Source organism: Schistocerca piceifrons, chromosome 2, assembly GCF_021461385.2.
Source record: "Schistocerca piceifrons isolate TAMUIC-IGC-003096 chromosome 2, iqSchPice1.1, whole genome shotgun sequence".
Classification (NCBI taxonomy): Eukaryota; Metazoa; Arthropoda; class Insecta; order Orthoptera; family Acrididae; genus Schistocerca; species Schistocerca piceifrons.
Window position 1 is genome coordinate 895,860,840 of NC_060139.1, and position 72,089 is coordinate 895,932,928.

Genomic DNA, 72,089 nt, shown 5'->3' on the forward strand with positions numbered 1-72,089 from the left:
ACATAATAGCCGCGTAAAACTTCTCTTGCAATTTTCTCGGAGTTGAAACAGTAGCGCGCCTTAGTACGCACACATTATGTTGTTTTAATGGCCTACTATAGAAAAAATGTGAAATGTGTGTGAAATCTTATGGTACTTAACTGCTAAGGTCATCAGTCCCTAAGCGTACACACTACTTAACCTAAATTATCCTAAGGACAAACACACACACACACACAAACCCATGCCCGAGGGAGGACTCGAACCTCCGCCGTGACCAGCCGCACAGTCCATGACTTCAGCGCCGTACACCGCTCGGCTAATCCCGCGCGGCGGTCTACTGAAGGTGTAAAAGATCTGAAATAAATCTGCGATCCTAACGTCGTCACTTCCCCTCGTCAGACAGATCGCGCGGCTTCCCCACTCTAAACGCGGACAAAGCGCTCACTGATACTGCACAGAAAAGCCGAACAAACCGGCACACCAGTCTAACATCGTGTAGGGCCTCCGCGATCAAGGATGAAGTGGCATGGACTCGACTAATGTCTGAAGCGGTGCTCGAGGGAACTGACACCATGAATACTGCAGGGCTGCCCATAAATCAGTAAGAGTACGAGGGGCTGCAGATAACAGCACGTCGCAAGGCATCCTAGATATAATCAATAATGTCCATGTCTGGGGACTTCGGTGGCCAGCGACAGTGTTTAAACTCAGAATAGTGTTGGCTCTGAGCACTATGGGACTTAACATCTTTGGTCATCAGTCCCCTAGAACTTAGAACTACTTAAACCTAACTAACCTAAGGACATCACACAACACTCAGTCACCACGAGGCAGAGAAAATCCCTGACCCCGCCGGGAATCGAACCCTGGAAGCCGGGCGCGGGAAGTGAGAACGCTACCGCACGACCACGAGCTGAGGACTCAGATTAGTGTTCCTGGAGCCACTCTGTAGCAATTCTGGACTTGCGGCGTGTTGCATTTTCCTGCTGGAATTGCGCAAGTCTGTCGGAATGTATAATGGACATGAATGGGTGCAAGTGTTCAGACAGGAAGCTTACGCACGCACCCCACACCATTAAAGAGCCTCCATCAACTTGAACAGTCTCATGCTGATATGCAGGGTCAGTGGGTTCATGAGGTTGTCTCCATACCCGTACACGTCCATCCGCTCTATACAATTTGAAACGAGACTCGTCCGACTAGGCAATATGTTATCAGTCATCAACAGTCCAATGTAGGTGTTGACGGGCCCAGGTGAGGCATAAAACTTTGTGTCGTGCAGCCATCAACAGCATATCGATGATGTTTCGTTGAATCCGTCGCACGCTAACATTTGTTGGTAGCCCAGCACTGAAATCTACATCAATTTGCGGAAGTGTTGCACTTCCGTCACGTTGAACGATTCTGTTGAGTCGTGGTTTGCCCCGTTCTTGCAGGATCTTTTTCCGGCCACAGCGATGTCAGAGATTTTATGTTTTGCCGGATACATGATTTCACGCTACACTCGTCAAATGGTCGTAAGGGAAAATCTCCACTTCATCGCTACCTCGGAGATGCTGTGTTCCATCGCTAGTGCGCTGACTACAACACCACGTTCAAAGTCACTTAAATCTTAGCCTGTCATTGTAGCAGCAGTAACCGATCTGGTAACTGCGCCAGACACTTGTCTTATATAGGCGTTACCGACCGCAGTACCGTATTCTGCCTGTTGACCTATCTCTGTATTTGAATACGCTTGCCTATACCAGTATCTTTGGCGCTTCAGTGTATATGCACCACATGTGTGGGTCTAATTAGCAGTCATTCCTCGTCAGGTGATTCTGTTATCGCTTGGACAGATTTATATCGATAGTAGGTCGGTGGTCACAAAGTTCTGGTGATCAATGAGTAAACCACTGCTATTGTAACTGTTCAAATGATACGAATCCCATTTAAAGCTGTGACCGAAGATCCTGTGTTTACTCGGTGGTGCAAATAATTTTCCTTCGATCTGCTCCACATTCAACTGCGAACGGACCGTAAGTTATAGAATTTCATGCTAGAGGGGGTGTTAAGGAACTCTGCCAGTCTGCTTACCGCTTCATCACGTCCTACGTTTCACTGGACAGGATGCTTCCCACGTACCTACCCTGTAGATATTATACGAGAAAAAACAGCAAAAGCGTCAGACTTTCAGACATCGACGCGGCTTTTGTTACGTACTTACGTTTGCAGGTGGGGCCGATGGAGAACTGTCGCGGTTTCCGAGTTCTGGAACCGGCGCTGCTGTACCTAGTGCCCTACTACGAGTAGATGAAATTCTTTTCGGAGGAGTATACCAATAGCACGCTGGTTGACCTGCAGACAGCTTTCGCAGCTCACGTGTGGAACAAGCTCAGCGTCGAAGCCGAATTCGTGCCGCGAAACTCAGCCTACGCGATACTTGCACGCGAAAATTGTCCGGACTCCGTCAGTGTCGCCGGGGGACGCTTCTGATAGCGACGTCTCTGTTTCTAAACACAAACTTTTCCAGTAATCGAGAACACCGATGATGGTTAAAATTACCCAAAAATACGAGGGTCGGTCAAAAAGTAATGCCTCCCATTTTTTTCTACTTAAAGAAATTAAGTTAAGTGAAAAATTTGAATTTGGCGCCATTCCTCAAACCTTCTTCTGCAATCCACTGCAGTAGTAACTTTCTGTGTCAACAGGTGGCAGCACAGCAGAAGTTTGTAAGATGGCCGACATCGATGTTCGTTTGAGACAGCGTTGTGTGATTGAATTCTTGAATGCAGAAGGTGAAACGCCCATACGCATTCATGAAAGACTGAAGAAGGTGTATGGTGTTGTGACAGTGGATGTCAGCACTGTTAGACGATGGGTTCGTCGTTGTATGGAAGCTAAAGGGCAAACACCGTTGACTGACGAAAAGCGGAGCGGCAGGCCGGTGAGTGCAGTGACTCCACACAACATTCAGCAAGTTGATGACATCATTCGTGGTGACCATCGGGTGACTGCAGATGAAGTGTGTCGCATTATTTCTCTTAGTAAAGGCAGTGTGATCACGATTATTAAACAATTGGGGTACTCAAAAGTTTGGGCACGGTGGGTTCCAAGAATGTTAACCGATCAGAATAAAGAGGCAAGGAAAACAATAGCCTCCCAACACTTGCAGCGCTTCCGTTTGGAGGGAGATGAGTTTCTGAAAAAAATTGTGACCGGGGACGAAACATGGGTGCATTTTTTTGAACCCGAATCAAAGAGGCAGTCAATGGAGTGGCGTCACACAAGCTCGCCGAGGAAGAACAAATTCAAAACTGTGCGATCGGCAGGGAAAGTTATGGCAACAGTTTTCTGGGATACAGAGGGTGTGATTCTGGTTGATTTTTTGGAGCAGGGGTGCACAATAAATACTGTTCAATACGTCACAACCCTCAACAAACTTAAAGCACGTCTTCAGCGAGTTCGCCCAACAAAATCACTGGCAGATGTTCTTCTTTTGCATGACAATGCAAGACCACACACCAGTCGTCACACCTCTGACGAGATTGTCAAAATTGGATGGGAAGTTTTGCCTCATCCCCCATACAGCCCTGACCTGGCACCATCAGACTTCCATCTGTTCGGGCCACTAAAAGAAGCTCATCGTGGGATTCATTTTGAAGATGAGGAGGCCGTCAAAACATCCGTGCGTCAATGGCTTAGGAAGCAGAGCTGTGATTTTTACCGTGCTGGGATACATGCCCTTGTTCAAAGATGGACCAAAACTGTAGAGATGGGCGGAGATTACATTGAAAAATGACAAAATGATCCTCAATGTTGTGGTTTTCAACCTATGTAATTGCATTTAAATTTCCTGACAATTAAACGTAGAAAAAAAAATAGGAGGCATTACTTTTTGACTGACCCTCGTACTTTGGTCTGCAATCACTTGTGACGTCACGAGACGACCTAGTCATCCGACACCAGGTTTACTTCAACAACTTCGAGCTCAAACCTGTTATTTGGAAAGTAATGTGATACTTTTGTACATATGCCGAAATAGTGCAGAGTGCAGTAATTGAAAGAATATCTGTTTGCTTTCAAATCCAGTCCTCAGGTGGAAACCGCTGTAGGAAATGGGCCGAAGGGTTCCGGCTCACCGTGTTGACTGATGTGATCTAAAAATCAGACGAAGTAGTTGGATGGCTTCGGCTACGGCACCATATCACAGTTAGACCAAAGTACCCATAACTTTAAATTTATGTTGTTTAGTGCAACTAAGTTGCTTCTGTCACTATTTATTTAGCTATTTTAAAGCTTTGTCAACAAATAATAAAAAAAATTCTGTGAATTTTATTAGTCAGTTCAGGAGAAGATATCAACTTCAACGTCCTTTGCTACATCTCCGTTTTTATTGTCTTCAATTTTTTTTTTAATTATTATAAGATTGAGGAACACGTATGTCACTTACTCTGTAGGTTTTCAGCCTAACACAGATGGCGCACATCTGGGCCTAAATACTGTAATCTCTGGAAAGATGGAGTTCTGTGTAATTGCAGCCTTGTGCCTTCAGCTACTTATTTATGACAGTCATGCTATCAGCGTGGCAAATTTACCGAACAGAACTACAAGTTAGAAGAAGCACTCCATTGTAAAAGCGACAATAAAGAAGAGCTAGAGTTTTCACAAACATTCATTTCCCTCTGCTTTTGAATGTCAAAAAGTACGCCACATGTCCAAAAAAAAACGATAAATACTCATGTCTCCCAAAATTCTGCACGGGTGATGTGTTTGCGGCACAAATTCACTGCTCCGATCTCGGTGATCGGTTGTAAGTATGTGAGCACTCCCGTATGGCAAAGATCTGGATACACTGTTCTTTTAGCAACTAAGATATTTTGGCTGTTAACTGTAGGAAAAAAGTATGTGGAGTTAAAATAAGAACTATTTATTTTGCTTAATTATTTTGTTTAAAAATATTTTTTTACCACCTCTAACAATATTTAGCATATAATTTTAGTGCTAAACAGGTTCACAGCATCTTTGCAGTCTATATTTAAGTTAATGCAAATAAATAATTCAGTTTTATCAAACTCAGAGACACTTTGTTTCTATCATCTTACCAGTTAATAGTCAGCAGAGACAAAAAAAACTTTCTTTGTGAATGTTAAAATAGTGGGAATCGACAGTAGAAATGAAATTAAATTATACAAATCACAATCATCATTTGCCTCATTACATATCTGTTACCATTTTTGCTCAGTGGGTAATTTTGCAAAACCTTCAGAAGTATATAACTGATCATATTATTTGTTCAATAATGCTTTTCCCCTGTAAAGATCATCGATATTAAAATTGTTATTACAGCTTTAAATTTTCCATTGTGTTAACAAGTTGGTCAAATCCAACATTAGTTTTTAAATTTATGTTGTTTGGTGTAACTAAGTTGCTTCTGTCACTATTTATTTAGGTATTTTAAACCTTTGTCAACAAACAATAAAAAAATTCTGTGAATTTTATTAGTCAGTTCAGGTGAAGATATCAATATAATATTTTGCCTGCTCTGTATCCAAATAGAATTCCTGTTTTCTTTTTGTTAGTCCATATTTTAGATTTCCCATGATATCAACATATACAAAATTGTTATCCAGTTACCTTCCAGGAATTCTGGAGCTTTATTAAATAAAATTAAAATATGGCTACAATCATTTGAATCATGTCATTGTCAGATTTAAGCCTGAACAAGTTTTGCAGAATCAGTGAATATTTTCTCTGTAGGTCATTAAGATCTTCTGATGGCTTTCCACTTTAATGATAATGTATTTATGCATGGTAAAAGAGGAAGTCCGTTAATTTTCGCATGTCATTTCACTTCCCAAAAGTCTCCTTGCACTGATTCTACATATATTTTTTCAGTTCTTCTCTCTTCACAGCAAAGTGGGAAAAACGAGGATACGTTTTCAAAACTACAGTTTCTATCTCAAATGACAAAAAACTTGCACATCTCATTTACTTATGCACTATACATGAAACACAATTTCCCTTAATCAAATTTGGTGCCAAATATCTCATATTTGTGAATAATGCATGGTTAACTCCAAAATTAACATTTGCGTGTCAGCACTTTGCCCATATACATTATGAAAAGATAATCTGAATGTTTCCATTGACTTCTGAGTTGTTTGAAACATGTCAACTGCAGACTCATTAATATGTTCATAAAAAGTATTAATTTATTCGGTATTTCATTTTTGAGTGTTAAGTTTTGTACTATTAATGCAAACAGTTCTTTTTTTTAATTTTTGGAAACCTCCATTTGTAAGCAGTAAAGTAATTTGTGTCTATTTACATTTCCTATCGTACTTTGAATAATGTGTGGACCCAACACCTCTGCGACTACACCTTCGTTTCTGGTTCTAGCCAGGCAAATACTTGGTGCTGTAGTTGAACTAATTTGAATAATTTTACTAAGTTTCACAATACAGGCCATACTGTTATAAGAGATATTACATTTATAGTGTAATATGTGAAGGCTAGTTCAGTTGCAGTAACATTTCCTGCATCACTGAAAATTTGGACTTTTAGATGTGAAATAAGAAGTAGAGTCGAGGAATTTCTCAAATAGTTCAAATTTTTCTCATTACGATTTAGATTTATGTGGTTTTGTTTCCAGGTGTTGCTGAACCTGAAAATAACAAGAACAAATCGTCACTTCACTTAACACTAGCACTAATCCAGCCACCTGTCATAACCACAAGAAAACATTCACACACATATACATAACACATGAAAGCACAAACGATTCCAGCAGAAACTTCGCAGAATTTGCATTTCAAAGTTTCAAGGATCATTCGTTAATCAAGGACCATGTTCAATTTCCCATTGATGTTTATACTTCTGCAATCGTTTTTCTTCAGTCCTGTCTTATCAATATATTGGCGCATTTTTTGGTATAATCTATTCACAATATACACAGCTAGAAAAAAATCGCCACATCAAGAATGAGTTGAGCGACAGAAACGAAAGTCGGCAGGCGTGTTTCTACATCTGTAATACGATGTCTATTCAAATTTCGGGCCAGTCGTTTAGGAGCGGTGCTCGTAGCACCACTATGTGGAAGCGAATCGGGTTTGCTTTAAATAAACGCTGTAACGGTCCTGAGCGTTAGTTACCTTTGAGATTGGATGTGGTGAGTTGGTGTTAGTAAAAAATGCCTCAAAAAAGGTGACAAAGACCATATTATCAACACGTCACTGAGTTTGAACGAGGTCGTGTAACAGGGCTACTTCGAGAAGCTGGTTGCCCCTTCCGCGATATTGCAGAAAGCCTTGGCAGGAATGTAGCCTCTATACGTGATTGCTGGTCGCGGTGGTCACGAGAATGTACGTCATAAGAAGACCGAGCTTCGGACACTACCGAGAGGTAAAATATTGTGTTCAGAGAATGGCTTGGCGCATCGTACTGCAGCTGCAGCAGCAGTCTGAGCAGCGGTTGGCACCACGCTGACACAACGAACTGTCACAAATCGGTTACTTCAATGATAGTTCCGAGCCTCATGACCTGTGGCGTGCCCTGCCTTCAAACCACCGCCATTTGCGACTTCAGTGGCGTCAAGCGAGAGCTAATTGGTTGGCAGGCTGGAGGTCTGTTGCGTTTTCTGATAGAAGCTGTTTCTTTCCCAGAGCCAGTGATGGTTAGAAGCAAGTCAGCTGAGGGTGTGAAGCCAACCTCTATGCGTGCTAGACACACTGGACTTAATCCCGGAGTTATGGTTTGGGGTACGTTTTCTTATGACGGCAGGAGCACACGTATGGTTATTCCACGCACACTGACTGCAAATTTTTACGTTGGTCTGGAGATTCGACCTGTTGCGCTGCCAGTCATGAACAGCATTCCAAGAGCCGTTTTCCAACAGGATAACGCTCACCAACGTACAGCTGTTGTAACCCAACATACTCTACAGTGTCGACACACTGCCTTGGTCTGCTCGATCACCACATCAGTCTCGAATCGAGCACATATGGGACATCATAGGACGACAGCTCGAGTGACATCCAGAACAGCATTAACCGTCGCTGTATTGACGGACCAGCTGCAACCACCATGGAATCCCATCCCACTTGCTGACATCCAACATCTGTACAGCACAATGCATGCACGTTTGCATGCCTGAGTTCTATATTCTGGCTGTTACACTGGTTATTAATGTACCAGCATTTCACATATCCGATGGCTTATCTCGAGCTTACATTAACCTGTGATCCTGCAACGTTTATCACTTATATATGTTGTCTTTACAAATGTATTCCCGAAATTTCATTATTCTACAATAATTCTTTTTTAGTAGTGTGATTTTTTGCGCCATTGTATTTCATACGTTTCACGATTAATATCACACTTTTTATGTGTACATGGAGCACTCAGTTTAGTAAAGTTGCCACTATCCATGCTTCACTATTATATAAAACTATAAAACTGAACCCCCGAACTTTATCCACCGCTCACAAAACAAGTTGAAATACACAACACAAGTCTTTTCCTCAATACAATAACACTACAACTTTGGATCGCAAGTACACGACAGGTTGCACCTAGTACCGATTCGTAACGAGCAGTTCTTTGGAGGCCGTCGACTAACTTTTCGTGAAACAAATGCTCCGCACAGAGATGCTTACTTCACTTAGTCTAGTCTGACAGACTCATATGCGGTACTTACTAGTTGCAAAGAATATAAAATTAACAGGTTTCGCTCTTCCTCAGTTGAAAGGTTGACAAGAAACATTCACATAATACTTCGAGATCGGCAATATCGCTGTTTGAGGTTTTGTTATGCCCAAAAGCAAGTCTTAGTTTATGGTTCAGTTACTCAGCTAATGCATTATACGCAAAATTACGATCAGATTTTGAGGCCATTTAAGGATTTATGTAAAATAAATCCTAGAAGTATCATATTATGGAAAATAAAGTATTTTCTTGTACTCTATTGTTTTCATAAAGTAGAGTGAACAGGTGTGATTCTAACAATTTTCCCGTCGTAAAGAGTATTCCATCAAGTTTCGGACTGAAGCCGGTTGACGTCGACTAATTGCCACGACATTTCGGCTTGCAACCATTGACTGATCTTCAGGTGAGTATTTTTCGGTGGAGATTGCTAGTTCACGTCCCTAACTTCATACCAAATATTGGTGGGGAGACGCATGCGCAAAGACAGCCGCTATATGAGCAACCTCTGTCGAGTTTGGCGCCCACTTCGAACATTACTCAACGTATAGCGCAGACGCATGCGTAATGGTGATAATAACTGCGCACACCCCGCCGAAATGCAGGCTCATAGAGTTAAAATTCAGAAGTTAAATTGATAAAATTAGCTAGTGTCAGACATTTCATTACTTATAAATGTCAAGAAATTTAAAAAAAAATCACCGGGACCCAAGCCTTATCCAGTTGGACACAGCACATCACGATTAATAAGCGCGTATTTCCACCAATTCCATAATAAGTGAACACCAGAAAGATCTCCTTGAGACCGAAATTTCTGTGGTGAAACAATCCACAGAATGTCCTGTGTATATACACTTCGATAAGACTGGCTTACTGGGCTACGAAATGAGAGTGTGACGATCACTTTCAACGCATCTTTGACGTACTGTGCATGTTTCCTGACCAATGTAAGCTTTGCATCCTCATATTTTCGCGACGCAAAGACTGATCCATAAAATTTTGGGCGTACAGCCGCATAAATTCGACTTCTTCTTCTAATAATTCGGCAGAATAACCATCCATCCATCTTCAGAGCGAGCGGAGGTGACTGACACTCCAGTTTTTTTTATTTTTTTATTTATTGTAATTTCATTCCTCTGCCCCATATGGGTAGGAGAGGACTGGCAGAAGCACAATTCGCTGTTCTACAGCTGAGTAGCATTACAAAAAATATAAAATGGGAACTTATATAAAAAGGGTGGGAAAAGGGGGATATAAAAACACAGTAAACGGTGACAATGGAAGTTAAAATAGACACTGACATGGGGACATTCAATGAGGAACAGTTAAAAGAAAAGGAAGTCGACATAAAGTAAAATAACACAGTTTGCGACTCATGGGGGACTTGAAATACACTGGAGTCACACACACAAGTTAAATGTCGGCCACAGTATAAAAACACATAGAGCAAGGGACACTTAAAAAGCACTGGAAGCAACAGAACACACACGAAGAATAAAAAACCGCTGGTAGGGGTCGAATGACCTCTGGTCTGACTTTGCAATATTTTTTACGCTTATTGTTAACAAATTTGTTATAATTTATATTCATGTTATGATGAGGACCGCTGCGCAAGCTCTTGCTTCATAAACCATCAGCGTAAACGCGTATCCTACAATGACATTTGAAATTGTATTTGAAAAGGTCGGAAATTGAGTTACGCTATACTCTCAAATGTTCTGTTCCGATGATTCTACAATACAGCATCATAGATGTCACACAGTGTTTATATCATTATGATGCGTACATCTCTCATTTATTTGTCACTATTCCCGTGACAAATTGCAATATTCATTACATTCACTAATTAAATATTCATCATGGCACATATCAAACTCTATACCTACTAATTCTACTAATGGTTGAAAAACAGATCGTACTTAAAGGTATTGTTTTAAGCTAATTTCATCATTGGACTTAACGTCCTTCAACTTCTCCATATTCATTTAAATTTTGATGGGTTAATCATTCATTTACATATGTATCACACATATTACATAGTGAACACAGACATGAAACACAATTCTTATACTACACAAAATATATGCTGAAATGTTTCCAACACTTACATGCTAGACATAAAATACAATAAATTACTTATGCTATTTCAATAAATCTCTTTAGGTCTTTGTGAGGGTATAATCCTTTTATCCTCCTGTTATTCATCTTCGCTATCAGGTAGCTACAATTGTGCAGTATTTGTACAATTTTGTGCGGTCGTGTATATTGCATTTGCCATTTCTCATTTTTCTTTGTTATTGATGAAGACTTAGGATGGTTTCTTATTAGAACTAAGTCGTTTACTTGACACTGGAATATTTTCTTCGTCGTCTTGTCATACTGTATCTTTTGCTAGTGTGCACATCTGGTCATGTTATTGATCGCGTCCTTTATATTATCATCGTGACTTTTATCATTGTGTGGTATTTTTGGCAGTGGTGTTATCCATTCATTAGGCTCTGAAGTACTGAATAACAACTCATGAGGTGTGTAGCCTGTTGATGGTTCAAATGGCTCTGAGCACCATGCGACTTAACTTCTGAGGTCATCAGCCGCCTAGAACTTAGAACTAATTAAACCTAACAAACCTAAGGACATCACACACATCCATGCCCGAGGCAGGATTCGAACCTGCGACCGTAGCGGTCGCTCGGCTCCAGACTGTAGCGCCTAGAACCTCACGGCCACTCCGGCCGGCGCCTGTTGATGGATGTAGTAAATTGTTGTGTATGTTTTCGAATAAGAATACCAATTCTGGCCATTTTGTGTGTTGTTGGTGGGTATATGTTCTGATAAACCTGTTGAGTTCACGGAAGATGCTCTCCACGGGGCTTGCTTCTGGCTGAAAAGGAGCAACTAATATATGCTTGATGTCCTGGTCGTGTAAAAACGCTCTCCACATGCGGCCCGTGAAATATTTAGCATTGTTCGTCAAGATATTTTGTGGTTTTCCTATTTTCGGTATGAAATCTTTTAACATGCATTGTATCATATGCTTGGCGGTAGTGGTTTTCATCAGATAATGTTTCACATATTTCATAAAGGAGTCACAAATAGCCAATATATATTTCATTCCACCGCGAGCGGTCGGTAGTGGTCCCACGACGTCCTCCGATACAATCTGAAGTGGCTGAATGGGAATGATCGAATGTAGAACGGTTTTGTTACTTCTATTGCCGGCTTTTGCTTTCTGACAAATGTCACATGTTCTTACTATTTTTTGAACCATACGTTTAACATTCGGAATATAACAATATCTTTGTATTACGGCTACACACTTTTGTATTCCTACGTGCCCCCATGCGTACTGTGTGTACCAAACAAAATTTTATGTGCATTTGTTAGTAATACACAGGCACCAGGTTTCTGAGTCTGTGATGTTTCGGTGATATAATAAATTGTTCTCTGTTTTATAACGTAAGGTTTAGTGTCTTGTTCTGTTATTATTGAGTATTTTATTTTCTTCCAGATATGATCTTCGTCTTGCAGCTGTCCAGTATTCCTGTCGACGACCGACTGAATAAAGATTTTTCTAACAATAACAACAGCAAAACATAATAATGTAAGAGGACGCGTTGCAGTTGCTGACTGTGTTCGGCAGTTCGGTTTAGGCTTTCTTTATTTCGTTTATTTCCAACTGTACCTTCTCAAACTGCATATTTATACTTTCCATTAAAACCCTATCTCTCTCTCTCTACCTTTTTCTTCCCTTAATCTATCTCTTTCTTCTAATTTCCGGGGAAATTCCGCAATTGGATCTGGTATCGGTGAACGTAGTGGTGTCGTTGTTACTCCACTCCTTTGAACATTGACACTGGCCCTGCTGGTAGCAGGTACCGGTTCTAATCCTCCAGTGTGCTCACTACTTTCTGTCATTTCACAGGAAACTACAGCATCTACGTTCTCACCCCTTAGGTCACTGTCAACATCTAACATCTCGGTACCCCTATCCATTTCGCTCAACAACTGAACATTATTGGGAATATTGGTATTATTATCTGGTTGTAACTCCAAAACTCGTCCAGCTTTATCCATAATGTCAATAAAGTCACTTTACTCACAACAGAAGCGTCCGATCTTACCCGTCGGCTTTGACCCATGACGTCACAAATACCGCGGAAACGACTATAAACAATTCCAATATGGCGGATATAAAAACATCGCATACGTATTGTAAACACTGAAATACACAAGTTTCACAAAAAGCCTAATGACTGTAACGGGACAAGCGTGGGAAATTAGGGGTTTTTGGGTGCGGAGAAACTAAATATACAGAAATGTAGCCACCGACCGCCATTCAAAACCACGCAAAACAACGAAATAAATCAACATCACAAAACTGACCAAATACCAAAAAACACATTCCTGTCCATAATCGGACACTTCCCTTAACCTATATAGCTCAACAGAACCTACCGATCACATCCCCCAATAGAAAACTAAGAAACGAAAGCTTCCCTTACACCTACATACATCGGCACTTATGCAGTTTAGCAGGTACGGAAAAAATTTTTCATTTTTTTTCAAAATTTGATCATCATGTGTCGTTATGCGGTGGGGGGAGTCTGCAGTGCCCCCCCATCCCCCCACAGGCTTCATTAGTGTCAAATCAATATTTTCGAATCATAGGCGGCCGCTGCCGCGGCCGCATTCCAAAAAAAAACTCCCAACCTAACCTCAAGTGGGCTACGCTACAGATCAATATGTTCATCAAATTGCTTCATATTACGTATACATGTTCATTAGTGTCAAATCAATATTTTCGAATCATAGGCGGCCGCTGCCGCGGCCGCATTCCAAAAAAAAAACTCCCAACCTAACCTCAAGTGGGCTACGCTACAGATCAATATGTTCATCAAATTGCTTCATATTACGTATACATGTTCATTAGTGCCAAATCAATATTTTCGAATCATAGGCGGCCGCTGCCGCGGCCGCATTCCAAAAAAAAACTCCCAACCTAACCTCGTATTCAGGGCTACGCTACAGATCAATGTGTAGGTCCCTTACGTCACGGGTCAAAGCCGACGCGTGAGATCGGATGTTTCCAACCTATACCCAATACACAAAACATACATAAATAACCAAAAAAAAAAAAAACGGAACTTACCTCAAAAAAGTTCCAGCTCCACAAACTAGATTGGCCACCACAATCACACACAAATGCACACACGCACGCACACACACACACACACACACACACACACACACACACATACAAAAACACACACACACACACACCAACGAAAAAATACTGAACTAAAATAAAAACCCAACCCACCCAAACGTCAACCCCCTCCCCCACAACTCCAAAATACAACACACAAACACTATACAACAAAATAAACCACCCACCCACCTACCCAGCCCACCCTAACTAACCACTTTCGGTCTATACATTTTACCCACAGCCCTTAAAAAAACCCGAAGAATGCAATAGCCCTCTGGGACACTCTTCCGCCAACAGTACTCATCTAAATGAGACTGAAGGTTGGAAGAGCGCCTCTTCCCCCTCCCAAGAACTGACTTAACCGCTCCCCACATCCCCTCAATTGTGTTAGTGCAAGCCCCAGTATCATAATTCTTAAACTCTAGACTGTGGTTCACTACTAAATGATTAAATCCCCTCTCACCCAACCCCCTATATGAAGAAAACGCATCTGAAACTACTGTGGACCCCGGCTCTACATACTCCTCAATTAACCCCACTAATTCAGGCTTCGACCTCCCCTCCACAACCCTAAAAACACATTCAGTACCCCCACCCCCCTGAACAACAGCCCCCCACACCCAAAGACCAGCCACAGACTTCCCCCTCCCATACTTCCTTTTACCAAACTGCGACTCATCCACCTCCACAAGCACCCCATGCCCACCCAACTTACCCCTGTACTTAATAAATTCGGAACACACCTCACGACAAAAGGAATACCAGTCTAAAACAGTCCTCTCACTCACACCAGTCTCAAACGCGCAAAAACTCTGCCCGCAACTATAACAAAAATAATACGTAATAAGCACAATCTCACGCATGGCCAATCTAGACTTCTCGAACCAGGTACCACGCCTTACAGAACGCCATACGCCATCTTTCCGGCAACACCACATGTATCCGTCCCTGGTCCGAGAGTCCGGAACTTTAACCAATTTCATAGGTTCACGGCACACACCGCACTTCACGACCTCGGCAATTAAGCCAAATAGCTGAAGAAATTTAATCAGCTCTAAAGCTGTCTCCCCCATCATCGCCCTCAACCGAACACTGTTAAGGCGGTCTTTCATATCCATTCCTGAACAAAAAACCACAACCAAATACACTCAATAACAAACTCACCCGACGTACAGCAATGAGCATTAAATTAACCATTAACTCACTAATAGAAATTCCGCTTCAAATCCAACACCTGAGCAACAGAAAACTGACCCCACCACACGAAACAAACGAAACAAACGAAAACCATGAACACACCACCAGAGAGCACGACAAACAAAAACAAGACATCTACAAACACGCCACAATCGCAAATCAAACTCCGCGCCGTAATGACGTCACACACCACAACACGCTTACGTCACGGGTCAAAGCCGACGGGTAAGATCGGACGCTTCTGTTGACCCCAACAAAACTTACTCTAGGCTACAAATGCAGAATAAGTTCTTCAATAAGAATGGTTACTACTTTTAATATCACAATAATACTTTGTTTACGGTTGTTTTTACAAATACAAACTGTTATCTACTTCACTATGTACCATGTATCATCTACCATACTGTACTCTGATGATACGGGTCTATGTAGCAAGACGTGATGCTTAGTGGTCGTTACCTTGGTACTTTTCTTATTTCTATCTCCGTCCTCTCAGGGTCTAAAATTTTCTTCTCTGGTACTATCGTTCGTCAAATTTGTACATGAAATGAAATTTGTTTGGTATTAGAATACATACTATACATGTTAAAAAAACACACCCACACACACACACACACACACACATATACATATATATAATCACTATGTGTTGCCCCAATATTACTGGGTCATATATATAAATCGCGCCCCACATTATTGGGCAGCATTTATATTATCCCTTCCTTTCTGTGTTTATTAATTATTATTATTACTAAGTGAAACACAAGAAAGGTATAACATTATATATATAATGATTTGTAGGTGGCCAAAGATAAATATTAAATTATGTTTCAAATGAGCGCCAGGCTTCCTACACATTATTTCAAATGCTTTCAGCGAAATGTAATGCAGGCTAAGTTCACTGACCTAGAATAAGCCGTATCTTTGAAAGTATGCATTTCTTGAAGAAATAAAATTAGTAAAGCTTTGCACTTTAGTTAATTGAATGACTTGAAATGATTCTTTCTGCTCTGGCTGTGGTGATATGTTACACAAAGAAAATAAATTTCAATACGCCACGTAATGGCGGCCAATTGTTACCAGTCAAAGATCACTGCTGCTCGCTTCCCAGAGGCTGAAAAAATGCTAAATAACTTGTTGCAACTATTAATTCAGGAAGAATTGTTTGCATGGGTTCTTTAAGTAACATAATGCACTCACTTTTTGCAAATATATTTACACTAAGCACAGAATACACACTTCATTATTCGCTACATACGAGAACAAATAGAACAAAAGCTACCGCATTACAATAGCAAGCGTACCTTACATACAGCAGAAGAAATGATCTGACTCGAAATGATTTTAAATATCTTTTTTCTCTTATATATAATGACAAAGATAGTAATGTTAGTTTCGAGAACGTTATGCACTACTATCTCACTTAATATAAATAATGTCTTTTTGTTACATTGCAATCGATATAGTCTTTCTTTGAAGCTAAAGAAAAGGCTAAACGCAGATAATTTCGCTGTTGAGCACACACACATAAACACACACACCGAGAAAGAGAGAGAGAGAGAGAGAGAGAGAGAGAGAGAGAGAGAGAGAAGGGTTCCTACTTATAATAAGCTTAAATGAACATATAGCAACACATTTTTACCCTTAATATATAACCTTATACAGTCTGTACCGATGTATATCAACATACCTTGATTCAGGGGATAGGATTTGTATATTCGAAGAAGATATCTGGACTGCTGGACAACCATATGCTGACAAGAACATATATTTTTCCATACACTTTTGCAAACATCTTATCACTGTTATCTTCAGTATCGTAATCAGTCACCTGAAATACACTGCTATACTCAAATAGACGAGTAGTAACAGATGCCGCACCTCCTATAGAGTGCAGAAGAGACAGCATCCACAGGAGAGGACTATCCTCCATCTGATTCTCTGGTGTGCGACTCTTGGGAGTCCTCGCAACACACTCATTTGCAACAGCTTCCAGTAGCCTGACAGCAGGCAGGGCGATATCCAGGGGTTTTGCAGCACCTTGACCAGCCTTCGGTTAACACAGCTCTCAATCGTATAGTCAAGGAGCAGACTGCCTCTTACCTGTTGCTGCAATCTGGGAGATGGGGATACACAAATCATGGCCTGCAACATAATAAGACGGAAAAGGACAGCTTAGCTGAGCGTCTTGTAAAAAGGGTAATGGGGGCACAAGCACACAAAGCAAAAGCCCTGTGGTTACTGGAGTCAGAGGAGAACATTTTTTTAGGTTAGAATTATGTTACAGACAGAATGGCTTGAAAGCAGAATAGAACTGGACGACAATGTAACAGTTTTCAGAAAAATAAAGTTAGTGTTATCGAAGTTAGGGGATTGAATAACAAGATAGATGACCTTCTTGTATGTCTAGAAGATGTGGAAAATTCTGAAATGATGGGTGTCTCAGAACACCATGTAACCACCGAGATACAGATGTTGGATATCTGGTATTATAGAGCAGCACCATTTTCGTGTAGAGTTAACATAGAAAAAGTAGGAGTTGCAACCACGTGTAAGAGTTGGAGATTCAGCATAAAATATTGAATCTACTAATTTTTGTACAAACCAAAGTCTAGAAGCATGTGCTTATAAGTTGTTACTGCAGAATACTTCTGTCATAATTGTTATAGTCTACAGATACCCTCTACAAAACTTCCAGTTATTAGTGTAAAATCTAGATGCGTTACTGAGCTACCTGTCAGACAAGAAGAAACAGTTGGTAGTTTGTAGAGATATCAAAATGGATTTCTTGAAAGATATTGATGGTAAAAATGACATGGAATCATATTTTGGGTGTTACAAACTGATTTCAGTAGTTAATCTTCCAGCTTGTGTGCAACAGGATAGCAGGACCACGACAGATAAAAAATTTATAGACAGGGCTTAGAATGAAACAAATAATGTGCACCCAAATGTTAATGGACGATCTGTTCGTTAGGCACAATTATAGAAATAAGTAATGTAGCTTTCAGCTCTGAGGTATGTTCATACAAAGCAGTGAGGCTTATTAATGAAAACAAGGTACTATGTTTTAAGAGTAAGTTAAAACACGTGATATAAGATGGGGTGTATGTAGAAATAGATGCTAGTGTGGGAATTAGTATGTTCTACAGTAAATGATTGTCAATATTTGAATGTAGGCATCTTAAAAAGTTATCCAAAAAGTCAATCAAAAAACAAGTAAGTCCTGTAAAACTGAAGTGATTAAAATCTCATGTATGAGGAAGAGCGTAATTTATTTAAAGACCAGAATAACTCAAGATTCTACATTATATGTATTCTACAAAATGTACTGTAAAGTTTTGTGGGAAGTCATTGAATTGTCCAGAAATATGCATGTCCTGATAGAAATTAATAATGCAGATAATAAGATCAAAACTATGTGAGACTTTGTCAAATGGGTGACAGGATAATCAGTGAATATGCAAGGTACTGTCACGATTAAATTAATGCCAATGTTGCTATTAATAGTCACAAGCTCCGAGTGTTTTAACAATTACTTTCTAAAGGTAGCAGAAAAATTAGGATTAAATGGTTCAGCTGAATAAGCAAGAGAATATGTTAAAATGCTATTTCACAAAACATTAGGACACATCGAAAAATCGGCCGTACCTGAGCATGTTTTTCGAGGTGGGAACCAAAAAATTAAATTTAATGAGACAAGCGTTCTAGCACGAACATACCATTATCATTCGCGCATATATAGAGAAGCAATAGAGATTCACAAACACCATAACAATTTTAATAGGAAAGAGGAAGTTTTAAAGTTAGACAAAATATGGATGTCGAAGCTGCACCAGCAGAATGACAATCGATTACTCTTAATGGGTAATGATGACGCCTTCCAAAGATAGGCATATCGTCGGTATCACGTGACGAATGGTGGTGCCCTCTACGCGCTCTATAAATGCGAGAGTACCTGGAGACTCAGTAGCAGTAGCCGGACGACCTCAGAAGATGTCTCCAGCAGATGGAGACGAAACGTTAGGTGGAAATGTTATACATCGACCACGGCCTCTCAGCCCGGAAGTTTCAACTGAAGAAGTAAAGACAGGCACTAATTATGTAATTAATCATAAATATTGGGCCTAATTACGCAACTATATGCATAACACTACACAAGGACAGCCTAAAATCGTAATACACCTATAAAACTAATTATACAATACAACTGGTGGTATCCTGCTGGGAAAAAATTTCGCAACATCACTCGAACCTACTAACAAACACCCAAACTTTTATCTTTCACATATAAGTTGACAGAAAAGAGGCAGGGGTGTAAGGTACTCTTTTTATTCCTTTTGGAGGGAAGTATGCTCATCTGATGAGGTGCTGGTGTTGGACAGAGAGGACTTTAAAAAGTGTATTACCTGTAAGCATACAGCTGAGGACAGTAGCTACCATTGTTTGACATCAGAGTTCGCTACAGACACCTGCTCAAAAACCACCTTGCGGCCCAGGTAGCCGAAGGCAATACATGCTTCCACAACTGATGGAAAAATGCATCACAGTTCTAACTACACTTCAAAACTGTTACGAAAAAACCAGCACCTTAATGAAGGGGTCGTAATGTTAAACATGTGCTGGGGAAAATCATCATCCCAAAAGAGAGGCGGCAGTAGTAGAACATGCGTTTTCGTCGATATGCGGCCACAAACTGCCGAAAATCGAGGACCACATACCTCCCCTCATGACTCCCTTCCCTCGATCCATCCTTCCCCCTATGGGGGGGGGGGGGGGGACAGCTATTTTCGTATGGCCAACTGCTCCACCGAACGCCTGGCAGCACGAGCTGCACGCTGACTGCCTTGAGGCGACTGTCCTCTGCCAACACAATAGCATGTATAGTGAAGTAAACAATAGGAGATAAAGGTATACCTGCCTCAAGTTCAACTTGTAGGTCTGAAATATAGCGACACGGCTCACACACATCATTCTGTTGTCAGACTGCAACTGCAGCCTCACTACACATACTGCCCTCGCCCACAGTAATGCGCTGTTCTGCGATGGAGAACAATTGCATTTAACATAAATGCAACTCTTTCTTGCAGTCTGTTAAACGTATTACAATGCGCCCCAGCGTGCACGCTGCTGGCTGGTAAGCGTTATCGACACTGACAAAAGCTACGCATACAATAGAGCGCGATGCCGGCATCCCTCAGAACAAGCCTGTGATAAATGACGGCTATTCTGACCGCGGGTTGTTTGTCTTAAGGGACACGCACGACCTCTTGGGGAACTCGGCCGCCACGTCTTTCTGAGCACTGGAAGTTTGTATGTAACATCAACACAACTCCTATAGTAAAGCAACTACACTCCTGGAAATGGAAAAAAGAACACATTGACACCGGTGTGTCAGATCCACCATACTTGCTCCGGACACTGCGAGAGGGCTGTACAAGCAATGATCACACGCACGGCACAGCGGACGCACCAGGAACCGCGGTGTTGGCCGTCGAATGGCGCTAGCTGCGCAGCATTTGTGCACCGCCGCCGTCAGTGTCAGCCAGTTTGCCGTGGCATACGGAGCTCCATCGCAGTCTTTAACACTGGTAGCATGCCGCGACAGCGTGGACGTGAACCGTGTGTGCAGTTGACGGACTTTGAGCGAGGGCGTATAGTGGGCATGCGGGAGGCCGGGTGGACGTACCGCCGAATTGCTCAACACGTGGGGCGTGAGGTCTCCACAGTACATCGATGTTGTCGCCAGTGGTCGGCGGAAGGTGCACGTGCCCGTCGACCTGGGACCGGACCGCAGCGACGCACGGATGCACGCCAAGACCGTAGGATCCTACGCAGTGCCGTAGGGGACCGCACCGCCACTTCCCAGCAAATTAGGGACACTGTTGCTCCTGGGGTATCGGCGAGGACCATTCGCAACCGTCTCCATGAAGCTGGGCTACGGTCCCGCACACCGTTAGGCCGTCTTCCGCTCACGCCCCAACATCGTGCAGCCCGCCTCCAGTGGTGTCGCGACAGGCGTGAATGGAGGGACGAATGGAGACGTGTCGTCTTCAGCGATGAGAGTCGCTTCTGCCTTGGTGCCAATGATGGTCGTATGCGTGTTTGGCGCCGTGCAGGTGAGCGCCACAATCAGGACTGCATACGACCGAGGCACACAGGGCCAACACCCGGCATCATGGTGTGGGGAGCGATCTCCTACACTGGCCGTACACCACTGGTGATCGTCGAGGGGACACTGAATAGTGCACGGTACATCCAAACCGTCATCGAACCCATCGTTCTACCATTCCTAGACCGGCAAGGGAACTTGCTGTTCCAACAGGACAATGCACGTCCGCATGTATCCCGTGCCACCCAACGTGCTCTAGAAGGTGTAAGTCAACTACCCTGGCCAGCAAGATCTCCGGATCTGTCCCCCATTGAGCATGTTTGGGACTGGATGAAGCGTCGTCTCACGCGGTCTGCACGTCCAGCACGAACGCTGGTCCAACTGAGGCGCCAGGTGGAAATGGCATGGCAAGCCGTTCCACAGGACTACATCCAGCATCTCTACGATCGTCTCCATGGGAGAATAGCAGCCTGCATTGCTGCGAAAGGTGGATATACACTGTACTAGTGCCGACATTGTGCATGCTCTGTTGCCTGTGTCTATGTGCCTGTGGTTCTGTCAGTGTGATCATGTGATGTATCTGACCCCAGGAATGTGTCAATAAAGTTTCCCCTTCCTGGGACAATGAATTCACGGTGTTCTTATTTCAATTTCCAGGAGTGTATTAAGAAAGGAAAACACAATCGCAACTATAATAAATGTTATCTTTCCACAAAGATAGGCATGGTCCTTTTTCTTTCAATTTTATGAGAAAAATCGGTATAGTTCTTACATTCAACTGTAGGGTATAATTCGCATCTCATTATTTTGTGAAGTTCACCACTGCCAATCACAGATGAGCACGTGTGTATTACAAACATTTCAGACACATGAAATAATATTAGTGAATAAAATCTTTCACGCTATTAGCTCACATGCCAGAAAAAACACGATCATTTTACGTGTGAAAACAACAAGAGGATGTAGCTGTTTTGTACACTATGGCAGCATTAGTTTCACCATTGCGATACTATATCATACAGGGATTTAAGAAACAAATCGTGAAAGTCTGTCTTGCAATAGAACCTCTTATAAGATTTTACAACACATCTCTTCCATAACATCGAAACCAATTAGCATCTGCATGCATACATTTGCTATTTTTTATGCATAACTCACCTCTACCGACATGTCTGTATAGCTTCTGTCATACAGCAGCAGAGTCTTGCGTTCTAGTTTTGGAAGCAATTTGATCACCAGAACCTGTTTCACGCAGTCTACTCACATGTCGGAAAAAATTTTCTGGATCGTGTATCAACAGACCAACAGTATGCTTTCAAGTCGCCGACGGTGTAAGCTCATAATAAAATCACTGAATTCAGGAACTGATTCGGCTAAGGAATGTGTTATGAAGCCGATATTTGCATTTCCCTGATGCCGCTGCTAGATATTTCTCCAGTATTTGTAACGCATTCTGTCTCAATGCCACATCAGAGCACCTGCGATATATCCACTGGGCTACAGGTGGTGGTTGGTTGAGAATTATCACATACAGTACATGGTGTGTTGACTGAGATCGTAAGAAATGTACACCGGCTTCTCAGATCTCTAGTGTTACGCTTTCCGGTAGAAATGATGTATGCGATTTGAAATGAATCTTTCTATTCAACAACATACCTGCATTGGATCCTACAGAGAAGTCTTCTAATGATTACAGTCATTAGTGAATCATATTCATGGAACTCTCATATCTCTAAATAAGTCACCTTTTTCGAACCTATCTGTTACAGTTACATTCCAATGGTTTTAGGTAGTCCCAATGGATCTTGTAACTGCTCCTCAGACGCTGCCCCGCCATCCCTGGAGCTCTCCACAAGTGAACGTTCCAGTTTAAGTCGGAACTGTACAGAAGTCAGAGGGAGCTGTATCTACCACATCCTGCAATCTGTGTAAAAACATAGTGAGCTGAGTTAATGCGACAGGACCGTGTTTTGACCACTCAGTGGAAATGGGAACATGTTGTCGTAGCTCCGCCAACAGTGTACGATGTGTGAGCTCAGTGCCAAACGAAGCGTGCTCCTGCAACACGAGGTAGTATAAAAGACAGTACAAACAGGTACAGTGGTGTTTCTCATCGGAAAAATTAGGAAGACTCAACGTCATACAGGTACTGCAATCTGTCCAAAGCAGATCCGTGTTCCTGAGGGTCCACTGACGTCTATCACCTAAACATTCAGTCATCGTTAATCTGTACCATCCAACAGAGAAAAATAACGGACTATAAAAGCTCTGCTAACTTCATCCAATGGAGAACTCTGTAAGATTTTTACTGCACCTCTTTATGTCGAAAACAAGTACCGTCTGCGTATCGACATTGATCATATGCAGCGATGCTATTAAATATACTGATCCATTGGAGCAGGCAACCAGTGATCAAAATCGCTTGCATAGACCAGTGTAAAGTTTAATCATCTGTACTGTACGAGGACCTTATCCCACAGACTATCAGTCGCAGGAGACGGTCCCTGTTTTGTTGTTTGATGCACTGCATTTTCTGCTGCAACACGCTTTGTACATTGCCATACATTTTGTTTTTTCTGCCACGACTTCGAGGTCTGTGTGAGGTGCTAAACGGACATTAACACGTTTTGATCCATTGGCTCTCACAGAAAACTAGACATCGCATGTTGTTACTGATGCTCCCACAACTTACACACTAGGTGATTGAAATAAAATACAGTCACAATGTAAGGAAACTGGAAGAGTTTTGAGGCATTGTGGAGCGTTTCCAAACTGCTGACCCAAGGTGATCGACGACCTCTGCATTTAAGCTCATCATTGACAGTGATGTGATAGCGGATGGCACTGTGGTTCAAAATGGTTCAAATGGCTGTGAGCACCATGGGACTTAACATCTTAGATCTTCAGTCCCCTAGAACTTAGAACTACTTAAACCTAACTAACCTAAGGACATCACACACATCCATGCCCGAGGCAGGATTCGAACCTGCGACCGTAGCAGTCCCGCGGTTCCGGACTGAAGCGTCTAGAACCGCACGGCCACCGCGGCCGGCTGATGGCACTGTGTTCCGTTTCGATTAAATCCTCATATTGCAGTCATGTACGCAATCACTGTTTCGGTGCTAGCCATCCCCAGAAGGTGTTGCCCCTCCACCATCACTGTTTCACCATCTCAAACAAGCGATGTCAGTCAGTCATTATGTGGTAATCAACAGCGTACCTGTGGATGGATGGAATGGAAAAGACATCGTCGATGTACTGCAGTAATAAGCATCGGAGTTGATAGTGCGATCAGTTTTAGCAGTTCCACCATAATTTAAACACCGACAATGACGCGGCAGAATGCTTCCCAGTTTCTGTATCATTGCTAAACAGTCCCTCCACTAATTTGTGAGTGCTATCGCGAATGTAGATAGATGACTGCGCAGTACGTTCATTCATTGTTAATTCTCGAACATTTACACCAAAGTACACGTTACAGCAATCTACATGTATCTGACACTTCGATCATAGTGCGTAATTTAAGATCTTTCTCTATGTGGATGGGAGACGGAGGGCTTTCTCGCATTCTTAGGATTAAGTTAGAGACCGAAAGAACTCCTAGCATTGTCTTTGGCCAACGCTCCCTGCAGCACTGACATTGATTTAATCTGCAGCTGACCAGAAGTAGACTGCTACATTCCACATTTCGTGAAGGAACAGTGCAAACTGAGTCTGCAACTGCTGTCCTGCACCCGTCCAAGGGCACGAGATTCCACCAGATGCGCGAATGTAGAGGAGGCTAGTAGCCCTTATCTGTGTGTATTATAGATATGAAACTGTTGTGATGATATAACAGACGATTAAGAACAAGAAGGGTGGTTTTATGTATGATGGAGCTCCTGACTGACGGAGTTCGAAGCATTTTACGAAAATCAACTGCGTTATAAATTCTAAAGTGTTGTTCTATAATCCGTTTATCATAAGAATATACCTGATGTAAGTAAACACAAACGCGATGATTGGTCAGAAGCCGTAGCACACGTATACTGGTGTTGTTACGCTCTTGGAAGTAGGTCCTATTTTGTTTTAGGTATATTATTTGTAGTGTTGGCAGAAGAGCCAACACTGCTTTTCTAGAGGAGGCCGAAATGCACGCGTTTAATTACACGCTGACTGGCGTGATGTCTGGAACAGGACAATATCTTGAGAATTGCAAATAAAGTACGTAGTTGATATAATACTTAACTTTAATCCAGAATTGTAGAACATCTCTCGTTACGGTACATGCTACATAATATTAATTATCAATTGAATACGGCGCCTTCCTAGGTCGTAGCAAATGTAGCTGAAGGCTATGCTAACTATCGTCTCGGCAAATGAGAGTGTATTTGTCAGTGAACCATTGCTATGAACGTCGGCTGTACAACTGGGGCGAGTGCTAGTAAGTCTCTCTAGACCTGCCGTATGGTGGCGCTCGGTCTGCTATCACTGACGGTGGCGACACGCGTGTCCGACGTATGCTAACGGACCGCGGCCGATTTAAAGGCTACCACCTAGCAAGTGTGGTGTCTGGCGGTGACACCACATTATTACTAAGTTGCGTTAAATGAAACTTTAAAGTATTCAAATGTATTAACAGCCATCGACGTTTTTCTTAATCACGCTTTAGATACGTAGTTCTTATTTCAGAAAGCTTCTGCGGCATTCTGCTCTGATTGCCGCGCTGTTAATGCGCAGTATGAAAATGGCTGAGGCTGCTTTCCGTTCCGTAGTGAAACACACGTTTCGAATACGGTTAGAAAGTGCCGAGAAATAGGCTCTTCTTAATATTTGTCATAAATTTACAGAGATAATCGACTTTGAGGTTTTCCCAGCACTTGTATGTAATACAGTTGAATTTTGTAGCCATATCATACGTGTAGCGCATTCGGTAGTGTAATGGAATGTTCAACATATATCATTAATTACGCGTTGGTTCAAATTTCCATAGTTTTGTTCCTTTGTCGTTCAATTTGAAATATCTATATCTCTTAATTATGAAACTCACCATCATTTTTATGACTACTGCACGTCTTCTCGTTTCTAATTACATATTGGACGCGAAATTCCTGTTTTCATTTCAAATACAAATTCTTAATTATCGATGTTTTATGAAAGATTGTTCATGAAAAGTATTTAAATTAAGAAAATATGACAATTTATTTTTAAGATGGTGGTGGTGGTGGTTGTTGGGATGTTTAAGGGGGACTAAACAGCTAAGGTCATCAGTCTCCCATATGTTTAAGGCAAAAATGAAAAACCAAATCGTTTTTATTTGGACTATGTCCATCGTTTTATACCGCAGAGGTAGGTAAGTATCGTAGAAATATGAAAAACAATCATCTTCACAGCATCGAACACATCATACAAATGCTGCATTTTTTACATTTGCTACTATACCGCCGGCCGTAGTGGCCGAGCGGTTCTAGGCGCTACAGTTTGGAACCGCGCGACCGCTACGGTCGCAGGTTCGAATCCTGCCTCGGGCACGGATGTGTGTGATGTACTTAGGTTAGTTAGGTTTAAGTAGTTCTAAGTTCTAGGGGACTGATGACCTCAGATGTTAAGTCCCATAGTGCTCAGAGCCATTTGAACCATTTTTGCTACTGTACCATTAGAATATGAACCCAACGGAACTGATCTGGAGCCAAGTTTCGGAATTTGGGCCGAGAAGTAACAGGATTGTCAAGTTTCCGGACGTACTGGAACTAACGCACGCAGTTTTTCACATGTCACTGCCGAACGCTGTCAGGATATAAAACAGCTCGTCATAAATGAAGAAGAGAAAATGCGGCGCCTGTTTGGCTTCGTGGATTCTGTGATTGATAGGCTTGCTATCAACGTAGCATGTGACATTTACAGAGCTGTAATGTATTTCTCGGATTCGGGTAAGGAAGGAGCTAAGAGATTACCAGATGACTGACTGCAATTAACACCTTCAGTGGCTTCAGTATTCAACAGTACGGTGATATCCCTGCAGTATACTTCTGCATCACGCAAGGTTCGCTCAGAAAAATTACGCTGTGCTTGAGTTAGGAGTTTTCATCACTCTTGTTTGTGATTATAACACTATGTCAAGTGAGAATGAGAGTATTTTGCGCTTTCCATCTGGTCACCTAAGAAGCTCGCGGTAGTGCTGCAGTTTTGCCGAAAATTATTTCATCCTCTTTAAAAATTAAATGACGTTCGAAGATATGTTGTTTCTTTGCCAGTTTCTTTTTACGTCTTAACTACAAGGGCTCACATCACTGCACGGTAGTTGAACTATTGGTTGACCAGTGCTGTACAAGTTTAATGCACCGGTAAATCCATTGTCCAGCACATTATCGCTCAACCTATGTGCGTGTAACACAGTTTAAAACGTATCTTTATGATCGTACTTGACTGTACTGGTCACAACTTGGCTTTTTCTCCACGTGAAACGAAATCCAATGAGATTCAAGCAAACACGGAAGAATACATGGCGTAATACTTACATCAGGCTCATTCTTATGATGAACAAAGTATAGTACTGGGGTCAATACCAAGAACGTATTGATAACACAGCCCATAAACGCATGTACTCCTAAGGCTAAAACGCTTCTGTACTTAAAACACACTATAATGCTAGGTCGTTGCGGTTTCAGACCTATTAGTCATGTGGAATGCAACGCTGTTACTATCCCAATGTAGGAAATGTATTTCCAGAGCATGTCATTCTCCTTGCAGGTTTCTTTACAATAAACTATGGTGACAAACTGTAAAATGAAAAAATGCTTCCGTAAAAGATCGATTCCTTGTGATACATGTACAATATATCTTTCCAGAGGCGTATACCTCCCACTGTTCACATCCGATCACAGTTAAGAAATTATACTATGCTCGCATCAATCCAATGTAAAATGATCGTTAGTAACAGAGACTGCCTCTTACAATGAAAGAGACAAACGCATAGCAGCGCTGTTTGACATGTGGAGTTACACATCATTCCGCCACTAACTCCGTAAACAAGACATCTTTCAAGTAGATGTGTACACGGGGGTTACAATACCTCACAAACACCTGTCGCTAACTTAGAATCACAGTAGTTATGAAACTGAATACTCGAATTTATGCCCAAGATGCAGCAGGAGAATGGAGTACTCCACATAAATATTCATTAATCAAGAGGAATGTGTCGAAACAGGATGGTTATGTTTTATCACACATGAGATGGATATCCTCTGATGACCGAGAGGTTTGCCCTAACTATCGCAGGGAGACAGTGCTCAAAGTCACATGCAGAACACGCAGTTGTATATGAGTTGAACACGAGTTATGTCACACAGCTGATGCTTCCCGACAGAACAACGGAAAAAAATGGTCAAATGACATGCAGCAACAGGTCCCTCTCTCTCCAGAATGCATCATCAGTCTACCATTAGAACCTACCTGGTCATACCTCCATCTCAACCAATCACTACATCCACTCTCTGTCATCCTTTAATGCACACGCAAGTAAGTTTAGAGGAAAGCGTCAAAGACAGCAGTCAACTCGCATGTATCGATATTACTGCAATGTTCCCTCCACGAAAAAGAAACAAAAAGACTGTTTCCTCAGTTCCCAATGCTCCCATGTCTACGTTTTCTCGTATTCCTGTTGCTGTCGTATACTCGTCCCACTGTACAAGAATTTTTCTGCAGCAACCAGAAGACATGCAAGTAATCCCTCAATTTCCCTTCATTTCGACGTATTTTCCCTCTATTTACACATATTTTCAGTTGTTTTTTCGTAATTTTATCGATTTTACCCATGCGATCATGATATCACTTCTTGTTCCGTATTCTAAAATTGCTTCTAAATGTAACGCAGTTGCCAACACCCAGCATAAATCCACAATTTTTCTGTTCGAGCAGCATAGTATAGTACTGTACTCGAATGCATCCAGTCACTTCAAACCACATCTTTAACAGTTGCAGTGCGTTTGCTCTGTTTGTCGTATGTCTGTGTCTGTGCATGTGTTGCACAGTCAGGATAGGCCTCATTTGTCACAGTTTTGTTCTGACGGATGCCGGCGTCGCGCTCTATTGTGGGTGTAGGTTTTGTCGGCGTCGATAACGCTGACCGTCCAGCAGCGTGCTCACTGGAGTGCATTGTACTGAAGACAGTGTGGTGTGAGGCTGCGGTCACTTCAGGCAGAAGGCTTCCGTTTCCCAAGCAGTTCTTTCGAAGAAGCCATCAGGAGCGTTCTCCAGAATTTCGTTGTTGTTCAAGAGCGGTCCAGTCTTTCCAAGAAATATATTTAACAGATTGCAAGAAAGAGTTACGTTATTGTTAAATACAATTGTTGTCCATCGCAGAAGGCGGGCTGTTGGGGCGAGAGAGTCATGTCTACTGGGGGTGGTCGCCAAACACAGCTGAGCTTTGATCAGGCAGGTGGTGTGTGGGAGCCATGTCGCTATATTTCAGATGAACCAGTTGCACTTAAGGTGGCTGTCCTTTCATCTGCTATTGTTTAGTTGACTATACAAGCTATTGTGTTGGCGCAGGACCATCGCTTTAAGGCGGACAGCACCCAGCTCGTGCTGCAAGGAATTCAGCAGAGCACTTGGCCGTTTGAAAAACCCTTTGTCCCCCTCTCCGTAGGTGGAAGGATGGATAGAGGGAGGGGAGGCATGAGGGGACATACGTGAGCCTCGTTTTTCGGCAGTTTGTGGACGCCTATCGACGAGAACGCATGTTTAACTACTGCCCCCTCTGCAGTCTTTTAGAATGACGATTTTCCCCAGTACATGTGGTGCATTATGACCCCTTCATTACGAGTGCTGGATTTTCAAGGCAGTTTTGAAGTGTAATTAGAACTGAGATGCATTTTTTTCCATCAGATGTGGCAGCATGTAGTGGCTTCAGCTACCTGGGCTGCATGGTGGTTTTTGAGCAGGTGTCTGTAGCGAACTCTGATGTCAAACAATGATAGATACTGTCCTCAGATGTATGCTTGCATGTCATACACTTTTTTAATTCCTCTCTGTCCAGCACTAGCATCTCATCAGTTGAATGTATTTCCCACCAAAAAGAATAAAGGTAGTACCTTATACCCCTGCCTTTTTACTACCGGCTTACAGGTGAAGGGTAGAGTTTGAGTGTGTCTGTCACTAGTTTCGAGTGATATTGCGAAATTTTTTCTCAGCAGAAACACACCAGTTTTTGAGCTGTTTTGCATTTTCAGGCCATCGCTATTATTGCTACACATATAGTTGTGTAACTAGGCCCAAATTTAAAGATTAATTACATAATTAGTACCTAACTTTACTTCATTTTCCCGTTCAAAATAAATAAAGTACACCAACCTAACCTTCCTCTCCTGCATCTGGACAGTTTCCATGTGTTGGGGGTGCACATGAGCTCTCCATCCAACAGAACCAGAGTTCGAATCCCAGAAAGGGCATCACCATTTTTAATTCCCCATCAATTCCAGGTCTCTCTGGTGCTATAATTTCGTTACAGGTGTGCACTTCGACTTTCTATCCAATAGAACCAGGGTTCGAGTCTCAGAAAGGGTACTGTCATTTTTAATTTCCCACCAATCCCTGGGTGAGGGGTTGGGATGGGACATCGGCGCAACTCTGAGACCAAGAAAGTCCCATCAAAACTCGAAATTCTCGCCAAAATTCGAAATTTACACCAAAATTCGAAGCTCCCGCAATAGTTTAGGTTGGGGAAGGGGAGGGGGGGGGGGGGGGAAGGGGTCTGGGACCCATGAGAAGACTGAGAACAACATGTGACGTCATCAATGATAGGTGTGAGCGTGGTCGGGGGTGGTGGTGGGCGTGGTTGTGGGAGGGGAATTAATTGATCAATTTAATGAAATTGCATATCAATTTGACATCAAAATTGGAGTGAGAGCCCCATCTCCCTACTACTACTGTGAAGATTGAACCTGTGTCTCAACATCATTAGAGTAGACCCTCGTTTCATCACCAGTTATCATTCTCTTAAGGAACATTTGCGCGATCCAAAAGCTCTTCACAAATTTCGTGAAAAAGTTTTTTCTGGTGTTGACTCACGAGCTGTGGGTCAAACCTGACAGCAACATAGTGCATTTCGAGATGCTGTGCCAGGATTTCAAGACATGATTCAACTAAAAAGTTACATTGTTCTGCAATCTTTCGGACAGTCAGTCTTCGATTAGCACGCACAATTTCGTTGACGTTTCTGACATGAGCGTCGTCGTTAGACGTGGAAGGGCTTCCTGATCAAGGCTCATCTTTAACTTCCGTCCGGCCACTTTTAATCCGTTTGAATCATTTGTACCATCGAGTACGGTGAAGCACTCATCAACGTAAGCTTCCTGCATCATTTGGTGTGTCTTTGTAAAGATTTTCTTGAATCTCACGCAAAATTTACTGCAGACGCGTAGCTCAGCTAACTCTACCATCTCGAAATTCGCTAACTGTTCGACGCAACGTTCTATTCAATACAGCACTGAACAATAAGTAACACACGTACAACAATGAAATTTCCGGCAGTTACACACTAAACACAGGTGTCTACAGGGGTGCTAACCGCATTTTGCTCCAACACACCAGTGGTGCGAAATTATCAATGTTCCGGAATTTTTAAACAGACCTCGTACGTGTTACACTTCGGTATGCTCTAGCTGTTTTTGTACTCTCAGTAAATGACTAAGATTCATTGGCATTATAAATAGGAACACACTAAAATATGAATTATGGAAAGAATTTTACCGTATTTGTTTACAGATTGTTTGTAACTGTGAGTATAATAGTAAGTAAAAGAACTGATTTACTAGCAGGTGTTATAATGAGAAGAAAGCAGAAATTAATGGTTTGTGATAAAACTTGGTAGGCTGTGTCGTTCTCACGGTCAGACTACGTCGTTTTCACGGTAGCAGCGGTTTCGAGCTTCACAGTATCTGTCAACTGTATTCGTACATTTCGAGGAAGCTTATGATATCGTAGACTGGAACGAAATGTTTTCCATTCTAGCCAGTATAGTGTCAACAACAGGGACAGAAGGAATTGTTACGGGAAACTGAAGAAAAGCACTGACAAGGAACCCCTTGAGTGCGAGATCGAAATTTCAATCTTTAGTAAGGCTCACTTGAAAGTGTTGTGTTGTTATGACAGGAAAAATATAAGCTGCTAATGACTCACCAGAAAATGAGTGGCCGGAAAGTGCAGAGATCAACCTACTATGGGATGTATGTATTACATGTTACAAAATGAACATCGTCGAGATTCAAGAAATGTTCAAAACATACCATTAACTAGCACCGTCAACACCGAATGAAAAATGGCGCGCCACAGTGATCAAAAAGGTTTGCGCCATCAAGATCGAAGGTAAACTCCTTGGGAGTGCATGACATTCAGCTAGGTATCGACTCTTAAGGAATGCATGTTTTATCATATTGGTGTAACCGGGTAGTGAGAATGGCATCAAACCGAATGCGAAATAGTCTGTCGTGGAGCTTGTGAAACTGGCTAACGGATCCTCTCGGCGTAGCTGTGGACAGAGCGATAACAGGCAAGGAATAACAAAAAATCCAAAGGCTGGATTTGTCCAGTGTTCTACGTGGTATGAATTGCAATGACACGTACTTTTTAGGAAGGATAATGTGTCGTAAAAGAGGTTTTTGTACGTAGACCAGAAATCAAGCAAAAGAAAGGTATTTTGGCCAGCAATTACACTACTGGCCATTAAAATTACTACACCAAGAAGAAATGCAGATGATAAACGGGTATTCATTGGGCAAACATATTATACTAGAACTGACATGTGATTACATTTTCACGCAATTTGGGTGCATAGATCCTGAGAAATCAGTACGCAGAACAACCACCTCTGGCAATAATAACGGCCTTGATACGCCTGGGCATTGAGTCAAACAGAGCTTGGATGGCGTGTACAGGTACAGCTGCCCATGCAGCTTCAACACGATACCACAGTTCATCAAGAGTAGTGACTGGCATATTGTGACGAACCAGTTGCTCGGCCACCACTGACCAGACGTTTTCAGTTGGTGAGAGATCTGGAGAATGTGCTGGCCAGGGCAGCAGTCGAACATTTTCTGTATCCAGAAAGGCCCGTACAGGACCTGCAACATGCGGTCGTGCATTATCTTGCTGAAATGTAGGGTTTCGCAGGGATCGAATGAAGGGTAGAGCCACGGGTCGTAACACATCTGAAATGTAACGTCCCCTGTTCAAAGTGCCTTCAATATGAACAAGAGGTGACCGAGACGTGTAACCAATGGCACCCCATACCATCACGCCGGGTGGTACGCCAGTATGGCGATGACGAATACACGCTTCCAATGTGCGTTCACCGCCATGTCGCCAAACACGGATGCGACCTTCATGATGCTGTAAACAGAACATGGATTCATCCGAAAAAAAAGACGTTTTGCCATTCGTGCACCCAGGTTCGTCGTTGAGTACACCATCGCAGGCGCTACTGTCTGTGATGCAGCGTCAAGGGTAATCGCAGCCATGGTCTCCGAGCTGATAGTCCATGCTGCTACAAACTTCCCCATCTGTTGACTCAGGGATCGAGACGTGGCTGCACGATCCGTTACAACCATGCGGATAAGATGCCTGTCATCTCGACTGCTAGTGATACGAGGCCGTTGGGATCCAGCACGGTGTTCCGTATTACCCTCCTGAACCCACCGATTCCATATTCTGCTAACAGTCATTGGATCTCGCCCAACGCGACCAGCAATGTCGCGATACAATAAACCGCAATTGCGATAGGCTACAATCCGACCTTTACCAAAGTCGGAAACGTGATGGTACGCATTTCTCCTCCTTACACGAGGCATCACAACAACGTTTCACCAGACAACGCCGGTCAACTGCTGTTTGTGTATGAGAAATCGGTTGGAAACTTTCCTCATGTCAGCACGTTGTAGGTGCCGCCACCGGCGCCAACCTTGTGTGAATGCTCTGAAAAGCTAATCATTTGCATATCAGAGCATCTTCTTCCTGTCGGTTAAATTTCGCGTCTGTAGCACGTCATCTTCGTGGTGCAGAAATTTTAATGGCCAGTAGTGTAGCTAAAGGCAGTGCTAATACCGAAGTTGTAGTTCTCCTACGTCCATTTTCCCATTCTTGCTTGCTGTGAGGCAAATATTCCCTCGTGCCTTTGCGAAACCACGCAGACGAGAAAGAATCGTAGAGCACCTTGAACTTCTCGCACCACAATAAATAACTTTCCAGCCAATTACCATCCAGATTAACAGACGGCATAATTGTACACGAATGCGTTAAGGCGTTGATGTTAGTTGATCTTCATACAAATCTCTTGGTGCTTTTAATTTCCAGGCTTCCGTTCATACGCATATCGTCTTCGAATTGGTCTCTGTTGAAAAAGGAATTCCTTAATGAACGACGCGACAAGTTTGTTTACCTCATCTACAAATTTCCTGACTGATTCCGCAGTTTTCTGTGCATTGTCAAGCTGCCTTTTTTAAAATTTATTTATTTATTTATTTATTTTTTTAAATTTGTTATTGCACATCTTCTATTCCTTAGGTGTTTAAAGTTATGCAACAATGCATGTCACTGTAAACTCTGTTGCGCGCAATTTGATGTGCATAAGGTAGTAGGTCACTATCAAGCACATCCTGTAAATTGTATCTAGCATCCTTGAAACGCGCAAACGCCAGTTTTTGTAACAAGTGCGAATTGTGTTCCCTTGAATATCCGTAGTTTTTCTTATGCACTAAAGCGTCATATTGCTGTGGACTTTCTCGAAATATATTCTTTTTCTTTCGTTTTTACTATGCTGTGGTTGAGCTTCCATATTTGTAATTGCATTTGGTAGCCGCTCAATGCACAGCAACTGTCCGTTACTACGTTTCACTGGAGACGGGATTTGTGGCTCCCTGTCCGACAAAGATGATGATCTACATGGATCGATAGCTCTTTCAGTGTCACTTTGACTTGTTAAGCAAGTATCTTCATCTTTTACTCCACATGTATATGGTCCGCACAGTCGAGTGTAAACGACACCACACATTCCACTGACTCATCTTGCAGATGTACTAACATTTCGTCTCCTGTTTCTGTCTTACTCTGCAAAATTCCTCGCGTTCCTTTCTGACGAAATGTCAACTTCGGCAGCTGTTGTAGACATAACGCAATCTTTGCTTCGTTTATTGTTTCCATTTCTCTGCTCTGTGTCAAGAGCACTAGCCCTGTAGCACTGTTGTGAGTTACTTGTCGACTAAGCAGTTCAACGCTCCGTAGCCCAGGCTGTGCTTAGTGTTGGATACTTCCAGTCCCGCCCTCTGTTGCCACTAGCAGTCGATATTGTGGTTTCGTGGCAGACAAAATGTGGGGCGCCAAATGCCGTAACATCCGGCCTTTTGTGACCTCGCGCTCAAGGGGTTCCCTGTCAGTGTCTCACACGAATTATTATTAATGACAATTTTCTCTCGATTGGACATTTCCCCTGACGTCAATAAACTTCCAGGTATTCATAGTGTGCATATCGATCGATATACTGTCATGTTGACGAACTTAATGGCCAGTTCATCAATTGTAAGGGTGCTGGATTCTTTCTGCAGCTCTGAAACAGCTTAATATATTGGTACACGTTCACACTGCTTATATATAGGCCGACGCTACGATCGCGTCAACTGTATGAGTGTTCCCTTACTGAAAACACGTGTGCCATGGCTAATTTTTTTGATCCTGAAAGCCAGGTACAAAATCTTAAAATACTCGTATTTTACTTTGCCCTCTGCACTAATCCGATAGAAGTGTAATGGTCTTCATATTGTTTGGACGCTGCAGTTTACTGCTTATGAAAAAAGCAACAACCACAATTTGAGTCTTTCTTCTGCACCTTCTAGAAAATAACAACATTTACTTGATTGGTCATTGTGTCAGTGAACATTAAATACACAGAACCACGGTAGCCTCTTGCAGAATTGCATATTACTGCTCAGTTTAGGTAGTGGCAAGTTCTGTGCCTAGTCAGACTCGGGCACTAACGTAGTGTATTTAGTAATATATTATGTTCTACGTATACTTCATTACGAGATTCGTCTGCTTTGACACTCAATATAACTTTACATTCCCGGCAAAAACCACAGATATCAGTTTTGGTTTTCAAAATGAATGTTGACTGTTCTCTCTAAAGAATTTATGACAAGTTTTCTTCTTCATCTGGAGTACGGCGTTGTTTTCGCAGAGAAAATAATTTTTGAAAGATCTAAATAATTTTGCAACTCTAAACGCAGGATTGTTTGAGATTTTCCTTAGCAATAATGCTATGATTTGGAAGGAAACTGGTCCGAGTGAGAAAGGCCATTTCCCATATTTCCGTCTCTATGTTATGCCTTCTATTACTGCGTTTCCATTATCTTCTACAGTAAGAACACGAACATTCAATGCCCTTAAAACTGTTTTTAAACAACTCTCGGTAACTTACAAAACGTTTTAGAATAGGTATGTGCAGACTACAGTACTTTTGTGTTGCATTTTATTTGGTAAATACACGAAGAGCTAGGGTTCTGACCAGACTTAGATTAATTAGACATTACATTGTAGTTCCAGGAAAGTTGGGCCACTGGGTGATCTGTGGCGTATTTCACAAATGCGCCGCTGGAGAGCACCTCCCACTACTTGCGAGGAAGGTCCTTTGTGAACAAACATGTTGCAGAAGTGTTCTGAAGAGAAATCACATTCTCTGTTCTGGTATACTGAAAAGCTTTATCGTGTAGCTACATAAATTTAGCACTAATGTTTATTTGCACGACACTGATGTAGGGTTTTACTGCGAGTTTGAGAAATGTGTAGGCATCAGAGTAACCTAAATGACCATCGAGTTCGCTGCCTACAGATAGAAGTCGGGGTAGTCCATTTCATCCAGACAATCGGGAGATATGGATCAGTGTTATTTGGGAGAGATGCAGCACTTGTTTTAATGTAAAATACAGGGAGCACACTTAAATTTAGCCTCAAGGCATGTGCAATAATCCCACTGAAGTTAGCCATAGTCTCAGGATATACTTATTTGTCGGAAGATATGTCTGTGCCAACAATTGTAAGAGTAGAATCCCACACAGGCCAACCAGCCACTTCAAAGCTCATCACTAGACCTGCTGATCCCAGGCACATCAAAAGAGCAGATTTATCTGCACAAGTCAGATCCGTTCACTGACACAACTTCGGACTAGACTCCTGCTAAACCTAAAACTTACATCATGATGTTGGTTTGTGGGGCGCTCAACGTCATGGTCAACAGCGCCCGTACAAGTTCCACTCTTTCCAATTCCAGTCTTGCCACTACCCGAGGATGATGTGATGATGAGGACAACAGAAACACCCAGTCCCCGGGCGGATAAAATCCCTGATCCGGCTGGGAATCGAACCCGGGACCCCGTGATCGACAGGCATCAAGCTAGCCACTAGACGAGCTGCGGACTAAAAGATTCAAGGTTAGCACCTCAGAAGTATTACTCCTAAGCCAACATATGTAAAACTTTAGGGGGACACATCACCCGTTCCTTCTATTGATAAAACCACGAATTTTAAGAGGATGGCTGCAACTGTATCGAAAGGGCGAATCTCTGTTAAAAATATTTAAACAGTAAAAAATGGGGGTAAGAAAATTAATGAAACAGAAAAAGGCATAAAAATAACAAAAGGAAATACTAGTGAAGAGAAAAACTGGCCAGAAAAGCTCCAAGTAGCTCACCATGTTCATTGATTGTGACAATGTAGAAGATTACGAAAATAACTTTGATGAATGTGATGAGGATGACTGTGTTGGCTGTGGTGAAATGTGTTATGAAAATAATAAAATTACGATTAGATTCAGTGTGTTACCCTGTTCATGATATCTGGTAATAAGCGTAGTTGCTGTGATGAGAGAAAACAAGTTAATGCTTGAACAAAACCAACAACTTCTTTTTTAAAAAAAGTCAATGTTCAATCAAGGTTTATAATAAACTGAAGAAATTCTTTTAGACTAAAATATTTAATAGTATAATTCTGTATTCATTACTACTTATTCCAATCATAAATATGAAATTTTAATTGACTCTTTTCTTATACGGTCCATTTCTCCCAGTAGACTGATCCATACGTCTTTTATTACATCTCTTTTATTTTAAGTGGCAGTGCCTCAATAATATATTGCTCATGCGTTTATATTACACTCTATACGAACATGCTTCCCTCAGCAAAAAAGTGGCCCAGCTCTCTCGAGCTTACCATAGATAGTCTTTCCTTTTCAGTTTATCTTAAAATCAATGTATTTTGCATGTTCTCTTCACTAATAGCCCAAAAATTTTCAGGGATCTCTTTTTGGTCTTTTGGGTTTATTTTTCCGAAACTTTCGTTCGCACATTCATTACTAACTTCAGACTTCTTAGAACTGACTTTTTTGCTAGCTTTTGACTAAACATACACTGTCCAGAATTTCTCTTTTTCTTCACTATCACTTTCTTCCACTTCCCTTCCCGAATTGTGTTCCCTTCCAGTGGGTTCTTCGGTCTATGGGCAACGACGAGATACAGCAAAGCAGCCATATGTTTCTGGAGGTGGTGTGTCTGTCGGATAATACCAATAATTCATCTACAAAAAGACTTGGTAGTACAGATTCACTACTTGTAAGAAACGGAAAAACGCTCAATGGACTTGCAGTCATTATTCGAGGGAACGCCTCAGTTATGCATTTGACACCACGGAAATTTCCTGTAACCTGATGTAATGGTGATGCGTGACTTGAAGATGATCGCTTGACCGAAACTGGTTGTCTGTAAATTAGGACACATTACAGCAGCTTTTAATATACCGTTCTGCCATTCTTTAATAGTGTGTAAGTTAGTATGACGGTTTACGTAGAGTTGATTATGTGTTTAACAATGAATCTTGTTTCATCACATGTGTTATGAGCGAAGGAGAGTGGATGCTAGTCTCAGAGGTGGCAGAATACTCGTGTGCAGCTGTGATGTTGCTGCTGCCGGCAACATGTGCCGCACGTGGTCTCCGCAGCGGAGAGGATCATTTGTGGGCGACGTAGGAGAGAAAGTGAAAGACACACAGAAGACAGGTGACGTTCGCGAAGACCCCACCACGCACCATCCATTGAAGAAAGAGACGCCCGTGTCTGAGAATACCACGAGTTAGGGGACGCTAAAGATGGACCAGTACCGTCAGCGGCAGTTGGAATTCAAAAATGTTCAAATGTGTGTGAAATCTTATGGGACTTAACTGCTAAGGTCATCAGTCCCTAAGCTTACACACTACTTAACCTAAATCACCCTAAGGACAAACACACACAACCATGCCCGAGGGAGGACTCGAACCTCCGCCGGGACCAGCCGCACAGTCCATGACTGCAGCGCCCTAGACCGCTCGGCTAATGCCGCGCGGCATTTGGAATTCATCGAGGAGTTTGACCACCTTGTGTCGCTAATGCCAGATGACGGAAGTGACACGGAGCCTGAGTTAGTATTGACTGTTCCACAATGCCGAGTGTTCTCACAGGAGCAGGCTTTTTACCCACGGTCCAGTTCCTCATCAGACTCCAGTGTCTCAATAGAGGAGACGACACCTAGGAAATCGGCAGAACACTCACGGCGGAAAAGGGAAAGTGAAGGACTGGCAACTCCAGAAAACCAAGGCATCATTCTGAATTATGATGATTGTTGTGACTTGGCAAGACAGCCAAGTCACTATGATATAGCCGAAAGGCACGCGTTTAAGCTCACGCAGGCTGGCGTGAGGTCTGGAACAGTTAAAGGAGTTGAGTCTAGTAAAAACAATACGTAGCTTCTAGAATACTTAACTTTAATCCATAATTGGTGAACATCGGTCTGACGGTACATGCATCACAAGATAAATAGCAAATGATAATGGCGCCTTGCTAGGTCGTAGCAAATGACGTAGCTGAAGGCTATGCTAACTATTGTCTCGGCAAATGAGAACGTAATTTGTCAGTGAACCATTGCTAGCAAAGGCGGCTGTACAACTGGGGCGAGTGTTAGGAAGTCTCTCTAGACCTGCCGTGTGGCGGCGCTCGGTCTGCAATCACTGACAGTGACGACACGCGGGTCCGACGTATACTACCGGACCGCGGCCGATTTAAAGGCTACCACCTAGCAAGTGTGGTGTCTGGCGGTGACACCACAATGATCATGGCGGTAACGGACTTTTGGTGCAGACACAGTGTGAGGAAATTGACTTCGATGGCCTACACAATGTGACCTGTAAAGGCCTTCGTAAGACAACCCCCGACGCTGTCGCTCAAACTGGCACTTCCGCGGTAAAAGTGACGGTGGACTTACAAGCTCAGTGTCCAGAAAACTCCAGAGATCTGGTTGACGGTAAAGAGAAAGTTTTTGGAGAGGCCCGGTTTGAAAGAACAAAGAAATCTTTGCAGGGTGCAGGATACAGACCTATCATCGTTCCTGGTAGCGAATCTGACTCTGAGGAAACTGACAATGAAGCTGTGTGTTCCTGTTCCTGACAACTTCACACCGAAGCCTAAAACAATACAAGTTAAAACCAGTACGTCAAACCCAAAAAGCGCCTATAATAGGTTTCCACAACTGAAAGAGGAGGTAAAGAATGAAGTCACTCCAATTACAGTGTACAGCAAGTAAGAAATTTTATCTGCGTCCAATAAATCCAATACAACAGAGCTTGAGGCAGAACGCATTAAACTGAAGAAGAATGTGGTTTCAAGCAACGTCCATTATACGTTTTCAAGTCTTGAGGAGGGGGCCATGATGCCACATGCTCAGCACTATGAAGAAGTTAGGAACGAAATGCCTCGAACTACTACGGAGAGCACGGATGAAACTTCTTTCATACCTAAGAATGATACTACAACAGAGAAATTTGGTAACGGACGGGTACCGAAACCTACTTACTGGGATATGCTTTACAGCTTTCCCTATTCTTCAAGTAATAATCACACAGCAGCTGCTAACGAAACAGACAGGTTGCAGAGTAAAGCTGGTTCAGATGACGATACTGAATCTTATATTACAGGGAGAACACGTCGTTTCAAAGAGAAGCAGATTTTATCCACGATCTCAAGCCTTAAGAAAGAAGATGTAGTGCCGTCGCGGGAAGGTCACAAACAAAGATTGGTCATTGATTACAAGATTCTATGGGAAGAGAACTGGAAAGTGCAGAGTTGTTCTTCACACCTCCAGTCCAGGATGTAAAAGAAGTTTCGAGACCGCATATTCCAGGAAATCAATATAATACATTCTCTAATTATCTTCTTACCACAAACGACGATTTTTTAAGATGGAACTGGGAAGAGCGCTGCTCCAACAGAGAAATGGAAATAGCTGGTGGTCAGCAAAAGGCGGACGGAACTCACCACTGCGACAGAAAAGAGACAATCACGAGACCACTCCAGCAAGCTAGATGTTGCCCTCAAGCGCTGAGCAGACTTCCGGTGGTCGCATAAATTACTAAAAGAAAAAAATATTAGTAGTTCGTGGGCTACGAAGATCGATCGGCACAACTAAGTGCTATGTTGTATGATGCGTATGGATTGATGTGTATAACTTTTTTTACCAATGATAAGTTTATTACCTCTAAGATATTCTCTCGAAGAATATTGGCCCTCAACAGAGGCAGGCTCGCACTATCATTCCACACTGAACATCCGATCGATCTACGTCACGTGATATCTGAAGAAAGTTTGTCCAATCTTTTATAAATTGATAAATAAACACTTTAAATGCGTTTTATTTTCTTGAATTTGTTTGTGTCATCGACTAACTAAACATTCACAATGGAGCTTAATATCGTAGCACGACAATAGCAAAATCTCTCCAACATAAGCCGGCCGCGGTGGCCGAGCGGTTCTAGGCGCTTCAGTCTGGAAACGCGCGACTGCTACGGTCGCAGGTTCGAATCCTGCTTCGGGCATGGATGTGTGTGATGTGCTTAGGTTAGTTAGGTTTAAGTAGTTATAAGTTCTAGGGGACTGATGACCTCAGATGTTAAGTACCATAGTGCTCAGAGCCATTTGAACCAATCTCCAACATAAAACACGTCCTATCTCTGTAATCGCTTCACACAGAGTCCTCAAATATACATCTTTGGTTACTTATTCCAGAGAGATGCTTCCGTAGCACGGAACGTCACGTTTATACTGCTCTCGGAATTAATAATTCGCGGCACCTGAGCGATAGTTTTTCACCATTTATGATCCATTACAGCAGGAAATGGACTAAATGCAGACAGTCAAATACATGCTCACTTGAGGTACTGATGTGGGTACGGAATGTCCTTTGACAGACATTATCTTCAAAGACCCAACCTACAAATACAATACAAGCATCATTAAACTACCAAAAACTAGTATGCCTATACTTACAAGTGTTTGTACATTAAAGTACTAAAATGACAAATAATATTTTGCGACATATGTATTACATGATTTTAATGTGCCTGTACTCAGATCATAAAAGAAATTATTCAGGTAGTGAAGGGAGACGAAAATTTAACAGTCATGGGTGACTGGAATTCGACAGTAGGAAAAGGAAGAGAAGGAAACGTAGTAGGTGAATATGGATTGGGGGTAAGAAATGAAAGAGGAAGCCGCTTGGTAGAATTTTGCACAGAGCATAACTTAACCATAGCTAACACTTGGTTCAAGAATCATGAAAGAAGGTTGTATACACGAAATAACCCTGGAGATACTAAAAATTTCAGATAGATTATATAATGGTAAGACAGAGATTTAGGAACCAGGTTTTAAATTGTAAGACATTTCCAGGGGCAGATGTGGACTCAGACCACAATCTATTGGTTATGAACTGTAGATTAAAACTGAAGAAACTGCAAAAAGGTGGGAATTTAAGGAGATGGGACCTGGATAAACTGAAAGAACCAGAGGTTGTACAGAGTTTCAGGGAGAGCATAAGGAAACAATTGACAGGAATGGGGGAAAGAAATACAGTAGAAGAAGAATGAGTAGCTTTGAGGAATGAAATAGTGAAGGTAGCAGAGGATCAAGTAGGTAAAAAGACGAGGGCTAGTAGAAATCCTTGGGTAACAGAAGAGATACTGAAATTAATTGATGAAAGGAGAAAATACAAAAATGCAGTAAATGAAGCAGGCAAAAAGGAATACAAACGTCTCAAAAATGAGATCGACAGGAAGTGCAAAATTGCTAAGCAGGGATAGCTAGAGGACGAATATAAGAATGTAGAGGCGCATATCACTAGGGGTAAGATAGATACTGCCTACAGGAAAATCAAAGAGACCTTTGGAGAGAAGAGAACCACTTGCATGAATATCAAGAGCTCACATGGAAACCCATTTCTAAGCAAAGAAGGGAAAGCAGAAAGGTGGAAGGAGTATATAGAGGGTCTATACAGGGACGGTGTTCTTGAGGACAATATTATGGAAACGGAAGAGGAGGTAGATGAAGATGTAATGGGAGATATGATACTGCGTGAAGAGTTTGACAGAGCACTGAAAGACCTAAGCCGAAACAAGGCCCCGGGAGTAGACAACATTCCATTAGAACTACTGACAGCCTTGGGAGAGCCAGTCTTGACAATACTCTACCATCTGGTGAGCAAGATGTATGAGACAGGCAAAATTCCCTCAGACTTAAAAAAGAATATAATAATTCCAATCCCAAAGAAAGCAGGTGTTGACAGATGTGAAAATTACCGAACTATCAGTTTAATAAGTCACAGCTGCAAAATACTAACGCGAATTCTTTACAGGCGAATGGAGAAACTGTTAGAAGCCGACCTAGAGGAAGATCAGCTTGGATTCCGTAGAAATGTTGGAACACGTGAGGCAATACTGACCTACGACTTACCGTAGAAGAAAGATTAAGGAAAGGCAAACCTACGATTCTAGCATTTGTAGACTTAGAGAAAGCTTTTGACAACATTGTCTGGAATACTCTCTTTCAAATTCTGAAGGAGGCAGGGGTAAAATACAGAGAGCGAAAGGCTATTTACAATTTGTACAAAAACCAGATGGCAGTTATAAGAGTCGAGGGAGATGAAAGGGAAGCAGTGGTTGGGAAGGGAGTGAGACAGGATTGTAGCCTCTCCCCGATCTATTCAATCTGTATATTGAGCAAGCAGTAAAGGAAACAAAAGAAAAGTTCGGAGTAGGTATTAAAATCCATGGAGAAGAAATAAAAACTTTGACGTTCGCCGATGACATTGTAATTCTGTCAGAGGCAGCAAAGGACTTGGAAGAGCAGTTGAACGGAAAGGACAGTTTCATGAAAGGAGGGTATAAGATGAACATCAACAAAAGCAAAACGAGGATAATGGAATGTAGTCGAATTAAGTCGGGTGATGCTGAGGGAATTAGATTAGGAAATGAGACACTTAAAGTAGTAAATGAGTTTTGCTGTTTAGGGAGCAAAATAACTGATGATGGTCGAAGTAGAGAGGATATAAAATGTAGACTGGCAGTGGCAAGGAAATCGTTTCTGAAGAAGAGAAATTTATTAACATCGAGTATAGATTTAAGTGTCAGGAAGTCGTTTCTGAAAGTATTTGTATGGAGTGTAGTCATGTATGGAAGTGAAACATGGACGATAAATAGTTTGGACAAGAAGAGAATAGAAGCTTTCGAAATGTGGTGCTACAGAAGAATGCTGAAGATTAGATGGGTAGATCACATAACTAATGGTGAGGTACTGAATAGAATTGGGGATAAGAGGAGTTTGTGGCACAATTTGACAAGAAGAAGGGATCGGTTGGTAGGACATGTTGTGAGGCATCAAGGGATCACAAATGTAGCATTGGAGGGCAGCATGGAGGGTAAAAGTCGTAGAGGGAGACCAAGAGATGAATACACTAAGCAGATTCAGAAGGATGTAGGCTGCAGTAGGCACTGGGAGATGAAGAAGCTTGCAGAGGATAGAGTAGCATGGAGAGCTGCATCAAACCAGTCTCAGGACTGAAGACCGCAACAACAACAACGTACTCAGATCAAATTGTGTTATATGTATTCTTTGAAAATGTGTTAATAATTCAGTTTATTATTTTATGTTAATTAAATATTGCTATTATTATTTCACTGAAATTGTCTGTATGTGGCGTAATATTGTTACAATTTATAAAACAGTAAAAACAATCTAAGCCACATACTATCGACATATTAGGAACACACTGAAACACAACCATGATAATTATTCGCGAAAATAAATACGCTTTTGGCTGTCACTTTGCTTTTCAACGAGCTAGGTCAAATATAATGTTTGGTCTTTGTAATGAAAGTCGTCCTACTTTGGACATGGTGCAGACAGTGGACTAATTCCACACAATAACTTAAAATGACTGGCAAATTCGTCATTAAACTGCCCAGTCCAGTCTCCAGCTTGGCAAAAATAAAAATTATTAAATAATGGGCGCTGATAACAAAGTGCCTGTAGAGCAAAAACGTAAATTTAAAATGTGCCGGAAATGTGGCAGCAGTCTGCGGTGCTCTGGCAAAGCTGTTTTCTCTCCACTGCACACAATCCTATTATTCTGAAAACTGGAATTTTTGAAATAGGTTTAACACTTCCACATATAAAACTAATCTCACACTTTAACTTACGTTATCTATTTTACATCAGCTCAGAAAATTACATTACGTGACATTACAGATATAGATAAGCAGTATGCGTAGTAAGTAATGCTTCGGAAGACAACCGGCGGGAAAACCTTTATATACAGAATCGTTTAAGATCGCAGAAGAACACTTGTCAGTACAATTATATCGTTTATTTTTCAAATATATCAGTATTGTGTTTGTTTTTAAATTATTATTTTCGTAATTGTTCGCTTAAAATTCTGTCTTTATACATTTCATAGTCAGACGAGTTTTTTTTTATAGTTTTTGTACATCTCACTTCACTTCCAAGAAAACATTGTTATTTCATGCTGGTATTGGGATGCTATCGCTATATGGCCCCCTCGAATGCTAATGGCACACATTTTCATTTTTTGTTATTGGCATTCTCGTTTATATTAATTTAAGTTCAGTTGTTACATTAGATTATTGGCGCTCGACGACGCATTTATTGCGGCTTCATCTTATGTGCTAGGTTTATGGATACAAATTTTTATTCACTTGCTTGAAACAATATATTGCTCTATGGCTCCCCCATTCCGGCGAAGGTCAATGGGATACCCAAGAAAAACACGACGGTGCCCATCTCCATTCATACTACTGTCTATTCAAGGTTTTACTTTGAATTATGTTGAAAATTTAAGAAATACATTGTTTACATGAAGTGTGCATTCAAAACATATTGGTACAGTTTTTACGTAAATATTGTAGGAAGAAACTGTCCTGTAAAGTTTTACAAGTTTTAGGGTTTATGTTTGGTTTGAGCAGCCTTTATAGTTTCCGTTATATACAAGCTATTTCTGATTGCTCGGATAAGAGCAATAACAACAAAAGTTGACATTTGCGGGAAGTTATCTCCGTCGTGTGCCGCTGGTAACCGACGTGGCCGCTTTTGAGTCGCCACGTAGTTGAGAGAGCGCTGCAGTTGGCGTGGGATACGCCCGGCTGGCTCTGGCTCTGAGCACTATGGGACTTAACATCTTAGGTTATCAGTCCCCTAGAACTTAGAACTACTTAAACCTAACTAACCTAAGGACATCACACACATCCATGCCCGAGGCAGTATTCGAACCTGCGACCGTAGTAGTCCCGCGGTTCCGGACTGCAGCGCCTAGAACCGCATGACCACCGCCCGGCTGGAACTGTCTGCTGCTGCTAGCGTGGATCTCTCTTGTTGCATCGTCACATTCACGCTTGATGGTACTCTGCTTATGCTTGACAACTCCATCAGATTCGTGCATTAAATAAACCCAGAATACAGCATTACATTCTGTAGTAGCTCAGACGTCAACGCTATCAATGTTACTGTCTGGCACAGGACCAGTTCTGAAAACTTTTATTTGGCTTTGGTATCATTGGTCCACAATCCTTGAATACTGACATTCTGTAGTAATTATATCTGGCAGATTTTTATAGCATTTGCGCAATTCTTGTGTAAATAAAGAAATAAATGAACAGTTTATTACACAAGTAGGCACACATTTAGAGTCTGTCTACTTGTAAGCGTTCGTCTGCATTCTCAATTTAAGAAACATTCAGTGCCGTGATCTTGAACTGCTAACACCGCCGTGTCTGTTGCTGGCAACGAAGGCTGATGTTGACTGCACTAAACTCGAAACAGTTCCAAAAGCATTGATCATGGACTTTATGCAATAAACCTCTGTCCATACTTTATGTAATGCCACTTCACAGTAGTTTCGCACACTTTAAGTTTGAAATATTGGTTGTCACGGTCATGTATTGTGCTGATATTGACGTAGCGACATCGTCTTAGCTCAGTCCCAGAAACAGTTAAACATCGCACTATGTTCACTAACCACCATTTCAAAAGTCTGGGTTAGCACGTGTAACACGGTTCTGAGCCCATAAAACACTGTCTTATGAAGTTTACGTTAGTGTATGCTACAACCACTTATTTGCAAGGATGTCTGCTTAGGAGATTCTCAATCAAAAAGCGATTTAAGACGTTTCTACATACCGGAGTAGTAGGGACACGGGGTCGTCACTTCACTTTTGACATCAAATTGATATGCCAATTAATTAAATAGATCAATTAATCACCCCCGCCCCCGCCAACCCCCGCCCATCCTTCCCCCCCTCCCCGCCGACCACGCCCACCCACACGCCTCAGATAAGGTCATCTGCTTTTCTCAGCCTGCATATATATATATATATATATATATATATATATATATATATATATATATATATATATATGCCAGCATCGAGCATATGTGGCGATCCTATTAAATTTACAGGTGTTGATTCATTGAAGCAGGCAGCCTGTGATCGACGCAGCTTGGACAGACCTGTATGAGCTTTCATCACCTGTGCTATACGAGGACCATCTCACACACATTATCAGCCGCCGGAGATGGTCCCTGTTTCGTTGTTTGATATGCCGCTTTTTCTGCTATAACACGCTTTGTGCACTGCCATACATTCTGATTTTCACCGCCACGACGTCGACATCTTTGTCAAGTTCTAAACTGACTGAGACGTTTTGGTCCATCGGTTCCCCCGGAAAACTAGACATCACAGGGTGTAAATCATGTTGGTGCTGCTGATTCCCCAACACACTCATGCACTGGGTGATTGAAATAAAAGACAGTCACAACATAAGGAAACTGGAAGAGTCTTGACTCATTGTGGAGCGTTTCCAAACAGCTGTCCGAAAGTGATTGACGACCTGTACATTTAAACTCATCATTCACAGTGACGGGATTGCTGACGAAACTGTGTTCCATTTGATTGATTCCTTATTTCCTGCACTGCATGCGATCACTGTTTCGTTGTTAGCCATCCGTGGAAGGTGTTCCCCCTCCACCAAGACACTTCTTTCTCCATCTCAAACAACCGATGTCAATCAGTCATTATGTGGTAAACAATAGCATATCAGTGGACGATTGGGATGGAAAAGACACCATCGATGTACTGTAATAATAAGCACCATAGTTGATACTGCGATCAGTTTTAGCAATTTTATCGTAATTTCAGACCAATGACGCAGCAGCATCCTTAGTAATTTCTGTATCATCGCTTATCAGCATCTCCACTACTTTGAGAGTACTGTTGCGAATGTAAATAGATGACTATGCAGTACGTCCATTCATTATTTATTCTCAAACATCTACATCATCAAAGTTTACCAGACAACAACCTACATATCTCTGGCACTTCTATCATAGTGCATAACATTCGATATTTCTCTATGTGGCTGGGACTCACAGGGCATTCACGCATTCTTAGTATAAAGTCAGAAACTGAAAGATCTCCTCGCATTGTCTTTGACCAACGTTCCCTGCAGCTGACCAGAAGTAGACCACTACATTCCACGTATAGTGTAGGAACAGTGCGAAATGAAACTGTAACTGCTGTCCCGCACCCATCCAAGAGCACCAGGTTTCTCCAGATACGCGAATGTCATGGAGGTTAGCACCCCTTATCGATGTACAATAGATATGAAACTGTTGTGATGATATAACAGACGGTTAAGAACAAGAAACGGGGGTTTATACGCATAATGGAGTTCCAGATGGATGGAGTTTCCTGCGCTAGCAATTATAAAGTATTATTCTAGTGTCTGGGGTCATTACCGAGAAGGAATTGGTAAGAGAGAACACAAACACATGTACTTCTAAGGCTACAATGTTCTGCACTTAAAACACGCTATAATGTCAGATGTTTGCGTCTTCTGACCTATTAGTCGTATGAAATGCCACGCTGTTACTATCCCAATGTAAGAAATATATTTTCAGCGCGTGACATACATTCTCCATGCAGGTTTCTCTATGATAAACTATGGTGACAAACTGTAGAATGAAAAAATGCTTCCTTAAAACATCGATTCCATGTGATCCACGTACGCTATATCTTTCCAGAGGTGTACAGCTCCCAGTATTCACATCGGAGCACGGTTCAGAAATTATACTATGCTCACGTCAGTCCTCTATAAAACGATCGTTAGCAACGGAGAATGCCTCTTACGAAGAAAGGGACAAACGCATAGCAGCGGTGTTTGACCTGTGAAATTACATGTCATTCCGCCACTAACTCCGTAAACAGGGCATCTGTCAAGCAGATGTATACACGGGGACTGTAATACCTCACAAACACTTGTCACTAACTTAAAATCACCATAGTTATGAAACTGAAGACTCGATTTTATGCCCAAGATGCGGCAGGGGAATGGTGTACGTCGCACAAATCTTTGTTCGTCCAGAGGAATGTGTGGAAACAGGATGGAAGTCCTCTGACGGCCGAGAGGTTTGCTGTTAACGATCGCAAGTAGTGCTCTACGTCACACACAGAACACGGAGTTGTATGCGAGTCGAACGCAGGTTATGTCACACAACTGATGCATCCCGACAGAGCAACGGAAAAAATGGTCAAATGACCAGCAACAACATGTCACTCTCTCTCTAGAATGCCTAGAATGCATCATCAGTCTACCATTAAATGCTACCTCATCACAGCTCCATCCGAATCGATCACTCCATCCACTCTCTGTCATTCTTTAACGCATATGCAAGTACGTTTCCTTATTCCAGGAAAGCGTCCAAGACAGCAGTCAACTCGCGCATGTCACTATTACCTCAATCCATATGCAGTTGAATGCTACCTCAACGAAAAATAAAAGATTGTTTTCCCAGTTCCCGGTGTTTCTATCTCAACGTTATCCTGTATTCCTCTTGCTGTGGTATACTCGTTCCCATGTACAAGAATTTTTCCACACCAATCAGAAGACATGCAAGTACTGCCTCAATTTCCCCACATTTCGGCATATTTTCCCTCAATTTATACGTATTTTCCGCCATTTTATCGATTTTATGCACATGTCCATGCGATCACAACATCGCTTTTCGTTCCAAGTTCTAAAATTGCTTGTAAATTTAGTACATCTGCCAACACCTAGCACAAACGCACTATTTTTCTGGTCAGGCATCGCAGTATAGCACTCTACTCGTAAGCAATCAGTCATCTACAACCACATATTCTACAGGTGCAGCACATTTGCTCTGTTTTCTGTATGTCTGTAACTCTGGATGTGTTACGGATGGATCCCGCTCCTCACTGTTGATCTGACTTATAGTTCGAGTGTGGATCCGCCGAGCGTTATAACAAGAGTGATTTTGGGATGCGGATCCACAGCACATCACATGTGGTATAGGGATCCAAGGTGGATCAATCACGCGTTGCGGAGACGTGTTCTGTGGTGCAAATTGGATCCACCAGTGGAAAGATGCAGTAAAAATCAACCGGATGAAATTCGCGGAGCTTTTATAGTTCGTAATTTTTCTGTGCTGAGTGGTACAGAATAACGATGATTGAATGTTTGAGTGATACACGGGAATAGATCCTCAGGGACTGCAGTACCTGTATGATGTTGAGTCTTCCTAATTTTTACAATAAGAAACGTCACCGTAACTGTTCGTGTTGCCTTTTATACTACGTCATGTTGCAGGAGCAGGCTTCATTTGACTTTGACCTTACACACAGTTTACCATTGGGAGAGCTATGACAACATGTTACCATTTCCACCGAATGGTCAAAACGCGCTCATGTCGCATTAAATCAGCTCGTCTGTTTCCCAAGGTCTTAGATATAGTGCTCTCTGACATCCATACAGGTCAGACATAAACTGGAATGATTACATGGCCTAAGCTGAACGGAAGATGGGGCAGAGACTTAGGAGCAGTTACAAAATCCAGATGGACTGTCTAAAAAACAGTGTTCCTCGAAAGGAACGTCCTGTTCCTGACATGGATCCCCAGTTGTCCTACTTGACGAGTGTAATCCGACTGCTGAAAAAAAAAATTGTTCGCCGTGCAAAGTGACTCTCATGACAATTTAATTAATTAGGCTGTCAAATTGATATCAATGACGTGCCACTTGGCGGGTGGAAGGGATGGCTAGGGCAGCATGGAATGATTCTTGCAATTGTTACTTTTTTTCGTTGCGGCGACATCTGTTAACAAAATTTTAATCTTCCATCTACACATGGCGAGACAAGCTGTCAGGATTTGTTTCGTAAATACTAGTATGACATAGAATAGCACTGGTAAAAGGGGATCTGTCATAGTGTACAAAATAGCTACGTTCTCTTCAGTTACATCTTCTCGTTGTAGAACGTAAAATGTTTTTTTTTTCCTACATGTAAGCCAATGGCATGAAAGATCGTATTTCTAATGACATTTATGTGCATACGTTTATTTACAGACTCTGAACGCAAGAGATGTTCTCAGATCGTGTAATTTGTACAACAACCTGGGAGAAATTGCTTAATATAGGTGTTTTTCTTTGGAGTTTAAATTCTTGCTTTTTCTTTACTCTGAAGACGGTTTCGAAACAACAAGCACATTCTGTGGTGATCGGTAGTTCTCGCATCAAAACAGTTGAAGTGATTTTATTCCTGATTTTACCCAGAATGGGCATGTCTCTGCTGATTATTTATGATCGATGGTGGTACACTTCGTTGGACGTCACGAAGTAATGAGATGCGGCTGCTGTTGTATGTATAATCTGTACCGATTTTGCTCATAAAACAAAAAGAAAACGAGCCGGCCGGTGTGGCCGTGCGGTTCTAGACGCTTCAGTCCAGAACTGGGCGACTGCTACGCTCGCAGGTTCGAATTCTGCCTCGGGCATGGATGTGTGTGATGTCCTTAGGTTAGTTAGGTTTAAGTAGTTGTAAGTTCTAGGGGACTGATGACCTCAGATGTTAAGTCCCATAGTGCTCAGAGTCATTTGAACCATTTTAACCAATCCTTATATATGGTTTCGAGACATGTATCCTTGGAGTCTTTCGCAGCAGCATGACTGCATAAAATCTTCTCGGTTTTCAAGCTGTGTCAATTCCAATAAAATTTTCGAGCTTTCGATGGCTAGCTCCACCATCGTCGTCAGGAGTAAAGCTATTGACTGCTGTGGCTGACTTTTCTTTCCTTTACTGCAATTTCAACTCTCCATCTAGCAGCAACATGGGCGCTGGTCTTCAGCTTAGAGATTTTACAATGAGACAGGAGGACATTTAAGACAATGAAAAGGAGAAACATGTTGGAACATAGATATAAACAAGGGGGAACATAATGGGAGCAAGTATACAAAAAAACGGTGTGACTGTAAAATTTTTGCACCAAAATCACATGCTGTTAGACTTAAAAGACAGAGCCAGACACATGTCAAAGTACAGCAGGAACATGAAAAGTCTCATAACAGTTAAAACGGCCACATGGTGGGTGGTGCACCACTGAAAAAAACTGATATCAAACTATATACAAGTCGAGCACATGATTGAGAACCATACCACTTGACACTTTAGCTCTGCACAGTACAGAACACCGACACAGCACACTTGATGATGGATAAAATCTGGGAGATATGTGAGAGAAGGGAGTATGGGGAGGGGGAAGGGGCGTTGCTAGAAGAGCAGGAGAGAAGGCAGATGGGGGATGGGGTGTGGGTGCACCAAAAAGGCCGAGGAGGGTAATGATGGGAGAGAAAAACAGACAATGTGTGAATGCAGAGACTCAGGGGAGGAAAGGAAGGTGGAAAACCTGCTCAGGGGAAGGAGAGGAGCTAGGGTTTTTTTTTTTTTACTTTATTGTGTTTTCATTCCCTGGCCCCATATGGGCAGGGGAGGCCTGTCAGCGGCACAGTCGACTGCTCTTCATCTTCAGCTGAGTGATAGTAAAAAACAAAAAGGTGAAATAATACGCAAGACAGGTGATAAAAGGGGGACATAAGAAGAGAAATAAGGGGAGAGAAAGGCTGATAAAATACACACTTACTCAGAAATGTTGATTTTTAGGACAGTTAAAGAAAGGTGTACAGAAAGAAAAGAACAGTTAGCAATGTGTGTAGCACATAAAATTACACTGAAGTCACACACACAAGTTAAAAGTTGGCTGCAGTGAAAACACATCAGAACAACTACACTTTAAAAAACCACTGCATGGGATAGGGAACAGATGGCGAAGGGTAAAAACTGCCTGGAGGAACCTACCGAGGTAGGGGAGGCCAGAGGGGAGGGAAAAGAGGGAAGTGGAGGGGATATTGGGGGACTGGAGAGTAAGATGTGAAAAGAAAGGGAGTTGTGGGAGGGGCGCATCAAGTGGCAGGAGATGGGTGGGTAGGGTGATGGAAAGGAAAGGAAAGGCAGGAGGGAGCCCAGAGACACAGGGGGGCACAGGAAAACGAGGGGGTGTAGTAGGTAAGAAAACCGCTCAGATAAGGGAAGAGGAGGGGGAGAGAGCCGTGAGATTTAGGAGGGAGGAAGGTGGGGTTAGGGTTCGTAGGAGGGGTAGAGATCAGAGCAAAGCTCATCATCCTGGCAGGGTAGGTCACAGAGGATCTGCATTGGGACAGAAGGCAGATACAGAAGGCTAGGCGGAGCAACTGGCGTTCAAGGATTTGGAGGGCTTTATAGAATCTGAGAGGAGCGGAAATTCAAGCGACGCTGGCACAACAAAGAATGGGGAGGATCAAACATTTTTAGTTGTGAAGGATGGTGGAAGGATGCAGTCCCCATGTCCAGCTGGACAGGAGTTATGTGGGGTGGAGTCTAATGTGGGCTTGGATCGTTAGGAGATGGGGAGTCTAGGAGAGGTGACTGCCAAGAGTGAGGCCAAAGTATTTCCGGATTTACCATCAAGATGGAGAAGGGTGGTAAGCTACCATTCTTAGATGTTTTAGCTGAGCAGAAGGCAGGAGGCCGGTTCTGTCATTCAGTGTACAGGAAACCGATGCATGCTGATCGGTATTTGAACACCGGTAGTTTTCACCACCCTGTACACAAGAAAACGGTCCTGAAACACTTTAATATACAGAGCCAAAGATATTTCTGATGATGGCTACCTACAGTCTGCATTGCAGCACTTGAGGCATGTGTTCAGGGAGAATGGCTACAGTAAAGGAGAAATTGCAATTGCTTTCCAGTGTCACAGAAGAAGGACGGGACACCATTATAAAAGAGGCGGCTGAGACTAGAATGAACAGCCCAACCCAACGTACCCCACAGCATAATCGTGCCCTAACCGGCCTGCACCTTGTGAGTGGAGCATGTTTCGTCTAGGTATTCACCTGAATGACGACGTGTGAGGACCAGCCATCGACCTGGTGTAACAAGAAATGCGATTCATTCAATAAGCGACACGTTTTTATTGAACCACAGTGAAACCTCAGTGATTCTGTGTCCACTGCAGTCATAACTGACTACGTCGTTGAGTCAACAACAGCATGGGATCATCCCACCCGTACGTTTTGTGATGAGACATGGTTCGTCCAACACCATATGGCGTACTCGTTATTTCACAATCCTACAACCACTTCCCATAGATGCTTCGCCGTTTCAGAGATTCTAGTTGCTTACCGCTGGGTCCTAACAATGTTCCCCTTCATCAAAACGGCTTATATTAGAGTATTTCCGCATTTTCGGTCCGTAATGACTGCCCATTCGTCTCTCTTCCGCTTACATTCTTTCCTCACTGCGCCACGAGCTCGCAGCATCACCAGGAGGCATTCAATCTCGCGGTGGGCAGTAGACATAATGTTTTGGCTCATCAGTGTATTGCTCCAACTGTTTGCAATGTACGGAACAATGTACTGTTTATACTTTTAAATCAGTTTTCAAAACAATTCTTCTTTCAAAATAGGAAATTTGTTGTAAATTCTATGGGACCAAACTGCTGAGGTCATCGGTCCCTAGTCTTACACACTACCTAATCTAACTTAAACTAACTTACGATAAGGACAACACAAACACCAATGCCCAAGGGAGGACTCGAACCTCCGACGGAGGCAGCCGCGCGAATCGTGGCGAGGCGCCTTAGACCGCAAAAGAATCGGTATGGTTTTTAACAGGGCCAGAAATGGAACTTTTTATAGCCATTTAAAAGTAGTCACTCATCATCCAAAATATCAAAGCACTCCATCTTCAGGCCACAAGTGGCCCACCGGGACCATCTGATCGCCATGTCATCTGCAGCTGAGGATGCGAATAGGAAGGGCGTGTGGTCAGCACACAGCTCTCCCGGTCGTTTTCTTTGACCGGAGCCGCTACTCTTCGGTCGAGTAGCTCCTCAATTGGCATCATGAGGCTGAGTGCACCCCGAAAAATGGCAACAGCGCATGGCGGCCCGGATGGTCACCCATCCAAGCGCCGGCCACGCCCGACAGCGCTTAACTTCGGTGATTTGACAGGAACCGGTGAATCCACTGCGGCAAGGCCGTTGCCTCAAAATATTGAAAATACTCAATATCTCCAGGTATACCACCCCCCCCCCTAGCCCCCCCTCCCCCCATCTTCAGACTATTCTACTGGCGCCCTTGTCCCTTGGTTATGAATAGCAATACATGAGAAATATTTTTAAGTGGTTACAACGTTGCTTCAATACTTAAGGTTGATGTTGAAGGCGAAAAAATCTTTCAGTTATCTCTTGACATTCTCTCCATAAAAAATCGCCATTGTGCTACAATTACATGAGCTCTCATGTAGTCGAATCTAGTGACTCTTCTGAAAATTTTCAGTCCGGAAGCTCGGTGGAACTGCACAGGCCAGTCTCACAGGAAATTACTCCCTCTTTTAACTTCGGAAATCAGCAGCATTTAATAAACAGTTTCAGATTTTAGATTTAAAGTCTGTTGCTATCAGCCATTAGCAATCACTGAACTCTTACTTTGTTCATTCATCTTGTAGCACTAAAAAACACAACGAAATGCGTAGTTATATTATATGTTTATCTGATAGTGTCGGCAGTCTTCATATAATGGAGGAATGTATAGGTTCTGTTTGCTGCGTTGTTCTTTTGGATGCTGCTGTAGCGTACTTCCGCGTGTTAGCAGAGCCAGTGGGTAAAGAGCAGCGTTAACTGAACTGGGCCGCGGTGGTAGTGTAGCTGCAAAGGCCTTCCGCCTACAAAGCGATTTTATGTTGCATTATTTTGTTAAGCCGTAAAGCAAGTAAAGCAGTGATCAACCCGAAGGTTGCTTTAACACTGCAGTGCTTTATTGCACATTGTTCTGCTATAGGTAAGGTGCTCTTGCTCCTTCATCCGTCTTACCCAACAGGAGACCTATAGCTCAACATGTACTCCGAAACACGGTGCAACTTGACCTGACAATCTGGAACGTAACGCACTGAGCCACCGGGGCACGCTAATGTAAAAATCATTAATAACTTATTTAGCAAATAGAACTTGAGCCGGCCGCGGTGGACAAGCGGTTCTAGGCGCTTCAGTCCGGAACCGCGCGACTGCTACGGTCGCAGGTTCGAATCCTGCCTCGGGCACGGATGTGTGTGATGTCCTCACGTTAGTTAGATTTAAGTAGTTCTAAGTTCTAGGAGACTGATGACCTCAGATATTAAGTCCCATAGTGCTCAGAGCCATTTGAAACATTTTTTTGAAATAGAACTTGCACTGAGCTAAGGAAGCAAACACTAGTACAAGAAATAAACAAACAAAATGAGGTGGCATAGTACGTCTTTCGTTATTTAAGCTACGAATAATGAATAACGGATAATTATTTGTATTCACAGAGAGGAATAATCCCTTTATCAAAAATGGTTCAAATTGCTCTGAGCACTATGGGACTTAACATGTGAGGTCATTAGTCGCCTAGAACTTAGAACTACTTAAACGTAACTAAGCTAAGGACATCATACACATCCATGGCCGAGGCAGGATTCGAACCTGCGACCGTAGCAGCAACACGGTTCCGGACTGAGGCGCCTAGAACCGCTTGGCCACAACGGCCGGCTCCCTTTATCTGTCAATAATTTATTTGTGAATCAATTCATTTGAATGATCTCTTTATTCAGATGATAATCTACGTAGCAATTTATTCGAATAACACCCATCTCTGATCAAACTAGATGCATTCTGGAAGATCGTTTCTGACAACATCAACGCTGCGCTCGCCTCATGTAAGCCATAAAGTCTGCTACTGCAAAGCACTAAATCTCCATCAGATAATCAGTGGAGTAAGAGAAAACTACAGAATGATGCATACAGTAAATCTGAACTGTTTCAAAGGGTCATAATTTCCCTCCAAAAGATCTTAGTAACGGGAAAGCTGTTTTAATGATATCAGTAACTCTGGGAGAATCACAAACACTGCCCGTTTTTGGCAAGTTGATTGTTGTTTCTACGCATGACATCCTTTATCCTTCCCCGACTCGTGTTAGTTCGTTCGTAGGCCCGCCGGGAGCGTCTTGTGAAGTCTGTGGTGTGTAGTTCAGGCTGCGTGACAACGAAGAGCAAATTAGTGATTCGTTCGTAGTCTTTAGCTGACAGAAACAGGCAAAACACACTTCCAGAGCGGGTTTTTAATGTGAAAACGTACTGGCAGAAACTCACTGGTCACGATACAATGGACATTTCGGAGAGAAATCAGTGTGCACGATGTTCCAAAAAAGGCACCAATTTTATTGATTGTAAGAAAGCTGGAGAAAAGTGGTGTACTAAAAGTGGCAAACGAAGACCATCATTGAGTGCAGTGGCTACTGAATATCAAGAATCTCGGGGAACTTTCCAAGGAAATTGTTGCTTCAATTGAGCCAGGAGACTGGCATTTCAAATGGCACATATCAGAGAGCTCCGAATAAATCGGCATCGCGACCATACAGAGTGTACATACAGAGTTCACACACATGCAGCATTGCAAGAAATAGATCATGAGAAAAGAATGCTTTACTTCAGTGATTTCAGAGGTTTCTTATTCATCATCCCGGCGTTATCTACATAATTTGGTTTACAGATGAGACAAGGTTCCATCTGTCAGGTTACATCAACATCCAAAACAACAGATACTGAGCTAGTGTAAACCCCCTATCATCCACGAAACACCACCGCATGGAGAAAAGCTTGGAGTGTGATGCGTGGCATCAGCTTTCAGGCTTGTTGGCCGCATTTTCTTCGATACAATTGTAGACACTGCACTTGAAGTATGGAAATAATCAGCATCCAGTTGCATAACAGAAATTTAATTTCTTAACCGGTTTCAGGCACTTACGTTACACACTAGTGATGTCATTGAACAAATTGTTAGTTCTAATATTCAGTTTCTCTTTTTCAATGAATCAATATTTTATCCTATTATTAATGATGAACTTCACAAGTTTCCAAGTCCACTTGTCATAATGTTCAGTTGTAGGCACTTCCATGCACGCAAAAACATATTTGGGTATCACCTAATTGGCGATACATTCCTTATTATAATTAATGTGGTTGGAGATCTTGAGAGTCTTCATTGTGTTTTTCCAGTACGGATAAATGGCTCTTTGCGTCTGGCTTAACGTTAAGTTTATTATTTTATCCATCATCTTTAGCAACTGTAGTTGCTGAAGAAGGTGGATAAAATACCTATACTACAATACAGTTTTACCTATACTACAATACAGTTTGTACGGGCATTTTCAATACATTTACGGAGAAGATGGATGACGTCTTGGGTAAAATATTCCAGAGGTAAAATCTTCGGCGGGGACTACTCATGTCGTCAGGACAAACTGAATTGGCGTTCTTCGCATCGTAGCATGGAATGTTAGATTCCTTAATCGAGCAGGTAGATTAGAAAATTTAAAACTGCAAACGGTTAGGTTTAAGTCAGATTTAGCGGGAATTAGTGAAGTTCGGTGGCAGCAGGAGGGGGGCTTCTGGTCAGGTGAATTCTGGCTTAATAACGAATAAAAAAATAGGAACGCGGATAAGCTACTATGAACAGCATAGACAGACCCACTATCACAGCAAAGACAGACACGAAGCCAACACCCACCACAGCAATACAAGTTTATATGCCAACTAGCTCTGGAGGTGATGAAGAAATTGAAGAAATTTATGATGGTGTAAGGGAAATTATTCAGATAGTCAAGGGAAATAAAAATTTAATAGTGATGGGTGGCTGGAAAAGGAAGAGAAGGGGTAGGGGTGAGAAAGGAAGAGAAGGAAAAATTGTACATGAATATGAAATGGGGGAAAGGAATGTAAGAAGAAGCCGCCTGGTAGAATTTTGCACAGAGCATAATTTAATCATCGCTAGCAAGTGGTTTATGAATCATGAAAAAAATGGTGTATACGTGGAAGAGACCTAGAGACAACCGAAGGTTTGATTATATGATGGTAATACAGATTTTTCGGTACCAGATTTTAAATTGTAAGACATTTTCAGGGGCAGATGTGTACCATGATCACAATTTGTTCGTGATGAAATGTAGATTGAAACTAAAGAATTTGCACAAAGGCGGGAAATTACGGCGATGAGACCTGGATAAGTTGAAAGAACCAGAGGTTGTTGAGAATTTTAGAGTAAGCACTGGGCAACGATTGACAAGAACAGGGGAAAGGAATACGGTAGAAGACGAATGGGTAGCTTTAAGAGATGAAATAGTGAAGGCAGCAGAGTATGAAATACGTAAAAAGAACAAGACCTAGCAGAAATCCTTGGAAAACACTGAAGATATTGAATTTAATTGATGAAAGGTGAAAATGTAAAAATGGAGTAAATGAAGCAGGCGAAATGGAGTACAAATGTCCAAAAAAAAAATGATATTGACAGGAAGTGCAAAATAGCTAAGCAGGAATTACTAGAGGACAAATGTAAGGACACAGAAACATATATCACGAAGGGAAAGATAGATACTGGCTACAGCAAAATTAAAGAGGGCTTTGGAGAAAAGGGAAGCAGCTGGAGCTGTATGAATATTAGGGGTTTAGATGGAAAACTAGTCCTAACCGAAGAAGGGAAATCTGAAATGTGGAAGGAGTATTTACAGAATACGTACAACGGACATGAGATTGCAGGCAATATTAGAGGAATGTGAAGAGGACATAGATGAAGAGGAGGTGGAAGACATGCTACTGCGAGAAGAATTTGACAGAGTAATGAAAGACTTAAGTGGAAATAAGGCCCTGGGAGTAAACAACATTCCGTCAGACCTAGTGATAGACTTGGGAGAGCCAGCCACGAAAAAACTCTTCCGTCTGGTTTGTAAGATACTCGTATATGAGACAGGCGAAATACCCACAGACTTAAAGAAGAATATAATAATTCCAATCCCAAAGGAAGCAGATGTCAAAACTACCAAACAGGTGTGAAAACTACAGAACTCTCAGTTTAATGAATCACGGCTGCAAAATTCCTTACAGACGAATGGAAAAACTAGTAGAAGCCGACCTCGGGGAAGATCAGTTTGGATTCCGTAGAAATGTTGGAAAAGGTGAGACAATACTCACCCTACGACTTATCTTAGAAGAAAGATTAAGGAACGGCAAACCTACGTTTCTAGCATTTGTAGACTTAGAGAGAGCTTTTGACAATGTTGACTGGAATACTCTCTTTCAAATTCTGAAGGTGGCAGGGGTAAAATACAGGGAGCGAAAGGCTATTTACAGTTTGTACAGAAACCAGATGGCTGTTATAAGAGTCGAGGGACATGAAAGGGAAGCAGTGGTTGGGAAGTGAGTGAGACAGGATTGTAGCCTCTCCCCAATGCTATTCAATCTGTATATTGAGCAATCAGTAAAGGAAAGAAAAGAAAAGTTCGGAGTAGGTATTAAAATCCATGGAGAAGAAATAAACCTTTGACGTTCGCCGATGACATTGTCATTCTGTCAGAGACAGCAAAGGACATGGAAGAACAGTTGAACGGAATGGACAGTGTCTTGAAAGGAGAGTATAAGATGAGCATCAACAAAAACAAAACAATGATAATGGAATGTAGTCGAATTTAGTCGGGTGATGCTGAGGGAATTAGATTAGGAAATGAGACACTTAAAGTAGTAAAGGGGTTTTGCTATTTGGGGAGCAAAATAACTGATGATCGAAGTAGCGACGATATAAAATGTAGACTGGCAATGGCAAAGAAAGCGTTTCTCACGAAGAGAAATTTTTTAACATTGTGTATAGATTTAAGTGTCAGGAAGTATTTACTAAAAATACTTTGTGAAAGTATTTGTATGGAGTGTACCCATGTATGGACGTACAACCTGATAGAAGGACGGATCGATTGGTAGGACACATGAAACGTCCCCTTAGAAAAATTATACAAGACTGTGCTTAAACTGACACACAATATTTTTAGCACAACGCAATCTGACTTTCAAAAATCCCTACAAAAAATGGCCCTGACTAACATTAACCTATACGTTTCACAAATCGCTTACCTCAAAAAAATCTTGGTTTCTCGAACTACTGCAATACAGCGAGCGCCACTACTTCCAGCTAAATAAAAGATTAAAACTACGGAAGGCACTAACTACTGATAGGGATAGTTAGCAAATGAAAGATTTTAATAGAAAACAAACAATGTATTTACCTTAATATCATCAAAAGTCATAATATATATAGCAGTTGATGACATCCAGTCTTACAAATTTCAAAACTCCGCCATTTCTTTCCCCATATCCACCACTGCTGGCGGCTCACCTCCAACTGCGCAACGCTACGCGCTGTTCACATCCAGCTGCCCAACACTACAATGGCAGACAACAATGCAAACTAGCCACAGACTGCACACAGCACAGGCAGTGATTTTCATACAGAGTGCTAGCACACAGCACAGCCAGTGATTTTCATACAGAGCGCTAGCACACAGCACAGCCAGTGATTTTCATACAGAGCGCTATGTAACGTTGCCAATAAGAAAACATAAACAGCCTACTTACATAGCCCCCATGCTCCCCACAAAAAAATTTTTCAAATTGTTTTGGGCAGTGGCCAATAATGATTTGATGAAGTTTTTCATAATTACAACAACAAAGATATCAAATGCACACACTTATTGATACAATGTTGGCCAAAAGCTAAAATTTTCTCACAGTCCATAAAGACAGCCCTGATCATTCATCACAGTAAAATTGCAGTGTTTTTCTCAAAGTCTGAGCAGTAAAAGAAAATGCACACAGAAGTAGTGGATTTCCATGCAGTCTTGAAGAAGTAGTGTTGCCCTTCCAACGGAAAGACAGTGCTGACTCTCGACATGGAGACAGGTAATGGGCCACAACAGAGCAAACCCACAGCAGAGTCATTTGACGTTTTGAAGAATATTGGTAGGTAGGACATCACAGAGTAGACCCACTGTAGTCCTGGTAGAGATTATGGTATTGGTGGGCCACCAGAGGTGCAGACCCACTGTAGTCCTGGTAGAGATTACGGTATTGGTGGGCCACCAGAGGTGCAGACCCACTGTAGTCCTGGTAGAGATTGTGGTATTGGTGGGCCACCAGAGGTGCAGACCCACTGCAGTCCTTATAGAAATAATGGTACTGGTGAGTCAGCAAAGGGTAGACCCACTGTAGTTCTTGTAGAAATAATGGTATTCGTGGGTCATTAAAGACGCAGACCCACTGTAGTCGTTGTAAAGATGGCCAGCAGCCATCTGTTGTGACTGTGCAGGTGCACAATCACCATTGAAGAGTCTTGCAGATGATATAGCAAGTCCATAACCACCACTTGTGCACTCACAAAGTTTTTGGAATTGCCCTTAGAACCAGCAATGCTTTTATCCAGTCCCTTGCTGAATTATTAACACACGTGCAAACACTAACAGTCCCTACTTCTCACATATTGTCCATATACTATGACCAACCTCCCCCCATGAACCATGGACCTTGTCGTTGATGGGGAGGCTTGCGTGCTTCAATGATACAGATAGCAGTACCGTAGGTGCAGCCACAACGGAGGGGTATCTGTTGAGAGGCCAGACAAACGTATGGTTCCTGAAGAGGGGCAGCAGCCTTTTCAGTAGTTGCAGGGGCAACAGTCTGGATGATTGACTCATCTGGCCTTGTAACATTAACCAAAACGGCCTTGCTGTGCTGGTACTGCGAACGGCTGAAAGCAAGGGGAAACTACAGCCGTAATTTTTCCCAAGGACATGCAGCTTTACTGTATGATTAAATGATGATGGTGTCCTCTTGGGTAAAATATTCCGGAGGTAAAACAGTCCCCCATTCGGATCTCCGGGCGGGGACTACTCAAGAGGACGTCGTTATCAGGAGAAAGAAAACTGGCGTTCTACGGATTGGAGCGTGGAATGTCAGATCCCTTAATCGGGCAGGTAGGTTAGAAAATTTAAAAAGGGAAATGGACAGGTTAAAGTTAGATATAGTGGGAATTAGTGAAGTTCGGTGGCAGGACGAACAAGACTTCTGGTCAGGTGAATACAGGGTTATAAATACAAAATCAAATAGGGGTAATGCAGGAGTAGGTTTAATAATGAATAAACAAGTAGGTGTCTGGGTAAGTTACTACAAACAGCATAGTGAACGCATTATTGTGGCCAAGATAGACACGAAGCCCACGCCTACTACAGTAGTACAAGTTTATATGCCAACTAGCTCTGCAGATGACGAAGAAATTGATGAAATGTATGATGAGATAAAAGAAATTATCCAGGTAGTGAAGGGAGACGAAAATTTAATAGTCATGGGTGACTGGAATTCGTCAGTAGGAAAAGGAAGAGAAGGAAACATAGTAGGTGAATATGGATTGGGGCTAAGAAATGAAAGAGGAAGCCGCCTGATAGAATTTTGCGCAAAGCGTAACTTAATCATAGCTAATACTTGGTTTAAGAATCATGAAAGAAGGTTGTATACATGGAAGATCCCTGCAGATACTAAAAGGTATCAAATAGATTATATAATGGTAAGACAGAGATTTAGGAACCAGGTTTTAAATTGTAAGACATTTCCAGGGGCAGATGTGGACTCTAACCACAATCTATTAGTTATGAACTGTAGATTAAAACTGAAGAAACTGCAAAAAGGTGGGAATTTAAGGAGATGGGACCTGGATAAACTGAAAGAACCAGAGATTGTACAGAGTTTCAGGGAGAACATAAGGGAACAATTGAAGGAATGGGGGAAAGAAATACAGTAGAAGAAGAATGGGTAGCTTTGGGGAATGAAATAGTAAAGGCAGCAGAGGATCAAATAGGTAAAAAGATGAGGGCTAGTAGAAATCCTTGGGTAACAGAAGAAATATTGAATTTAATTGATGAAAGGAGAAAATATAAAAATGCAGTAAATGAAGCAGGCAAAAAGGAATACAAACGTCTAAAAAATGATATCGACAGGAAGTGCAAAATGGCTAAGCAGGGATGGCTAGAGGACAAATGTAAGGATGTAGAGGCTTATCTCACTAGGGGTAAGACTGATACTGCCTACAAGAAAATGAAAGAGACCTTTGGAGAAAGGAGAACCACTTGCATGAATATCAAGAGCTCAGATGGAAACCCAGTTCTAAGCAAAGAAGGGAAAGCAGAAAGGTGGAAGGAGTATATAGAGGGCCTATACAAGGGCGGTGTACTTGAGGACAATATTATGGAAATGGAAGAGGATGTAGATGAAATGGGAGTTATGATATTGCGTGAAGAGTTTGACAGAGTGCTGAAAGACCTGAGTCGAAACAAGGCCCCCGGAGTAGACAAGATTCCATTAGAACTACTGACAACATTGGGAGAGCCAGTCCTGACAAAACTCTACCATCTGGTGAGCAAGATGTATGAGACAGGCGAAATACCCTCAGACTTCAAGAAGAATATAATAATCCCAATCCCAAAGAAAGCAGGTGTTGACAGATGTGAAAATTACCGAACTATCAGTTTAATAAGTCATAGCTGCAAAATACTAACGCGAATTCTTTACAGACGAATGAAAAAACTGATAGAAGCCGACCTGGGGGAAGATCAGTTTGGATTCCATAGAAATGTTGGAACACGTGAGGCAATACTGACCCTACGACTTATCTTAGAAGAAAGATTAAGGAAAGGCAAACCTACGCTTCTAGCATTTGTAGACTTAGAGAAAGCATTTGACAATGTTGATTGGAATACTCTCTTTCAAATTCTCAAGGTGTCAGGGGTAAAATACAGAGATCAAAAGGCTATTTACACTTTGTACAGAAAGCAGATGGGAGTTATAAGAGTAGAGGGGTATGAAAGACCTGAGTGGTTGGGAAGGGAGTGAGACAGGGTTGTAGCCTCTCCCCGATGTTATTCAATCTGTATATTGAGCAAGCAATAAAGGAAACAAAAGAAAAGCAGTGATTGGGAAGGGAGTGAGACAGGGTTTTAGCCTCTCCCCGATGTTATTCAATCTGTACATTGAGCAAACAATAAAGGAAACAAAAGAAAAGTTCGGAGTAGGTATTAAAATCTATGGAAAAGAAATAAAAACTTTGACGTTCGCTGATGACACTGTAATTCTGTCAGAGACAACAAACGACTTGGAAGAGCAATTGAATGGAATGGACAGTGTCTTGAAAGGAGGGTATAAGATGAACATCAACAAAAGCAAAATGAGGATAATGGAATGTAGTCGAATTAAGTCAGGTGAGGCTGAGGGAATTAGATTAGGAAATGAGACACTTAAAGTAGTAAAGGAGTTTTGCTATTTGGGGAGCAAAATAACTGATGATGGTCGAAGTAGAGAGGATATGAAATGTAGACTGGCAATGGCAAGGAAAGCGTTTCTTAAGAAGATAAATCTGTTAACATCGAGTATAGATTTAAGCGTCAGGAAGTCGTTTCTCAAAGTATTTTTATGGAGTGTAGCCATGTATGGAAGTGAAACATGGACGATAAATAGCTTAGACAAGAAGAGAATAGAAGCCGACGAAATGTGGTGCTACAGAAGAATGCTGAAGATTAGATGGGTTGATCACATAACTAATGAGGAGGTATTGAATAGAATTGGGGAGAGGAGGAGCTTGAGGCATAACTTGACTAGAAGAAGGGATCAGTTGGTAGGACATGTTCTGAGACATCGAGGAATCACTAATTTAGTATTGGAGGGCAGCGTGGAGGGTAAAAATCGTAGAGGGCGACCAAGAGATGAATAAACTAAGCAGATTCAGAAGGATGTAGGTTGCAGTAGGTACTGGGAGATGAAGAAGCTTGCACAGGATATGGTAGCATGGAGAGCTGCATCAAACCAGTCTCAGGACTGAAGACCACAACAGCAACAACTACGACCAACAGAAACGTGTGCAGTAAAATGGAACTTACAAGTTAATAATATGATGAACTGGTGTCAATTACAATTTTATAATATAAGAATACAATTACAAAGGTACAAAATAGATCATTAAAGAACATAACAATACAGATAACATTTGTAGTACAAGCTTTACAAAAGAATCGAAATAACATATACATCAGTGTTACAGGAATTATGACATGAGTACATACATAAAAGATCAGAATAACTTTTGAAACATCAACTTCACACATGAGCATTAAAACAAAACAGAATAAATAATGTCTAAACATCTTTACAAAGAAAATAACATATTATCAGAAAAATTCTACAACATAACTCTTATTAGGTAAACACATTAAGACAGGAAAAATACAAATTCACGTAGTGTAATAACACAAAAATGCAGGACAGGGTTTGTTTTCAGTGTGACATTTGGTACTGCAGTCCACCCCAAAACTTCATCCCATATATCTTTCCTCTTATTTCAACATTTGTTTCCAACAAAAAAATTCTATCCAAGCACGCTTTCTGTATTTATATGTTCACACATTTCTTACCTCATTATTTATTTACCTATATCTTACCTCATCATTTATTTCCAAGAAAATCCTACCTAAACCTGTTGTCCGTAAACCCTACTTTTTTGGTTCAGATCCTCTTTCAAAATTCTTTTTTTGGCCAAACCATTTTCTTATAGCTTCTCAATGCATTTCTTCCAATTCATCATAGTTAGTTTCTTGTATAGTCTACCCCCTCTTAAGCTAACTTAAATCTACTGAGCTCAGATGCTAAACTAAGGGACGAGGCAATGCAGCAGCATAAAACAATTAATACAAACAGCAATAAAAAAATGGAAATTGTCAAAGCAAGCTGCAGTAAATCTAAATTACCAAGCTATGCAACATTACAACTAATATGAGCCAATGTGCAGCAACAAGAAAAATAAATCAGTAGTAAAACTAGGTTAACAGAGCAATACAAAGTGAAATTTAGTAGCACTATGCCTGGCAAATAGCAGCAGCAAATGTAATAACTTATACCTAAACATGACAAAGCTCAAGCAAAAAAAATATTACAGTAAAAATGGCCATGTTTAATATCTATATCACATCTTAACCTTAGGGTGATGCAACACCTTAACTTACACTACTAAATAAGTTACCCAGTCATTGACAAAAATTATGTATGCAATTCCTGTGAAGGGAAATGTCTTTTTGTGCTCCCTCGTTTTTTTGAGATAGATTATAAAATGGTTATATACTGGATCTGTAGGCATAAAATATCTATATTAGTACATCTATAAAATTTTATTTTAACCAATGCTGCAGTGCAGCTAGAAAGTAGATATTAAACAAAATAGGCAATGCAAGGCGTGAAACGTCATTCACTAGCCATATGGCATTTCATAATGCAGTAAACAGTCTTTCAACTAGCAAGGCAATAGATGTTAAATGTTTCTCATCATTTCATTAGGCATTTTAGTAAATATCATAAATTACGAGCTCCACAGTGTAATCATATGTTTTCAAGTTTGAGCGTGTCATATTTGCGATGCTTTCTACAAAGAAATGTCAATAGCGAGGATAATGGCCTCCTTTTTTCTCCACCTGTGCCTGTGAAAGGCACACACTAATGACTTTTTTCCAGGTGACTGTCGCGCAGCTGCCCACGTAATGCGTGTGCCCACGACGCATTACGTGTAGGTCACTTAATTTTCTTACTGAAATATTTACGACTCCAGTTTGCATTACAGTGACAGTCTCATATAAAAAATTTCACAGGTCGAGAATTTGCGTTGCAAATGTGTAGAAACAAAATCCTATGAATATAACAGTGTTCAAAAAGTTTTCGTCGGCATTGTGATACATTCGTGCATTTACACACATTTCATAACTCTTAGAGTACGATTCTTGGTTTCCAACATCCTTTTCCACAAATCAGAGTCCCTAACCACTACTCATTATTCATATACGTATTCGTCAACACTTCTTCAATATTTCATCAAATTAATACGTAGCATAATCAAATTCCTCATTTATGGTAGCATCATCTTATTGATCATAAACATACCTCAACAGCATAATACACATCGTCGTCGTAAGAAATAAAATCATAACACCTCAGTCAAATCTCAAAAACGTCGTAGCTTTCAGCTATAATGTCAAAACCTAAAAAAAAAAAATCTCTGCTCATTTCAATAGTGTCATCTACCTCAAACGTACTTTAAAATCATGCTCCCTTACTAAATATATCATTCAAAGCTCTCATAATATCACAATGGTTCCGAAAAAATATGAACAGTTCACAAAGTACAGACAAAATACAATTTCGTAAGTGTGAAGTTACCCAACTGTGTAATTGCGTAAACATGTGTCACTGATGTAGTAAAAAAAATGTTTATCTCTCAGTTAAATGATCAGATAGCTGTGTAATTTGTGTGTTAGAGAAATATGGTACCGATGTTTAAAGTTGTATAAGCAAATACCATATTAGCTAGGGCTCCTTGTGCTTGCCAAACACATGGTGCACAAAGTAGGCGTGTACCCCCTGAGGATTCATGTAATTATACCCTCAGGTGCTACAGATTACAGCAATGGAATCAAATGTATCACGGAAAACCTTTGTATCATTGTACTTCAAATATCTTTAAAAATAAATGATTTAAGTACAAAATTAATCACTCAAATACGTGTACTGAAGCGCTAAACTGTGCATCTTGTAAGATAATCCTTGTGGAAGTGTCGTAGTTATAATCCTCTGAAAGCTAAGTTCTGCAGAAGCCAATGTACTTACCCCATGATAAACAAAAGTGAAATGCTTTGCGTATAGATATCTTAGTTATTACGCTTATTGCCGTGATGAAGAAAGTACTGTGCTGTAACGTATTGTTGTGCTACGGAAAAGGCAGTCTCATTGTAGCTATACCACAAAAGTTACTACTAAAACATGTTTTACTTTCCACAATAGTACAAAAAAACTGTGCAAATATAAAACAGAAATACCGCAAAAGCAACATTGTAAATTGTCACTCGTTAGTAGTGTTGTGATAAAGTCATGTAGCTGTCACATAAACTAACCACTGTGTCATCTGGTATCTCACAGAAAGTACTTTAAATCCAGAATGTATTTTCAAGTAAACCAAAATGTTGCATTAAAATCTCGTTAGTAGTATATGTTCTAAGTATGTTATAGTTGTTATGTAACTGTGCAACTAACAAGCAAGAATGTACACACACAGTAACACTATGTCGTCTGTTCACTATAACAATGTATTCGTAATTTCTGTTTAAATAAGTTCTCTTGGTTCTTGATTGGATATTTAACTTCAAACATTGTTGCATGGTAACAGTTTCTAAGTCTGACAAAGCATACTAGTAATGTAAAGTGAAAACTTATATGGCAAAGACAAAGTTAAAAAGCAGATTATCTTTCAATAAACGGTTTTACATGTGAAATGTGGTGTAAACCTTTACTCTTCCTAGTACGCAGAGTTTCAACTTCAATGCAATTATCATGTTGTATACGTCGGTAAAGAATGCTAAAATTTTTCTCAAGGCAAGCGTCTATTTTATTTTTCCCTGAGCCAGCCGGCGCACGTGGCTGCCTGAGGTGCGAGTCATTGTCTGTCTCTTTGATGGCGCGCGCCGTTATTGGGGTTAGGAGACCTAACTTCTACAAATTAACCTTGATGAGAAGGCCCTACCCTGTTTGAAGCTCGCCAGTTCTGATGGAATTCAGGTCTGTCGTTTTGTCGGTAGTTTACATAGTTTCTTGTTTGTCGGTCATGTGGTGGAGAATTTCTCTCTGAATCGTAACTGCGTGGTGGACCGTTGCATCTGAAGTTATTCTGTCTCCCTTGATAATAATTATTTTGGTTCCCATATTGTCTGTTTCTCTGATTGTCTCTGTGATAGTCATTACCGCGGAGAGGTGATCTTTCCCTGTAATTATTACTACTCTGCCAACGGTTGTCAAATGGGTGGTGTCTGTTTTGGTCACGATTTACGACGTAAGAATATCCTTGTCGTGTATTATTTCTGTCATCGCGGAATTGTGACAGATGTGACCTGTAATTGTTGTGCTCCTGTTTTCGCGTTCCGCGATTGTCAGTGTCAATTTCCAGTTCTTGTAACAGTCCCTGAAAAGCTTCAATGTCATCTTTGCAACGTCCTGCCAAAATAATATGTCGTAAATGTTCAGGTAGTTTGATTAAGCAAATGCGGATGAGTTCTGAGGGGCTGTATGGGTTTGACAGGTACGGATTCTTGTGCAACATGTCTTCAAAATATTTCACAAGACTGGAAAATTCAGATTGTTCGAAATGTTTCATCATTATGATGCTACGTTTTCCTCGGTCTTGTATAGCTTGAGACCAATATGCTGAGAGGAAGGCATGATAAAATTCTCCTTCACTGTGGCAATTGCGAATGACCGATCACATTCTTACAGCTGGTTCATTCTCTAAATACCCACATATAAATTCTAATCTGTGCTCTAATGACCAGTTGGGAGGAAAACAATGAGAGAATTGATGGAGCCACGCTTGTGGATGAATGTCATTGCCAGAATTCTTAAATGTTTTAAATTTACGTGTAGTAATGAACAGCTTATAGTCAAAATCATCATGTCGGCGAGTCGCATATCGGTCATTGTTACGTCGTTTCGGCGGTTCCATTTCAAAAATCGTTGCACCTTGCCAATTTCTTTCATAATTTCCGAAATGCGCTGTGTTATTATTTTGTGGCTGTTCTGTATTTCTATGTCCCTCTTCCCGTATTGGAGCGCGAGTGTCCTCTGAAATACGTAACTCTTGTATTACCTGCATCAGCTGATCTTGTACTTCCCGGATTTCTCTTTGGTGTTGCGTATAAATTTGATTCTGATTTTGTTTGAATTTCCTAATTTGTTCGCACTCTTCTGTGTCATTAAAGACTACCGGTTTTGTGTCATTCAGATTATCGTCTACCTTCGTAGATAAATTATTTAGCTGATCCGAAAGTTCAACTACTTTCTTTGATAATGAAGTAATTTCCTCCATGTGTCTTTCTGAACCAATTTTCAGAGTATCTACTATGTCCTTTAAGTTTTCCTGAGTTTTTGCAAGTTGCGTAACCGAATCGGTAGATGCAACTGAGTCAATTTTAGCTTGCAAGGTCTCATGATTTTCATGAACAATAGTTTGCAGTTCTTTTATGGCTGCTTCGTGATTCTGTAATGCATTTTCATGCCGCGAAAAAATAGGTTGAAAATGCTCACAAATTTGTGTTTTTACGTCATTACAGACCTTTTGACATTTCGATTCAATGTTATGTAACTCAGTAGTTAAATCTTCACGTGTTTGTTC